Source organism: Bubalus kerabau, chromosome 3 (assembly GCF_029407905.1).
Source record: "Bubalus kerabau isolate K-KA32 ecotype Philippines breed swamp buffalo chromosome 3, PCC_UOA_SB_1v2, whole genome shotgun sequence".
In the NCBI taxonomy this organism is placed as follows: domain Eukaryota; kingdom Metazoa; phylum Chordata; class Mammalia; order Artiodactyla; family Bovidae; genus Bubalus; species Bubalus kerabau.
The window spans coordinates 69,328,978-69,401,066 of record NC_073626.1 but is presented as its reverse complement, the minus strand read 5'-3'; the positions used below and the strand labels follow the sequence as shown (position 1 = coordinate 69,401,066).

The 72,089-nt window shown below is 38.7% G+C and overlaps 1 long non-coding RNA gene across 2 annotated transcripts; it reads left to right on the top strand.

The window, feature by feature from the left end:
* Window positions 1-50,146: 50,146 nt before the first annotated feature.
* Window positions 50,147-71,268, top strand: LOC129647687 (uncharacterized). Of its 2 annotated transcripts, none has more exons than XR_008712435.1 (4): window positions 50,147-50,721; window positions 63,160-63,592; window positions 63,906-63,992; window positions 70,916-71,268. It is a non-coding gene; the product is annotated as an uncharacterized LOC129647687 (long non-coding RNA). The 2 variants fall into 2 exon arrangements; XR_008712434.1 differs by having other exon boundaries at window positions 50,147-50,771.
* Window positions 71,269-72,089: the final 821 nt, after the last annotated feature.

The following is a 72,089-nucleotide window of genomic DNA, read 5'->3' as shown; positions in this document are numbered from 1 at the left end:
GGATGATTTCATTTACATCAGCAAGGTGTGGGTACGTTTTGATAAAGGTAGAAAGAGAAAGAGCAAAATATATGAACATATCCAACTGCTAGCTTAGTCACACACACACACACACACACACTCCTAAAACTTAAAGCCATTGTGCATTACTGCATCTTCTCCCTGACCCAGTGTTATAGTGTCTTAGGTTGATCCTGGGACCCCTCTCTCCATCACTCCAACTCCAATCCCACCCTAGGTGGTCACATTCAGCCCCGTGCCTTTAAATATTATTTACAAAGGAACAGCTATATTTTTTTTATCTCCAGTCCCAATCTCTCCTGTGAACTCCAGGCTCATATATCCTATCTCCTTTTTGATGTAGAATTGTTTTGTTGTGTTTAGTTGTTCAGCTGTGTCTGACTCTTTTGCAACCCCATGGACTATGACCCTTCAGGCTCCTCTGAAAATCTTGCCTGGGATTTCCAGGCAAGAACACTGGAAAGGGTTGCCATTTCCTTCTCATGATATAGAATAGGATCTCAAATCTAGCATGACAAAGCACACCATTTGAATTCTCTCCAAGCCTTCTCTTTACTGTCTTATCTATGTCAGTTCAGTTCAGATAAGTCGCTCAGTTGTGTCCGACTCTTTGCGACCCCATGAACCGCTGCACGCCAGGCCTCCCTGTCCATCACCAACTCCCGGAGTCTACCCAAACCCATGTCCATCGAGTTGGTGATGCCATCCAACCATCTCATTCTCTGCCATCCCCTTTTCCTCCTGCCCTCAATCTTTCCAGTATCAGGGTCTTTTTCAATGAGTCAGCCCTTCGCATCAGGTGGCCAAAGTATTGGAGTTTCAGCTTCAACATCAGTCCTTCCAGTGAACACCCAGGACTGATCTCCTTTAGGATGGACTGGTTGGATCTCCTTTCAGTCCAAGGGACTCTCAAGAGTCTTCTCCAACACCACAGTTCAAAAGCATCAATTCTTCAGCACTCAGCTTTCTTTACAGTCCAACTCTCATATCCATACACGACCACTGGAAAAACCATAGCCTTGACTAGACAGCCTTTTGTTGGCAAAGTAATGTCTCTGCTTTTGAATATGCTATCTAGGTTGGTCATAACTTTCCTTCCAAGGAGTAAGCATCTTTTAATTTCATGGCTGCAATCACCATCTGCAGTGATTTTGGAGCCCAGAAAAATAAAGTCAGCCATTGTTTCCACTGTTTCCCCATCTATTTGCCATAAAGTGATAGGACCGAATGCCATGATCTTCATTTTCTGAATGTTGAGCTTTAAGCCAACTTTTTCACTCTCCTCTTTCACTTTCACCAAGAGACTTTTTAGTTCTTCTTCACTTTCTGCCATAAGGGTGGTGTCATCTGCATATCTGAGGTTATTGATATTTCTCCCAGAAATCTTGATTCCACCTTGTGCTTCCTCCAGCTCAGCATTTCTCATGATGTACTCTGCATATAAGTTAAATAAGCAGGGTGACAATATACAGCCTTGATGCACTCCTTTTCCTATTTGGAACCAGTCTGTTGTTCCATGTCCAGTTCTAACTGTTACTTCCTGACCTCTTACAGGTTTCTCAAGAGGCAGGTCAGGTGGTCTGGTATTCCCATCTCTTGAAGATTTTTCCACAGTTTGTTGTGATCCACACAGTCAAAGGCTTTGGCATAGTTAATAAAGGAGAAATAGATGTTTTTCTGAAACTCTCTTGCTTTTTCAATGATCCGGCAGATGTTGGCAATTTGAACTCTGGTTCCTCTGCCTTTTCTAAAACCAGCTTGAACATATGGAAGTTCACGGTTCACGTATTGCTGAAGCCTGGCTTGGAGAATTTTAAGCATTACTTTACTAGCGTGTGAGATGAGTGCAATTGTGCGGTAGTTTGAGCATTCCTTGGCATGGCCTTTCTTTGGGATTGGAATGAAAACTGACCTTTGCCAGTCCTGTGGCCACTGCTGAGTTTTCCAAATTTGCTGACATAATGAGTGCAGCACTTTCACAGCATCATCTTCCAGGATTTGGAATAGCTCAACTGGAATTCCATCACCTCCACTAGCTTTGTTCGTAGTGATACTTCTTAAGGTCCACTTGACTTCACATTCCAGGATGTCTGGCTCTAGGTGAGTGATCACACCATCGTGATTATCTGGGTTGTGAGGATCTTTTTTGTACAGTTCTTCTGTGTATTCTTCCCACCTTTTCTTAATATCTTTTGCTTCTGTTAGGTCCCTACCATTTCTGTCCTCTATTGAGCCCATCTTTGCATGATATGTTCCCTTGGTATCTCTAATTTTCTTGAAGAGATCTCTAGTCTTTCTCTATTTCTATTATTTTCTATAAATATCTCTTTTTCTATCTCTATTATTTTCCTCTATTTCTTTGCATTGATTGCTGAGGAAGGCTTTCTTATCTCTCCTTGATATTCTTTGGAACTCTGCATTCAAATGGGTATATCTTTCCTTTTCTCCTTTGCTTTTCACTTCCCTTCTTTTCACAGCTATTTGTAAGGCCTCCTCAGACAGCCATTTTACTTTTTTGCATTTCTTTTTCTTGGGGATGATCTTGAGTCCTGTCTCCTATACAATGTCACATTCCTCCATCCATAGTTCTTCAGGCACTCTGTCTATCAGATCTAGTCCCTTAAATCTATTTCTCATTTCCACTATATAGTCATAAGGGATTTGATTTAGATCATACCTGAATAGTCTAATGGTTTTCTCCACTTTCTTCAATTTCAGTAAATTCAAATTGCATTCTCACCATTCAGGCAAAACCCTCAAGATTATCCATGTTTTCTGAACTTTTCTCATAAGCCTTAATCAGTTGGCATGTGGGTGCTCAGTCATTCAGCCATGTCCAACACTTTGTGACCCCACAGACTGTAGCCTGCCAGGCTCCTCTGTCTATGGAATTTTTCAGGCAAGAATGCTGCAGTGGGTTGCCATTTCCTTCTCCAGGATATCTGCCCAACCCAGGGATCAAACCCTTGTCTCCTGCATTGCAGGTGAATTCTCTGGCCTGCGCCACCAGGAAAGCTCTAATTCAGTTGGCAAATCTTGTCAAATCTACCTTCAGATTATACCCAGAACTTAACTACTCTACCTTCACTTTATCCTTCCCTTGGGCTTCCCTTGTGGCTCAGCTGGTACAGAATCCACCTGCAATGCAAGAGACCTGGGTTTGATCCCTGGGTTGGGAGGATCCCCTGGAGGCAGGAAAGGCTACCCACTCCAGTATTCTGGCCTAGATAATTCTGTGGACTGTATAATCCATGGGGTTGCAAAGAGTCAGACACAACTGAGTGACTTTCACTTTCATTTTTCAATGTATCTTATATCCTAAACCATCAGCTCTCTTATCAGATTGTTCTAATAGCTTTGTATTGAAATCCACCCCCCCCCCACCCACCCACCACCCACCTGGCCTCTCACCAGTGTATTCTCCACATACAGGAGTTGATGGGATCATTTTAAAATAAAGTGTCTCAACTCATCTGCTTTTGAAAGTAAAATCAATGTTTATTATCTCCTCCTCTTTCTCCCTCCTGTTGCCCCCACATTTTCTCCCCTCTCAGATCTCAACTCTTACCCTCTTGCCCTCACTCACTACCATCCACACTGACCTCCTGCCTGCTGCCACCTCAGGACACTAGTGTCTGCTTTAAGAAGTTCATCCCTTGGCTGCTTATACACTTTAATTCAAGTTTCTGCTTAAAGAACACTCTGTCAAAAAGCCTTCCCTGAGCATACTATACAAAATGCCATCTAACCCTCCAGCCCACTTTCCCACCTTTATTGTTACCTCATAGCCCTGATCACCCCTGACTAATCGCATATTTATTTATCTTATTCCCCTGCTGGTTCAACACTAGTTCCTACAGAGCAGGGACTTTGTTTTGTTCACTCCTGTGCCTCCATCACCAAGAACAGTGCCTGGAATATAGCAACTATTTTTGAATGAATGAATTTATGATGCCATGAGGAGTTTGGGAGGATCAGAAAGCAGCATGAGGGATGCTGCTATGAGAGAGGAAATAAGCATGACCTAATTGGGAATAACTCCGGGAGTTGGTGATAGACAGGGAGGCCTGGCATGCTGCGATTCATGGGGTCGCAAAGAGTCGGACATGACTGAACGACTGGACTGAACAGAACTGAATTGGGAATATACAGGTACTAAAGATAAATTTTGTCTAGTATGCGTTTTCCCTAAAGTTAGCTCTGTATCATTTATTTTTCAGTGTGAAATGTCAGGGAGCCTCTAAGTGCTACACTCTTCATGGGAGATCATTTATGTAGTTCTGATAATAAAAAATAGAGTAAGATGCTACCTTCCTTCCTATTCATTTTACGCTTTAGCTATGTCCTCTTTTGGAGAAGGAAATGGCAACCCACTCCAATATTCTTGCCTGGAGAATTCCATGGACAGAGGAGCCTGGTGGACTACAGTCCATGGGGTCGCAAAAGAGTTGGACATGACTGAGCATGCATGCATGTCCTCTTTGGAGGGTGAGTTATTGTCTATATCATAACCTCCAAATTTATTTCAGTCTTTATATGACTCCATAGTCATCAGGCAGATGCTATCTTTTCCACTTAATCACAGTTCATTCACAAAACAATTTAACTCCGAAACTTGATGTGAGATTCTTATTTGTATGTGGTTGACTTTAGAAGCTACCACAGGAAGCAGATTCTTTACCATCTGAGCCACCAGGGAATCCCCAAAGACAGTAATAACTCAGTTGTGTCCGACTCTTTGCAACCCATGGATTGTAGCTTGCCAGTCTCCTCTATCCATGGGGACTCTCCAGGCAAGAATACTGGAGTGTGTTGCCATGCCCTCCTCCGGGAGATTTTCCCAACCCAGGGATCAAACCTAGGTCTCCCACACTGCAGGCAGACCCTGATGCTGGGAGAGATTGAAGGCAGGAGGAGAAGGGAAGGACAGAGGACAAGACTATTGGATGGTATCACTGACTCAATGGACATGAGTTTGAGCAGGCTCTGGGAGATGTTGAAGGACAGGGAAGCCTGGCGTGCTACAGCCCATGGGGTCACAAAGAGTCTGACACTACTGAGCAGCTGAACAATGACAACAGTAGGAAGCATGTAGAAAAAGAAAAGGCGAAAAAGCCAATGTAAAGGGATATCATCCACGTCACTGCTGTGGGCAACTGTTCCACTACCCCAGGACTCCTCAGAAGCCTATGTAAGGTGCCTCCCAGGATTGTCCACCTGAAGACAGGCATTTAGAGCAGGGCTAGACCAGCTATGGTCTGTGGCCAACTCTGGCCAGTGCCTTTTTTAAATAAAGCCACACTTGTAATTTTTTTGTAAATAAAGTCACACGACTGAGCAACTGAACAATCAATATTAATTTCTTAACTTTGATAAATGTTATGAAACTATTCTGAATTATTAGGAAATACACAATGGAGTATTGAGGAGTAAAGCAGTACTTTATCTACAGTTTACTCATTGCAGAAAAAAATGTGTGTGAGTGTATGTGGAGACAGAAAGAGTGGGAGAAGAAGAACGAGCAGGAGAAGAACTGTGATAAAATGTTAATATTTGAGTTTGCTCAGGGTCAGTACCATAGCCAATGAGGTTTTTCCAAGGCATGATTCTTGTTAATTGAAAATGTTAGTATTTGAGAATTCTGAGTAAAAGCTATACTCTTTGGTTATTTGAAATTTTTTTTATGAATCTCAGAATGTGGGAACTGTAAATTTAATAAACAGTACTCTAGTGAACACCAAAATATATAAATATTTTTGTTAGTCTAGAAGTGTTATTGTAAGATAAATCCCAAGTGGAATTGATAAATCAAGAATAGACAATCTTAGATTTTCAAAGAAACTAACAAAATTCTGTTTTACCCCTGTTTTCAATTTGACAGTCCACAAAAGATACAGAAGATAACACATTTTCTGACAGTCAACATGAATGAATACAATCCTACTTTTGAATGGAGTCTGATAACTAAGAAATGAAATCTCCTTGCTGTTGGGTTTTCATTCCTTTGATTGGTAGAGAAGTTGAACGCCCTTTCGTATTTTCAATAACCATTTCATTCTCCTTAAAGTGCCTGTTCATATACTTTGCCATTTCAGGTGTCATTTTTCTTAATTATTTGTAAGAATTATTAATATATTAAGAATATTAACCAATGTAATATTGACTTAATTTCACTAGTTTATCCAATCTTTAACTTTTTAATAATGCTTTATAATTTCATATAATCAAATCAGTCTTTTCCATAGGGATTCAGTATTCCATATAATGGTTAGAAAAATCTTCTCTATTCTCAAAAATATAAAAACATTCTTCCATGGCTTCTTTTTCTGAAACTTCTATTATTTTACTATTTAATGTTCAAACCATCAAAGATATTTTGCTTTCTAGATCGTTACTAAGATCCACTTTGGTGGATGATAAACTGAGCCTATGTAAAACTTTTTTAAAACTTTTATATCGATAGGAGGGAAATCAATAACCATCTGTAAACTGAAGGCTCTGCACACGCTGTCTTTCAAGTGGCTGTGTCACAACTCAATTTCCCTAGCTTGCTAAAGATCTATGACGGATTTGGATCCCAAGGACAGGTTTGGCGGATTCTCCCCCCATCCAGTCCTGCTCTAACAGATGACAGGCTGCGTAGAAAAAATGCCGTCATCCATCACAAATAAGCTATCTTTTCCCAGAAATAATATCTTAGAGTAAATATCCGCCTGGAGAGAATCTAGTTGTTTTCTGCTTAGATGGGGCTGGCAGGCGGTGTCAGTCCCTTTGATCCTTTGGAAGCACATGGGCTTGTGGGCTGCCATCCCTTTGAAGGGTCCTGTCATTCCCTGTCAATCCACATTAGACAAGGATGGTGTTTTGTAACAATTTATCTCCTTCAAGGTGATTTAGTTATTTGCTGCCAAGATTATGCTAGAGGATGTCATTACTTTTGTCCCGCCTGTCTCGTTATTTTTATTGCCAGAGTATGTTGTCGTTTACTTTCACTGATAATCCATCTCTCTGGGAAAAGATTGTATTAATATTTTCATGCTGGGTAAAAGCTCCATTTTTACATGAAAGAACATAGAAATAAGATTTCTGTCCTTGTTCTTTGAGGATGCTGTCACAAATAAACAGTAAACAACACAAAGAAAAAAGGACTTTAAAACCAGCAACATGTTATGACTAAAATACTTTAAAAAGAAAAGAGCATCTATATAAGCATTCAATTACATGGAAATTGGCATCTTTGAATCTACTTTGGTTAAGAGGAAAGCTTTGGGTTTAGTCATTGCTAGCTAAGTAACACTGAGTATGTGTTAAACACACTTGTTGTTTCACTTGCCTTCTCTGTAAAATAGAAATAATAAAAATAATGTGTCCTAGTGCTGTTGTGAGATTTACTTAGATAAATCCATGAACAATATTTGAATACTACTTGGTACGTATTAAGAATCCAAAGAGCATTAGTTATGGTCATCATCATCACCATTGTTATAAATAATCCTTATACATTGCAATAATAACTACATAAAATAATTAGATTCTAAAATAACATGACATATTTAATCCTTAATAGTATTATATATAATACACAAATGCTCTTCTACTGAAAATTGACAGATATTGATGAGACCAAAAGCTTCTCATTAATTCATGAACTATTAAAATAAATTTGTACAGCAGTTACATAGAATATTTCTAATAATGTAGCTTTAGTCAAGTTGAGCCTCTACAAAATACATTGTTCATTTTTGGATAATAACATTTTCCCTTAATTGCTTCTCTAACTGAAGATGCTTGTAAGGGACTTGCTGCTGATAAAGTAAGGCTTCTTTCACTCCGTGTCTTCTACCACTTTTGGACCCTTCTGGAAAAGGTGGCTGCCTGACCTCTTTGATTTACACTTTGGACAGCTCCTGGCACAAACCCTAAATTCTCATACTATGACTCCCTAACTCCTTTCATTCTCCCTCTTATTCAATCCCTCATGAGGCTATTCCTCTTCCCAGCCACTCCACCACCACCTTTCCATTTAGAAGGATTTTATGTTCCTCCTATTCTGTCATTCTGCCTTTTTTCTGTACTGTGTATTTCACATTTTGGGAACAGAAACCAGTTTGCTAGGAAATAGACACTCTATGATATATTAAAGGAGCTAAATATCACAGTAAGTTAAATAAGTACAGAACAAGATATAATAAGCAAAGAGAAAATAAATGCAAAAATAAATAATTATGAAACCTTAAAATTGACGTCTGTGTCTAATCTCATCAGTGGTTAGAATTACTGGACCTAATTATGTATTAAGGAGTATTACAAATATAACTTTATTTAACATGATCAAGCTACTCGTGTTATCCTTAGAGACAATGGACAAATACTGATTGCATAAGATTTGTATAGATTGATTCAATGACAATTGAATGGCCCTGCCCAACATGTGCTGATTAAAGGATTGAGGGAAGGGAGGATCTAATGGAGAATAACAATTAAAATGTTACTGATATATGCTTTTTAAGAGTTATTGATAAATGATTAAGACACACACAAATGCACAGATTTCAAGGTATCTTTCACTTTCAACAAATACAACCACTGATGTAACCCACCCATCTCTCAAGGTATAGGGCACTTCTCTCTTCAGGAAGTTACCTGTGCCCCTTTTCCCAGACACTCCCTCCCACCTAGAAAATAACTCTGTTCTGATTCCTATCACCAAAAAAATTAATTTTGGATAGTTGAGAACTTTATATAAATGAAATCATGCAATATGTACTTTCTGGATTCTGGTCTCTTTCACTTAGCATAATATTTTTGAGATGCATTCATACAGCAGGGTGTGCCACTATTTTGACCCTTTTGTTTGTTGAATAGTAATCCATTGTACAAATATACCAGTTTATCTGTTCTCCAACTGACGGACAAACACCTTGGTGGTTTCCAGTTTTTAATATTATGAGTAGAGCTGCTATAAACATTTTTCTACTAGGCTTTCTGTTAATAAACATTTTCATTTCTCTTGGATAAACATTAGGAAATACAATGCTATGTAAATATATGAATTTTAACTTTAACTCTGTAAGAAACTACATTATTTCCCAAAATGGTTTACCAAATTTATTCCACGAGCAGTATGAGAATTTTGAAAGCTCCATATTCTTGATAGCATTTAGTGTTACACATTGCTTTTTGTTTTAAATTTTAAACCTCTAATAAGAGATATCTAGTGGTTTTAATCTGCTTTCTCCTGTGCTTGATGATACTGAGCAATAAGTTCTTTGTCAGATACATGTTGTGAATGTTTTCTCCCAGTTTGTGAATTGACTATTCATTTCCTGTTGGTATATTTGGAAAAATAAGTTTTGATTTTGATGAACTTCAATTAACAACATTTTTTTTTCTTTTATGCTTAATGCTGTCTGTGTCATTGCTAAGAAATTTTCATTTTGCTCTAGGTAGTTGTTCAGTCACTCAATTGTGTTTAACTCTTTGCAACCCCATGGACTGCAGCATGCCAGGCTTCCCTGTCCTTCACTCTCTCCCAGAGATTACTCTAACTCATGTCCATTGGCTAGGTGATGCCATGCAACCATCTTATTCTCTGTTGTCCCCTTCTCCTCCTGCCTTCAATCTTTCCCAGAATCAGGGTCTTTTCAAATGAATCAGTTATTCACATCAGGTGGCCAAAGCACTGGAGCTTCAGCATTAGTCTTTCCAGTGAACACCCAGGACTGATCTCCTTTAGGATGGACTGGTTGGATCTCCTTGCAGTCCAAGGGACTCTCATGAGTCTTCTCCAGCACCACAGTTCAAAAGCATCAATTCTTCGGTGCTCAACTTTCTTTATGGTCCAACTCTCACATCTTTAAACGACTACTAGAAAAACCATAGCTTTAACTATAAAGACTTTTGACACCAAACTGATATCTCTGTTTAATAACTTGTCTAGGTTTGTCATAGCTTTTTTTCCAAGGAGCAAGCATCTTTTAATTTCATGGCTGCAGTCACCATCTACAGTGATTTTGAAGCCCAAGAAAATAAAGTCTCTCACTGTTTCCATGGTTTCCCCCATCTATTGGGCATGAAGTGATGGGACCAGATGCCATAATCTTAGTTTTCTGAATGTTGAGTTTTAAGCCACATTTTAATTCTCTTCTTTCACATTCATCAAGAGGCTTTTTAGTTCTTTGCTTTCTTCCATAAGAGTGGTGTCATCTGCATATCTGAGGTTATTGATATTTCTCCCAGCAATCTTGATTCCAGCTTGTGCTTCAACTAGCCTGGCATTTCTCATGATGCACTCTGAATGTTAGTGAAATAAGCAGGGTGACAATATACAGCTTTGATATACTGCTTTCTCTATTTTGAACCAGTCTGTTGTTTCATGTGCTGTTCTAACTGCTGCTTCTTGACGTGCATACAGGTTTCTCAGGGGTCAGGTAAGGTGGTCTAGTATTCCTATCACTTTAAGAATTTTCCCTAGATTGTTATGATCTACACAAAGACTTTAGCATAGTCAAGGAAGCAGAAATAGATGTTTTCCTGAATTCTCTTGCTTTTTCTATGAAAGTGAGAGCCACTCAGTTGTGTATGACTCTTTGCAACCCCATGGACTGTCCATGGAATTCTCCAGGCCAGAATACTGGAGTGGGTAGCCTGTCCCTTCTCCAGGGGATCTTCTCAATCCATGGATTGAACCCAGATCTCTTGCATTGCAGGCAGATTCTTTACCAGCTGAGCCTCAAGGGAAGCCCAAGAATGCTGGAGTGGGTAGCCTATCACATCTCCAGGGGATCTTCTCTACCCAGGAATCGAATGGGGTGTCACATATTGCAGGCAGATTCTTTATCAACTGAGCTTTCAGGGAAGCCATGCTTTTTCTACAATCCAATGTGTATTGGCTATTTGATCTCTTGTTCCTCTGCCTTTATAAATCCAGCTTGTACATCTGGAAGTTCTCGGTTCACATACTGTTGAAAACCTTCCTTTGCCATAAAACTACTTTAGTAACTTTGTATTAAGTCATTTGGCCATTGGATAGATACATACATAGGTCTATTGGAGTACTTTTTATTCTATGCCATTGATCTATTTGTCTATCTATATTTGACCAATATCACACTATTTTGATTACTAAGCCTTTATACAAGTTTTGAAATTAAGTAATGTAAGCCTTCCAACTTTTAAGATTATTTTGGTTATTATAGATTTGACCAAACCTTCCATATAAATTCTAGAATCAGCTTGTCAATTTTTCAAAATTCTTGCAGTTGTTTTTATTAATATTTCATTGAATATGCAGCTCAATTTGGAAAGAACTTATGTCTTAAAAATATTGAGTCTTCCCATTCAAAAACGTGGTATATCTTTTTATTTATTTAAGTTTAGTTTGGTTGCTCTCAGCAGTGTTTTGTAGTTTGCAGAGTAGAACTTCTATATATTGTTAAATGTATTTCTAAGTATTTTAGGTTTTTGATTGTTGCTGGAAATGCTGATTTTTTTTTTCAATTGCTCATTGCTACGTAGAGAAAAATAATTGAGTTTTGTATACTGACTGGATTCTCAATATACTAAATTCATTTACTATCAGTAGGTATTTGGAGATGTTTTAGGCTTTTCTGTACACAACCATAGTTTTGCATTTCTCTTAAAAATCTTGTCTCTTTTTCTTACTGTATTGGCTAGAATGTCTATCTAATGCAATATTTGTACAGAAGTAGGGGAAAACAAATTGGTTCCAAATAGGAAAAGGACTACATCAAGGCTGTATATTGTGACCCTGCTTATTTAACTTATATGCAGAGTACATCATGAGAAATGCTGGGCTGGAAAAAGCACAAGCTGGAATCAAGATTGCCGGGAGAAATATCAATAACCTCAGATATGCAGATGACACCACCCTTATGGCAGAAAGTGAAGAGGAACTAAAAAGCTCCTTGGTGAAAATGAAAGTGGAGAGTGAAAAAGTTGGCTTAAAGCTCAACATTCAGAAAACAAAGATCATGGCATCTGGTCCCTTCACTTCATGGGAAATAGATGTGGAAACAGTGGAAACAGTGTCAGACTTTATTTTTGGGGGCTCCAAAATCACTGCAGATGGTGATTGCAGCCATGAAATTAAAAGATGCTTACTCCGTGGAAGGAAGGTTACGACCAACCTAGACAGCATATTGAAAATAGAACCATTACTTTGCCAACAAAGGTCTGTCTAGTCAAGGCTATGGTTTTTCCTGTGGTCATGTATGGATGTGAGAGTTGTGAGGTCATGTATGGACTGTGAGGAAAGCTGAGCACCAAAGAATCAATGCTTTTGAACTGTGGTGTTGGAGAAGACTCTTGAGAGTCCTTTGGACTGCAAGGAGATCCAACCAGTCCATTCTAAAGGAGATCAGTCCTGGGTGTTCATTGGAAGGACTGATGCTAAAGCTGAAACTCCAATACTTTGGCCACCTGATGCGAAGAGTTGACTCATTGGAAAAGACCCTGATGCTGGGAGGGATTGGGGGCAGGAGGAGAAGGGGACGACAGAGGGTGAGATGGCTGGATGGCATCACTGACTCGATGGACATGGGTTTGAGTGAACTCCGGGAGTTGGTGATGGACAGGGAGGCCTGGCGTGCTGCGATTCATGGGGTCGCAAAGAGTTGGACACGACTGAGCAACTGAACTGAACTGAGGGGAAAACAAAATTTCAACATTGAGTAGTAGGTTGTCCTTAAGGGCATTCTATCAAATGGGTGAAGTTTCCATCTATCTCTGAGCTGGTGTGATTTTTTATGAATAGGTGCCAGATTTTGCCAAATACTATTTCTGCATTTCATGCAACTATTGTGAGAGTTTTCCTATTCTAATAAAGTACTGAATGTAATCTGAATTGTGTTGATTTTTGAAAGTTTTTGGCTTCCTTGATAGGTCAGTTGGTATAGAATCCCCGTGCAATGCAGGAGACCCCGGTTCAATTCCTGGGTCAGGAAGATCCCCTGGAGAAGGGAAAGGCTACCCACTCCAGTATTCTGGCCTGGAGAATTCCATGGACTGTATAGCCCGTGGGGTCACAAAGAGTCGGACACAACTAAGTGACTTTAAATGTAAAATGTTGAAAGTTAAAAGAATCTTGCATTTATGTCTAAACCCTATGTAGTCTTGATATGTTATGGTTTTAATATATATTACTTAATTTGATGTACTAAGAGTTTATTAAGATTTCCTACCACTATGGTTATGAGAAATATTAGCCGTTTTTTCTTGTAATATTTTTATATGGTTTTGGTAAAACATTATGCTTGCCTTACAAAATGAGAATTGTCTTTTTCTCCTCTATTTTCTGAAAGACTTTGTGTAAGTTTAATATTCTTATTTCTTAATTAAATATTTGACAGAACTCACCACTGAAGATATCTGGGCTTGGAGTTTTCTTTGTGAAAAGGCTTTTATTAGAAGGTCAATCTCATTAACAGTATTAGGTATCTTGGCTTTTATTCCTGTGTAACAAATTGTCCCTAAAACTTTACAGCTTGAAAGAACAAACATTTATTATCTCATAGTTTCTATGGGTCAGAAATCAGGGAGAAGCTTAATTGGGAGCTTCCAGCTTAGAATCTCTCAAGAAATTTCAGTCAAACTCTCAACCTAAGCTGCCATCATCTGAAGACTCAACTGGAGCAGAGACCCCTCAGGCTCACTGCCGTGGGTTTTGGTGGGCTCAGTGCCTTGCTGGTCATTGGCTGTAACCACAGCTCCTCCCCTTACTGCTGTTGTTGTTCAGTCACTCTGTCGTGTCTGACTCTCTGCCACCCCATGGACTGCAGCACACCAGTCTTCCCTGTCCTTCACTATTTCCTGGAGTTGTCTCAAACTCATGTCCGTTGAGTTGGTGATGCTACCCAAACATCTCATCCTCTGTTGCCCCCTTCTCCTCCTGCCCTCCATCTTTCCCAAGAATCTTCCTCTTATGGGCTTCTTCATAGGCTACCTCACTGTACTCACAATATGTCAGCTGGTTTACCTCAGAGTGATTGATACAAGTAACAAGCGTGTGTGTGTGTGTGTGTGTGTAGAAAGAGAGAGAAAGAGAGAATATCCCATCATGTCTTTTATAACCAAATCTCAGAAGTAACATGCCATAATTTCTGTTGTGGTCTATTGATTCTATTGGTGTGAATATCAGGATTGCTAAATGCACAAATTAATAGAATCATAAGCAGTGGAAAATATATACTTTTTAAAAGGAATTATTTGTCCCAATAATATCTGTACACATACTGGGAGCTGTTTGTTCCTTTCTGGCACTTATATAAAAGGGCATTGACAAAGTAGAGTAGGTAGGCAAGATAATAGTCAACAAACATTGATGAGTGTTTTTCAAATACCAAATGAAGAATGGTACTTACACACGGCTGAAAAATCTTTAAATTAGCATATTATTTGACTTGATTATCATATCTTTAAGGATTTATCCTGAGAAAATACCTGGATAAGTGCACATAGAAATGTGTACAAAGAGTCTTCACAATGTTGTTTAGCAAAGAAAAACATGCAGAGAACTTAACTTGTTCAAAAGTAAAGGATTTTTGGGAATTCCCTGGCGCTCCAACAGTTAGAGCTCTGTGCTTTTACTACTGAGGACCCAGACTTGATCCCTGGTCAGGGAACTAAGATCCCACAAGCCTACCAGCACAACCAAAAATAAAAAAGTAACAGATTGTTAAATAAAATTGATATTTTGTAGCTGTCAAAGTGATTTTTCTAAAGAACATTCATTAACATGGAAAGATTTTTATTATTGGTTTTAAGTAAAATGAAAACAAGTCATGAAATAGAGTTTCCATAGAATGATCCCACTGTAAGAAATATATGTTTATATGAAAAGTGTAGATATTATTACTCAAACTGTGAATAGCTATGCTAGTGTGGACATCAGTTGTTTTAGCATATACAGGATCCATTTCTCCTTCTCCCAGTAAGACCTAGGCTTTCCAATTATCCCTTTCTTATCTCCTACCCAGGGACTGGGTAGAATTAATTCAAACCCAAGCTCAGCAAAAGGAGTAGGCATGTGACCTAATCTAAGCCAATCATTGTATTCCCAGCCCATAATAGATACTGATTCAGGAATGAGATTGAGTCACGCCCCAGATTTTTGTTTGAAAATGTCTGGAGCTAAGATGGCCATGTTCCCACTGCTTGGGAGACAAGAGATGGGGGTACACCTGATGAAATCATTTGACCTTGTTGCTGTTGTTGTTATTCAGTCACTCAGTTCAGTTCAGTTCAGTCGCTCAGTCGTGTCTGACTCTTTACGACCCCATGAATTGCAGCACACCAGGCCTCCCTGTCCATCACCAACTCCCGGAGTTCACTCAGACTCACGTCCATCGAGTCAGTGATGCCATCCAGCCATCTCATCCTCTGTCGTCCCCTTCTCCTCCTGCCCCCAATCCCTCCCAGCATCAGAGTCTTTTCCAGTGAGTCAACTCTTCACATGAGGTGGCCAAAGGACTGGAGTTTCAGCTTTAGCATCATTCCTTCCAAAGAAATCCTAGGGCTGATCTCCTTCAGAATGGACTGGTTGGATCTCCTTGCAGTCCAAGGGACTCTCAAGAGTCTTCTCCAACACCACAGTTCAAAAGCATCGATTCTTCGGTGCTCAGCCTTCTTCACAGTCCAACTCTCACATCCATACATGACCACTGGAAAAACCATAGCCTTGACTAGACAGACCTTTGTTGGCAAAGTAATGTCTCTGCTTTTCAATATGCTATCTAGGTTGGTCATAACTTTCCTTCCAAGGAGTAAGCATCTTTTAATTTCATGGCTGCAGTCACCATCTGCAGTCATTTTGGAGCCCCCAAAAATAAAGTCTGACACTGTTTCCACTGTTTCCCCATCTATTTCCCATGAAGTGATGGGACCAGATGCCATGATCTTCGTTTTCTGAATGTTGAGCTTTAAGCCAACATTTTCACTCTCCACTTTCACTTTCATCAAGAGGCTTTTGAGTTCACTTAGTCACTTCCAACTCTTTGAGATCCCATGGACTGCAGCTTGTCAGACTTCCCTGTTCTTCACCATCTCCCAGAGCTGTCTCAAATTCATGCCCATTGAGGTGGATGCCATCCAGCCATCTCATCTTCTGTCATCCCCTTCTCCTCCTGCCTTCAATCTTTCCCAGCATCGGGGTCTTTTCAAATGCATCAGTTCTTCACATCAGGTGTCTAAATCCCTGGAGCTTCAGCTTGAGCATCAGTCCTTCCAATGAATATTCAGGACTGATTTCCTTTATGATTGACTGGTTTAATCTCCTTCCAGTCCAAGGGACACTCAAGAGTCTTCTCCAACACCACAATTCAAAAGTATCAATTCTTCAGCGCTCAGCTTTCTTTATGGCCAAATTCTCACATCCATACATGACTACTGGAAAAACCATAACTTTGACTAGCTAGACAGACCTTTGTCAGCAAAGGCAACATGATGTCTCTGCTTTTTAATATGCTGTCTAGGTTTGTCATAGCTTTTCTTCCAAGGAGAAAGTGTCTTTTAATTTCATGGCTGCACTTTGCCAACAAAGGTCTGTCTAGTCAAGGCTATGGTTTTTCCAGTAGTCATGTATGGATGTGAGAGTTGGACTGTAAAGAAAGCTGAGCACCAAAGAATTGATGCTTTTGAACTGTGGTGTTGGAGAAGACTCTTGAGAGTCCCTTGGACTGCAAGGAGATCCAACCAGTCCATCCTAAAGGAGATCAGTCCTGGGTGTTCACTGGAAGGACTGATGTTGAAGCTGAAACTCCAATACTTTGGCCACCTGATGGGGAAGAACTGACTTATTTGAAAAGACCCTGATGCTGGGAAAGATTGAGGGCAGGAGGAGAAGGGGACAACAGAGGATGAGATTTTTGGATGGCATCACCGACTGGACATGAGTTTTGGTAAACTCCAGAAGTTGGTGATGGACAGGGAGGCCTGGTGTGCTGCAGTCCATGGAGTCGCAAAGAGTCGGACAAGACTGAGCAACTGAACTGAACTGAACTGACTCACCATCTGCAATGATTTTGGAGCCCAAGAAAATAAAATCGGTCACTGTTTCTGTTGTTTCCTCATCTATTTGCCAGGAAGTGATGGAACCAGATGCCTTGATCTTAGTTTTTTGAATGTTCAGTTTTAAGCCAGCTTTTTCACTCTCCTCTTTCACCTTCATCAAGAGGCTCTTTAGTTCTTTGCTTTCTGCCATTATGGTGGTGTCATCTGTTTATCTGAGGCTTTTGATGTTTCTCCCCGCAATCTTGATCCCAACTTGTTTTTCATCCAGCCAGGTATTTTGCATGATATACTCTGCTTCCCTTGTAGCTCAGTCGGTAAAGAATCTGCCTGCAGTGCAGTAGACCCGGGTTCGATCCCTAAGTTGGGAAGATCCCCTGAAGAAGGAAATGGAGACCCACTCCAGTATCTTTGCCTGGAAAATCTCATGGACAGAGGAGCTTGGTGAGCTGCAGTCCATGGGGTCGCAAAGAGTCGGGCACGACTGAGTGACTAACACTTAGTTACTTAACACTCTGCATATTAGTTAAATAAGCAGGGTGACAATATACAGCCTTGATGTACTCCTTTCCCAATTTTGAACCAGACTGTTGTTCCATGTCTGGTTTTAACCATTGCTTCTTGACCTTCATACTGGTTTCACAGGAGGCAGGTGAGGTGGTCTAGTATTCCCATATCTTTAACAATTTTCCACAGTTTGTTGTGATCCATACAGTCAGAGGCTTTGGCATAGTCAATGAAGCAGAAGTAGATGTTATTCTGGAATTCTCTAGCTTTTTCTATGATCCAATGTATGTTCACAATTTGATCACTGGTTCCTCTGCCTGTTTTAAATCCAGTATGAACACCTCAAAGTTCTTGATTCACTTACTATTGAAGCCTAGCTTGGAGAATTTTCAGTATTACTTTGCTAGCATGTGAAATGAATACAGTTGTGTGGTAGTTTGAACACTCTTTGGCATTGCCTTTCTTTGGGATTGGAATGAAAACTGACCTTTTCCAGTTCTGTGACTACTGCTGAGTTTTCCAAATTTGCTGATATAGTGAGTGCAGCACTTTAACAGCATCTTCTTTTAGGATTTGAAATAGCTCAGCTAGAATTCCACGAATCTCCAGTAAAGCCTGCTGTCCTTACCTCACTTGGGCTCCAATACCCCATACTGTGACATCACTCCTCTCCCCACCACTTAACACCCCTACTTCATTTAGCTCCATTTCATGGCTTTTGTACTGAATTAAGAAAAAAGAAAGGAAGAAAGAATGGAAGGGGGGTAGGGATGAACAGAGGGAGGCAGTAAGGAAGAAAGCTTTGTTTTCATTTATTTTTTCAAAGAGGGGTATATAAGAATTTGGGCTTCCCTTGTAGCTTAGGTGGTAAAGAGTCTGCCTTCAATGCAGGAGACCTGGGTTCGATTCTTGGGTTGGGAAGAATCCCTGGAGAAGGAAATGGCAACCCACTCCAGTATGGTTGCCTGGAGAATCCCATGGACAGAGGAGACTGGCTGACTAGAGTCCATGGGGTTGCAAGAATTGGACATGACTTAGCAACTAAACCACCATAAGAAATTAGTGAAATTTATTTTAAACAAATAAAAACAGAAGGGGAACCATGATCTTTGTCTTCAAAAGATTAAAGACCCATATATAGAAACACTAAAAGAACTTATTTTGAATTCAGTGATATAAGGTACAGAGAGACATTTTTTCTTCAGTATAAGCAATAATAGTGTTTTTAAAAATGTGAACTGTCTAAAGGTAAAATGGGATGCCTTATAAAGTTATGAACTCCTTGTAACTGCAAGAATTCAAGCAGGGAATAGAAAGACAGAATATTCATTCCTATTTTGAAAGAAAGGTAATGCCAAATGACAACTAAATTAGTTAATCTGGTAGGTAACTAACTTGGGAACCCTGGGCTTTTATCTTTTGATTTCCTAATATGATAAATTAGTCTTCACACACCACACTTTTAAACATAACTCAAAACACGTCTGAAAGAGGATATTTGGAAAAAGCAGTATTCACCACCTTTTAGTTTATTTTAATTAAATAATTATTGAATTATTTTAGGCAAACATAATTAGGTCCTGATCTTTGTGTTACTCAGGACAATCAGTAGTCAATATACTAAATATAAACAACCTAACAGGACACACAGTTCCCTTTTGAAAAAACAGAACTACGCAGAATTGCACAAAGAGGAGTTTCCCTTGGGTAAAATTTAAAACATTGCATACCATCTCAAGGAAAGAAAAATGTATTTTTATCATCATGGTACGATAGAAAGCTTTCTATGAAAACAAGCATGACAAAGTGCAAAAAAAAAAAAAAATGTTGCTACATTTACAAACCATCAGAGTTTAACTAATGGAGTTAAATCTCAAGTCGTTTAGAATAAATTTTACACATGAGTATTTATTCCTTTAAAAAAATAAAAGTTTTGTTTTGATAGAAATCTTTTTACAGATGCATTGGCACATTTGCCACTTCCCTGCCTTATTAAATAGAGACTACTATATATATATATATTTTTTTTTTAAATGTCTTCCTGACCCACACAATTATCACTCTAAACTTACATCGATGCCCTTAGAGCCTGCTGAAGCATATATACATATAGCCCTCCATTAGCAGCCCACTGATGTGTGTTTTGACTAGTAGTGTCTCCTTTTTAAAGTTTTCCAGTTTCTTCCTTACTATCAAATCCAGTCTGTCATTCTTCCATGCTGTTAATAAGTCTGTCTCTAGCAGCCTTTTTCCTGACATTAAATTTGCTTCTTATCTGCTGCTGTTTTGAAAAATGGATAATTTAGGCAGAATAAGAACACGTACAAAAGATTAGATCACAACAGTGGCATAAGTACATGTGTGTGCCTCATCTTTATTTCCCAAATCCTTGGAAATGTGAGAAAAGTATGCTGTAAGTGTGCAATACAAGAATGTATGGCACGTTTATAATGAATTTATCTGAAGTGGAAAATTCCTAGGAGAGAACACACTGTTTGGAATATCTTGGTTCATTTGCCCTCCCTGTAATACCAGTGCTAGGCTTGAGGACTTGTGATGTAAAGACAATCAAAACCATGTGGCTTGTGAGAGGGTTAATTCCTAAAAGAAAAGGGGGCTTGACAGACAAATGCAGAGCATGTTCAGTATGCTGACACTCGCTGAAAGGAAGCCTTCCCCACCACCATCCTAGCCACTAGTGAAACTTAGAAACTTGTATTTCAAAATGAGAAACTAATCCTTTTCCACTTAACTTGAGCAGAATTCACATTGTATGCCAGTCAAAATGCAAATACAAGAATGATAAACTTTTATTTATATGTAAATTATATTATTAAACCCATTAAATATACATTAATAGTTGTGGACATGGAGACTCATGATTTTCTTCAGTTTCGGAAAATTCCAAGGTTTCATTGATTCAAATGTTACCTTTCTGCCTGTCCCTCCATTCTCTTCCTCTCAAATTCTTGTCAGAAGGATATTAAAATCTTGATGTGTATCCTCTGTATCTCTTAATTGGCTTTTCATATTTTAACCTCCTTTGTCTCTCTGTGCTGTGTTAAAAGAGTTTCTCAGAGTTTCTCAGACTATCTTTTCATTCCCTAATTCTTCCTTGTACTATTCCAGGGTATCAATTATCTATTGCAACCTAACAAATCACTTCAAAAGGTAGTAGTTTGAAATAAGAACAATCTCTTAATTCTCATTTCTCTTTATTTTGTGGGTTGGCTAGATGGTTTTCCTGCCAGCCACTCACCTGGCAGGTCACTCAGATCTGGACTTCACTGGGCTGTCAAATGGCTGAGTTGACTGAACCCCTTACACTGCATGATCTCTCACTACCCGGGAGGTAGCAAGCCAGGCTTCATTCATGGTGGCATTAGTGTTCCCAGAAGCAAGGGCATGTAGCCCCAACACTCAAGCACTTGAGTCGCTTTTGCCAGTGATCCATTGGCTAAACAGTGGCCAGTCATGCTGCCTAGTCCAGATGCGACGAGTGGAGAAATGGATTCCACCTTTGATTGTAGGAGTTACAAAGAGCATTTGGCCAGTCTTTGCAGCTTACCATACCTGGTTAGAGTTTATCCATCTTCTATATGTTGTATTGCAAGTATAATTTTTCTTTTTTAGTGTTTCACTAATTTTTTTTCATATCTACATTTTTTGCCTATTTTATTTCATGAAATCTTTTTTTTTTTTAGTTTTTTTTTCCTAATAAGGATCATCTCCTTTTTTAATGTACTTATTTATTTATATTTTTGGTTGTGCTGGATCTTTGTTGCTCTGCACAGACTACTCTGCAGTTGCTGTGCACAGGCTTCTCATTGCCGAGTGCATGAGCTCCAGTGGTTGCAGCACATGGGCTCAGTAGTTGCGGTTCAGGGGCCCTGGAGTATGTGCTCAGTACTTGTGGCACAGTGGCTTAGTTGCTCCACAGTGTATGGAGTCTTCCCAGACCAGGGATCAAACCCATGTCCCCTGCATTGGCATGTGGATTCCTATCCACTGTACCACTAGAAAAGTCTGAAGCCTTATTTTTTGTAATGACTTTCTTTCTTTGAAAGAACAGCTTATGTTAAGGTCTTTGTCATATTGTGCAGTGCAAATCGTTTCCTATGGGATGGATTTATTTTCTGATTGTTGATTTTGCTGTCTTTTTTCCATTACTCTTTACATGAGTTTTATTTTGAAGGGCAGATTTTGTTTTGATTCATTGTTTTCGTTTGTTCTCAGGATCTCTCCTGTACCCATCTTACTTTTATCTTCTCTCCCAGTTATTCAGATCTCAAGTCCATAATTGAGTCTTATAATGTGTTTTGGGATTTCTACACTATTATGACAGATGGGTTCATAATGGATTTAGAGCTTGGCACCAGAAACAGCTTGACTCAGTTCCTAGTCACAAGGTCTCTTTCTTCCTTAGCCTACAGCTTCCTATAAGCCCTGAATAGCCAGTCAGCAGCAAGGAGAAAAGTAGGGAAATACAGCCTTTCTTTTTTAGCTTCCTTTCAAAGAGGTGAGCAGGAGAGGCCCCACTCCAGCCACTGGCTTCAACCTATGAAGCAGGGCAGAGCCCCCATCTCCTGGGGAGAAGGAACCTTTTAGTTCATTACCGGCAGCAGCCATCCATTCCTCACTTCTGTTTCTAGGCTCATCATCTGGCAGGCCTGTAGCTTCAGCCTCACTTGTTCATTCACATTTCTGTCTGTTTATGAACCTTGAAGATGTTCCTGTGTTTTGGACACTGTCTACAGCTTTTACATTTTATCTGTTATAGCTACAGTTTTCATCTAGGTGAAATATACTACCCAACTGACCAAAGCCCACATAGTTTTAGCAAAACACCTTATATTAATTCAAAAGTTCATAACAGTAAGCATATGAAAAGATGCTCCATATCATTAATCATTAGGGAAATATAACCATAGATACAATGAAATGCTACCCCACAATTATTAGAATAGCTAAAATTAAAGACTGATCATACCAAGTATTAGCAATGATGTGGAACAACAGGAGTGTCCATACATCACTGGTGAGAATGAAAAATTATGCAACCAATTTGAAAAATAGCTTGGCAGTTTTTTAAGCTAAACACATACCTATGGGTATGATTTAGCCAGTTCGCTCTTTGTTATTTATCCAGTTAAAGTGTTCCTCCATATAAACACTTATACATGAATGTTTATGACAGCTTTATTTGTAACAGCTAAAAATGGGAAACAATCCAAATTCCATCAACAGCTGGGTGGGTAAATAAACTGTGGTATATACATACAAGGCAATGCTACTTGGCGATTAAAAAGAATGAACTATTAATATAAACATCAGCATGACTAAATCTCAAAATAAAGCTCAGTGAAAGAAGCCAGACAGAAAAGAATATATACTACATATCCTTGGTAAACATTCTAGAAAATATAAACTAATTTATAGTGTCAAAAAGCAGCAGTAGTTGTCTGGGGGGCAGGGCAGGTGAGAGGGAGAAATTAGAGAGTTAGGGGGTTGGTGGAGGTGATGGCTGTATTCATTACGGTGATGGTTACACCCAGTAGTTCCCCTCTATCTGCAGTTCTGCTTTTTTGCAGTTTCAGTTACCTGAGGTCACTGGGGTCTGAAACTATTAAAGGGAAAATTCCAGAAATAAACAATTCATAAATTTTAAATTGAGTGCTGATCTGAGTTTCATGATGAAATTTCATGCTGTCCCACTCCAGTCTGTCCAGAATGTGAATTGTCCCTTTGTCCTGCATAACCTGTTAGTCACTTAGTAACCACCTCAGGTATCAGATCAACTGTTGTCTATCACAGTGATTCTGTTCAAATAACTCTTACTTTACTTACTAAAGGCTCCAACGCCCAGAGTAAAGATGCTGGCAATTCCAGTATGCCTAAAAGAAGCCATGCTGCTAAGTCGCTTCAGTCGTGTCTGTCTCTGTGCGACCCCATAGATGGCAGCCCACCAGGCTCCCCCGTCCCTGGGATTCTCCAGGCAAGAACACTGCAGTGGGTTGCCATTTCCTTCTCCAGTGCGTGAAAGTGAAAAGTGAAAGTGAAATCGCTCAGTCGTGTCCGATTCTTAGGGATCCCATGGACGGCAGCCTACCAGGCTCCTCCATCCATGGGATTTTCCAGGCAAGAGTACTGGACTGGGGTGCCATTGCCTTCTCTGAAAGAAGCCATAGTGCATTCTTTAAGTAAAAAGGTGAAAAGTCTGTATTTAATAAGAAGATAATCAAATCTGAAGTTGCTAAGATGTACCAATATTCTATCCATTAACTTGTGAAGAAAGAAAAAGAAATTCATGCTGGTTTTGCTGTTGCACTTCAAACTGCAAAGGTTAAAGCCACAGTGTGTGACAAGTGCTTAGTTAAGATGGCCAAGGCATTAAGTTTGCACAGGAAAGGTATTTTGAGAGAGATCACATTTGCATAAGTTTTATTACAGTTTATTGCTGTAATTGTCCTATTTTATTATTATTAAATTATTGTTAATCTTCTAGTGCACCTAATTTATAAAGTAAACTTTATCATAGGTATGTATGTATAGGAAAAAACATATTACATATAGGGTTCAGTACTATCCAAAGTTTCAGGCATCCATTAGGTATCTTGGACCACATTATCCCACAGATAAGGGAAAAGTTGGAGGTGTTGGAGGTGATGCTGCTAGTACAGTGGATAGGAATCCGCCTGCTAATGCAGGGGACACAGGTTCAATCCCTGGTATGGGAAGATTCCGCATGCCGTGGAACAACTAAACCCCTGGGCCACAACTACTGAGCCCACGTTCAGGGGCCCTCATACATGGATGCTAAACATCAATTGTACACTTGACCTATATCCAGTTTATTATATACCAACTATTTATTTTAAAAGCTGTTTTTAAAGTTAATGTAATGTTATTATATCTGAGCTTGTTTAGCTTGGTCACATTAGTTTCATTATAACTATAATATTGAAAAAAATATTAATGATAGCTAACATTTATCTGACACTTTGCCAAGCGAGTTATGTAAGCATTTTACTTAGGTCATCTCACTTGATCCCCATCAACAAGTTTACCCATAGGTACTTTAGATAATAACTCCATTATCTAGATAAAGAAACTGGAGCTTCAAAGGATTAAGTAAATTGCCCAATAGGTGACTTGTGTATGGCTAAGTGACAAAAATGGAATTTGAACCATATGCGGTGGTTCTAGGGCCCAAACTGAGTTAAAAAGGACAGTTTGCCTCACTGTTACTCAGTTTCCTAGTCCTGACCTTTGAAACTGTCCTCTCTCCCCACTCTCCCTCAGCCTCATTTTCATCTCCTGGTAAAGCTCCAAAATCACTGCAGATGGTGACTGCAGCCATGAAATCAAAAGACGCTTACTCCTTGGAAGGAAAGTTATGACCAACCTAGATAGCATATTCAAAAGCAGAGACATTACTTTGCCAACAAAGGTCTATCTAGTCAAGGCTATGGTTTTTCCTGTGGTCATATATGGATGTGAGAGTTGGACTGTGAAGAAGGCTGAGCACCAAAGAATTGATGCTTTTGAACAGTGGTGTTGGAGAAGACTCTTGAGAGTCCCTTGGACTGCAAGGAGATCCAGCCAGTCCACCCTAAAGGAGATCGGTCCTGGGTATTCACTGGAAGGACTGATGCTGAGGCTGAAACTCCAATACCTTGGCCATCTGATGCAAAGAGTTGACTCATTGGAAAAGACCCTGATGCTGGGAGGGATTGGGGTCAGGGGGAGAAGAGGACAACAGAGATGGATGGCATCATCGACTCGATACACATGAGTTTGGGTGAACTCCAGGAGTTGGCGATGGACAGGGAGGCCTGGAGTGCTGTGATTCACAGGGTCACAAAGAATCAGACATGACTGAGCAACTGAACTGAACTGAACTGAAAGACTAATACACTAATTCCCAGAATGGGAGTCAGGAAAGAAAACCGCTTTTTGGTTACACTGCACCAGCTTCCATGTATAAGGAAACAGTGTGACAGACTTGGAAATTATGGGATGTCCTTGCTAGTCTACACAGCTAGCAACCACCTTTGCTTGTTTTTGACCTATTTTAAAACTTTATAGAGATAGAAATTAACTCATAGAAATTTGATAGTAATGAAAATAATTCCTACCCATAGAAACACAAATTGTGTTTAGTGGGAATACTTGATTACTGCCCTGTGGAAAATAGCTTCTTTTGACCAGTGTTTTATCCATTTATATATTTAATTCATCTGGAGAAGGGAATGGAAAACCACTTCAGTATTCTTGCCATGAGAACTCCATGAACAGTATAAAAAGGCAAAAAGATAGGACACTGAAAGATGAACTCTCCAGGTGGTAGGTGCCCGATAAGTACTGGACATAAGTGGAGAAATAACTCCTGAAAGAATGAAGAGATGGAGCCAAAGAAAAAACAACACCCAGTTGTGGATGTGACTGGGGATGGAAGTAAAGTCCAATGTTGTAAAGACCAATATTGCATAAGAACCTGGAATGTTAGGTCCATGAATCAAGGCAAATTGGAAGTGGTCAAACGGGAGATGACAAGAGTGAATATCAACATTTTAAGAATCAGCGAACTAAAATGGACTGGAATGGGTGAATTTAACTCAGATGACTATTATATCTTCTACTGTGGGCAAAAATCCCTTAGAAGAAATGCAGTTGCCATCATAGTCAACAGAAGACTCCAAAATTCAGTACTTGGCTACAATCTCAAAAACAACAGAATGATCTCTGTTTGTTTCCAAGGCAAACCATTCAATATTTAAATAATAGACAGCTTCAAGTCTATACCCCAACCAGTAAGGCTGAAGAAGCTGAAGTTGAACGGTTCTATGAAGACCTACAAGACCTTTTAGAACTAACACCCAAAAAAGATGTCCTTTTCATTATAGGGGACCAGATGAAAAAGTAGGAAGTCAAGAGATACCTGGAATGACAAGCAAATTTGGCCTTGGAGTTCTGAATGAAACAAGGCAAAGGCTATAGAGTTGTGCCAAGAGAACAATCTGGTCGTAGCAAACACTCTCCTCCAACAACACAAGAGAAGACTCTACACATGGACATCACCAGATGGTCAACACCAAAATCAGATTGATTATATTCTTTGCAGCCAAAGATGGAGAAGCTCTAACAGTCAGCAAAAACAAGACCAGGAGCTGACTGTGGCTCATATCGTGAACTCCTTATTGCCAGATTCAGACTTAAATTGAAGAACGTAGGGAAAAACCATAGATCTTTCAGGTATGACCTAAACCAAGCCCCTGTGATTATACAGTGGAAGTGAGAAATAGATTGAAGGGATTAGATCTGATAGACAGAGTACCTGAAGAACTATGAATGGAGGTTTGAGACACTGTACAGGAGGCAGGGATCAAGACCATCCCAAGAAAAAGAAATGCAAAAAGGCAAAATGGTTGTCTGAGAAGGCCTTATAAATAACTGTGAAAAGAGAGGCAAAAGGCAAAGGAGAAAAGGAAAGATATAAGCATCTGAATGCAGAGCTCCAAAGAATAGCAAAGAGAGATAAGAAAGACTTCCTCAGTGATCAATGCAAAGAAATAGAGGAAAATAATAGAATGGGAAAGAGTAGAGATCTCTTCAAGAAAATTAGAGATACCAAGGGAAGATTTCATGCAAAGATGGGCTCGATAAAGGACAGAAATGGTATGGACCTAACAGAAGCAGAAGGTATTAAGAAGAGGTGACAAGAATATACAGAAGAACTATACAAAAAGATCTTCATGACCCAGATAATCATGATGGTGTGATCACTCACCTAGAGCTGACATCCTGGAATGCAAAGTCAAGTAGGCCTTAGGAAGCATCACTACAAACAAAGCTAGAGAAGGTGATGGAATTCCAGTTGAGCTATTTCAAATCCTGAAAGATGATGCTGTGAAAGTGCTGCACTGAATATGCCAGCAAATTTGGAAAACTCAGCAGTGGCCACAGGACTTGAAAAGGTCAGTATTCATTCCAATCCCAAAGAAAGGCAATGCCAAAGATTGCTCAAACTACTGCACAATTGCTCTCATCTCACACACTAGCAAAGTAATGCTCAAAATTCTCCAAGCCAGGCTTCAACGGTACATGAACCGTGAACTTCCAGATATTCAAGCTGGATTTAGCAAAGGCAGAGAAACCAGTGATCAACTTGCCAACATCCACTGGATCATCAAAAAAGCAAGAGAGTTCCAGAAAAACATCTGCTTCTGCTTTATGGACTATGCCAAAGCCTTTGACTGTGTGGATCACAACAAACTGGAAAATTCTTTGAGAGATGGGAACACCAGACCAGCTGACCTGCCTCCTGAGAAATCTGTATGCAGGTCAGGCAGCAACAGTTAGAACTGGACATGGAACAACAGACTGGTTCCAAATCGGGAAAGGAGTACACCAAGGCTGTATATTGTCACCCTGCTTATTTAACTTATATACAGAGTACATCGTGAGAAACGCTGGGCTGGATGAAGCACAAGGTGGAATCAAGATTGCTGGGAGAAATATCAATAACCTCAGATATGCAGATGATACCACCCTTATGGCAGAAAGTGAAGAACTAAAGAGCCTCTTAATGAAAGTGAAAGAGGAGAGTGAAAAAGTTGGCTTAAAACTCAACATTCATTTTGAGTTTATTTTTGTGTATGGTGTTAGAAAGTGTTCTAGTTTCATTCTTTTACAAGTGGTTGACCATATTTCTCAGCAACACTTGCTAAAGAGATTGTCTTTAATCCATTGTATATTCTTGCCTCCTTTGTCAAAGATAAGGTGTCCATAGGTGTGTGGATTTATCTCTGGGCTTTCTATTTTGTTCCATTGATCTATATTTCTGTCTTTGTGCCAGTACCATACTGTCTTGACAACTGTGGCTTTGTAGTAGAGCCTGAAGTCAGGTAGGTTGATTCCTCCAGTTCCATTCTTCTTTCTCAAGATTGCTTTGGCTATTTGAGGTTTTTTGTATTTCCATACAAATTGTGAGATTATTTATTCTAGCTCTGTGAAGAATACTGTTGGTAGCTTGATAGGGATTGCATTGAATCTATAAATTGCTTTGGGTAGTATACTCATTTTCACTATATTGATTCTTCCAATCCATGAACATGGTATATTTCTCCATCTATTAGTGTCCTCTTTGATTTCTTTCACCAGTGTTTTATAGTTTTTTATATATAGGTCTTTAGTTTCTTTAGGTAGATATATTCCTAAGTATTTTATTCTTTCCGTTGCAATGGTGAATGGAATTGTTTCCTTAATTTCTCTTTCTGTTTTCTCATTATTAGTGTATAGGAATGCAAGGGATTTCTGGGTGTTGATTTTATATCCTGCAACTTTACTATAGTCATTGATTAGTTCTAGTAATTTTCTGGTGGAGTCTTTAGGGTCTTCTATGTAGAGGATCATGTCATCTGCAAATAGTGAGAGTTTTACTTCTTCTTTTCCAATTTGGATTCCTTTTATTTCTTTTTCTGCTCTGATTGCTGTGGCCAAAATTTCCAAAACTATGTTGAATAGTAATGGTGAAAGTGGGCACCCTTGTCTTGTTCCTGACTTTAGAGGAAATGCTTTCAATTTTTCACCATTGAGGATAATGTTTGCTGTGGGTTTGTCATAAGACCAGAAACTATAAAACTCCTAGAGGAGAACATAGGCAAAACACTCTCTGACATACATCACAGCAGGATCCTCTATGACCCACCTCCCAGAATATTGGAAATAAAAGCAAAAATAAACAAATGGGACCTAATTAACCTTAAAAGCTTCTGCACATCAAAGGAAACTATTAGCAAGGTGAAAAGACAGCCTTCAGAATGGGAGAAGATAATAGCAAATGAAGCAACTGACAAACAACTAATCTCGAGAATATACAAGCAACTCCTACAGCTCAACTCCAGAAAAATAAATGACCCAATCAAAAAATGGGCCAAAGAACTAAATAGACATTTCTCCAAAGAAGACATACAGATGGCTAACAAACACATGAAAAGATGCTCAACATCACTCATTATCAGAGAAATGCAAATCAAAACCACTATGAGGTACCATTTCACACCAGTCAGAATGGCTGCGATCCAAAAGTCTACAAGCAATAAATGCTGGAGAGGGTGTGGAGAAAAGGGAACCCTCTTACACTGTTGGTGGGAATGCAAACTAGTACAGCCACTATGGAGAACAGTGTGGAGATTCCTTAAAAAACTGGAAATAGAACCACCTTATGATCCAGCAATCCCACTGCTGGGCATACACACTGAGGAAACCAGAAGGGAAAGAGACACGTGTACCCCAATGTTCATCGCAGCACTGTTTATAATAGCCAGGACATGGAAGCAACCTAGATGTCCATCAGCAGATGAATGGATAAGAAAGCTTTGGTACATATACGCAATGGAGTATTACTCAGCCATTAAAAAGAATACATTTGAATCAGTTCTAATGAGGTGGATGAAACTGGAGCCTATTATACAGAGTGAAGTAAGCCAGAAAGAAAAACACCAATACAGCATACTAATGCATATATATGGAATTTAGAAAGATGGTAACAACAACCCTGTGTACGAGACAGCAAAAGAGACACTGATGTATAGAACAGTCTTATGGACTCTGTGGGAGAGGGAGAGGGTGGGAAGATTTGGGAGAATGACATTGAAACATGTAAAATATCATGTATGAAACGAGTTGCCAGTCCAGGTTCGATGCACGATACTGGATGCTTGGGGCTAGTGCACTGGGACGACCCAGAGGGATGGAATGGGGAGGGAGGAGGGAGGAGGGTTCAGGGTGGGGAACACATGTATACCTGTGGCGGATTCATTTTGATATTTGGCAAAACTAATACAATTATGTAAAGTTTAAAAATAAAATAAAATTAAAAAAAAAAAACTCAACATTCAGAAAACTAAGATCATGGCATCTGGTCCCATCACTTCATAGCAAATAGATGGAGATGAAGTGGAAACAGTGGCTGACTTTATTTTGGGGGGCTCCAAAATCACTGCAGATGGTGTCTGCAGCCATGAAATTAGGAGACGCTTGTTCCTTGAAAGAAAAGTTATGACTAACCTAGACAGCATATTAAAGGCAGAGACATTACTTTGCCAACAAAGGTCCGTCTAATCAAAGATATGGTTTTTGCAGTAGTCATGTATGGTGTGAGAGTTGGACTGTAAAGAAAGCTGAGCATCAAAAAGTTATACTTTTGAACTGTGACTGTTGCGAGTTCCTTGGACTGCAAGGAGATCCAGCTAGTCCATCCTAAAGGAAATCAGTCCTGAATATTCATTGGAAGGACTGATGCTGAAGCTGAAAGTCCAATACTTTGGCCCTCTGATTCGAAGAACTGACTCATATGACAAGATCTAATGCTGGGAAAGATTCAAGGCGGGAGGAGAAGGGGACGACAGAGGATAAGATGGTTAGATAACATCACCGACTCAATGGACATGAGTCTGAGTAAACTCTGGGAGTAGGTAATGGACAGGGAGACCTGGCGTACTGCAGTCCATGGGGTCTCAAAGAGTTGGACATGACTGAGCGACTGAATGAACTGATGGAACTGATTCATTTCAGCATCCCTGGTCTGACTGTAATTTTTCTTTGAACTACTTGTAAAATCTACTGGTTCCCTCATTAATAGTGAGTTAAATAAAAGCTTTAGCATATGTTCATTTTATATTTGTATGAGTTACAATTTTACCTTAAAAAAAATCTATCCTTTATCCCATATATATATAGAATAATTTAAAATTATTTTGAAAAATGTTACTTAACAGTAGCTAACCAAATTCAGTAATCTCTTCCTTATCCTGTACAACCATGAAATTCCCTTCTGTATATAGTTTCAAAGACTATGAGAATTTCAGCTTTAATATAAGACAATGGTGAGCCCCTCCCATTGCATCTAATTAGGAAAAGTAATATTTGGGAGAGGAAAACAGAAAGTAGAAATGAAATAGAGGTAAATTTAAAATAGGGCTTTTTTCCTCTACAGAGGAATATAAAATTTTAAAAGAATAAGAGGGAGAAAAGTAAGCGTAGACCTTAGGAATGCCTTCTTGTGACATTTGTAAAGAGAAAGGAAGGAAGCCAAATACATGTTCTTTGGCTTGAGTGTTCATAGAAATAACCGAGACTTTAAAACTGAGTATTTGGAAAGAGTAAGAAATACCTGCTTTATGATGGTTAGTATATTAAATACAGATGACTCATGGTTTTTTCCAGTCCAAATATCCAAGTTCTTTTTTGTCCTTTAGCTGAAGCAGTAAGGGAGTAAGACAGGAGATCAAGAGGCCTAACCAAGGTACAAGTCTCTGGAGTATAAGATTAAATAATCTTGGATACAGAAAATCAGAAAAACATTGATAAATTCAGAACTGAACAAAAGACTCTTATTATCCAGATTATCTGCCATAAAGAAGATTTCATGGATATCTAGTTAAAACTGAAAGAGAGGGGGGACATCTTAAAGTTTTCTATAAGAAAAATGAGTAAATGGGAATTATGTAGTATATACTATTATCATTTAAGGTATATAAAATATTGATGCTGTCCTTATGAATAAGTAATGGTGTATCTGAGATGACATTCAAAATATTTAACAACCTTAAAGCATGAGAAAGGCCTATTTGGAAGGATGCAGGACCTCTAGAGAGCAAGGTTCTAGAGGCTTCTTACTGTGCCTGACATTGACCTGGGATTCATGCTGGGTTTTGGGAAGTCCAGTAAGTCTCAGGGGAATAACCAAGACCACTGGGGCAAGGGTCTGGCACTTGGAAGGCTTGGGGCAGTGGCTATTTACAAACTGTGTGGAAGTATTTCACTAAAATACTCATCTCTGTCTCTCTCTGTTTCCTTCCCTCCCTCCCTGCTTTCCTCCCTGCTTTCCTCCCCTCCCACTTTCTAAGTACTTGGCACTACTCACCTCTGCAGAAAAGGGCAAAGGATTTGTAAAAGAAATGGTCACTATATGAGGTTTAAAATGTGCATAGCTGCAAATAATAGACAACTCTACTACAGTGGCTTAAATGGAAGAGTTTTTTCATATCATGATAAAACAGGCTAGCTATGAGCAGTTTAGGGCTTGGACATGGTGATACACAGCGACATTGTCAAGGCCCCAGGCTCCTTCCACTTTTGTCTTCTACCATCTAGCCATCGTCATCACACTTGTTGCCTCATGGTTGTAAGGTGGTTCTTGCACCCCCGTACTTCACTTCTGAGTTTCAGGAAAGAATAAGATGAGAGGATGAAGGAGTGGTATCTGTCTTAAGAGAGCACTGTCTCCGCAGACTTCTGCTTGCCTTTGGCCAGAAGTGTGTCACGTTACCTACTGTGGATACCAGGCAACATCAGGAGGCCAGTGTTTTTAGTGATGCACTTTGTTGCTTTGAGAAAAATGAGAATTTGTTAGTAAGGGTGAGGGGGGACAATAAATATTGTTTGGGCAAAAGGTAGCACTTACCCCACTCATTTAAAGGCTGTATCAAAAACTGGATAGAGGGGATTTCCCTGGCAGTCCAGTGGTTAAGACGCCATGCTTCCACTTCAGGGACATGGGTTCGATCCCTGGCTGGGGGACTAAGAGCCCACATGCCACATAGCACAGCCAAAAGGGAAAAAATAAAAAGGAGAGAGTTGGCTCTGCTGATGAAATCTTAATATTTATGAAAAAGTCTTAAAATAGCAAAGTACAGTTCACTTTGCTAAGAGTTTTTAAATAATGTATTATGCCACTTGGTAAATGTTGTTAAATTTAAATTTCACATCTGCAAAAATGTATATAATCACAACCTCATGTTTAAGTGGAAACCATTGTATTACATATAAGCTGCTTCCAAACATGTATGACTAATCAAATTTCTAAGCCAAATTTTTTCATCCATGCAGAAAAAAAGCACTCCTCATTGATGTTCACATAAAAGCTTTTTGTCAATGTAGGATTAATTTTTGTAGTGTCTGAGGAGAGAGAAAAGACATAGTTTAAAAATTATGAAACTATCTTAGTTGAAGCAATCAAATATAAAGGAATTTTCAACTCAAACCTTTGAATTTCAGAGTTACCTGCCTCTTTGAGGTCATTACATTTTGATTTTCCTGGTTCTGCTTCTTTTCTAGGGTGATCTTCAGTTTCCATTCTGTTTTTGTCTATTTTTGTTTGACTTTATTGTTTTTTCTCCATTTCAGAACAGAGTTTTTACAAGAGCGATAGAGAGCTTTTCTCCAAATTGCCCAACATTACTTATCTCTACTCTAGAGGATGCGATCCTCATCTGTCTCTGCAAAGAGGCTTTTCCTAGTTTCTAGTGCAGCAAATGCAATGCAATAAGTTATACTTCCAGTTTAAAAACATCTATGATGTAAAATCTAAGAGTTCATTGGAGAACAGCCCTTACATAATATGTTTGAGCATGGCTTATTTAGTCTGAATCCCTGTTTAGGAAGAAAACTGTTCTCAGAATAGTTTCCTTTTCATAACTGTTAATACTGTTGAATCCACCTCTAAATACACCAGAGAGAAGAGGGGAATCAAGGAGAGACCAACATATACAGTCAGCCCTCTGAATGCCCAGGCTTCACATCCGAGAATTCAACCAACCATGGACTAAAAATATTTAGGAAAAAAAAATCTGAAAAATTCCAAAAAGCAAAACTTAAATTTGCCCTACGCCAACAACTATTTACATAGTATATACATTGTATTTACAACTATTTACATATAATTTACATTGTATTAGCTATTATAGTAATCTAGAAATGATTAAGTATACAGGAGGATGTGTGTGGGTTATATACAAATACTGCACCATTTTATATAAGGGACTTCAGTATCCTCAGACTTTGGTATCCTTGTGATGACGGAGTCCTGGAACTTATCTCCCACAGATGTCAATGGGATGACTATGTGGTTAAGATGCTGATATTCACATATCACACATATAGCGCTAAAAGGTCTCAATCAACAGCTAAACGATGGGCTTCCCTGGTGGCTCAGTGGTGAAGAGTCTGCCTGCCAATGCAGGAGCCACAAGTTCGATCCCTGATCTGGAAAGATCCCACATGTTGCTGAGCAGCTAAGCCTGTGGACCATAACTACTGAGCCTGTGCTCTAGAGCCTGGGAGCTGCAATTACTGAGCCTGTGCACCACAACGAAAGAAGCCACCACAGTGAGAAGCCCACACACCACAGTTAAGGAGTAGCCCTGGCTCTCTGCAATCTGAGAAAAGCACGCACTGCAACAAAGACCCAAAACATCTGACAATGAATAAAGAATATGTTAAAACAAAAAACTTAATGATTCCCTAAAAAATAAAAGTGGAGGGTAACATTTCCAAGATAGATGTTAGTTCTATATTTATATATGCAATTTATATGCAATTCAAACTGTTGTTCAGTTGCCCAGTTTGTCCAATTCTTTGCAACCCGATGGACTGCAGCACGCCAGGCCTCTCTGTCCCTCACCATCTCCAAAGTTTGCCCAAGTTCATGTCCATTACATCAGTTATGCCATCCAGGCATCTCATCCTCTGACGCCCTCTTCGCCTTCTGCCCTCAATCTTTCCCAGCATCAGGGAAATTCAATTCAAATTAATAATTTAATTAATTAAAGTTAATTTGAATAGCAATATAAATTAACTCAATGTAAATAGACTGAAATACTTATTACATTAGTTTAAATCAATGTATCCTAAAATCTGTGTCACTAAAGACCGATAAGTAATGAAGACCTCCTTTCCTTGTCTCCTTTATGAAGCCTAGACAAATGCCTGCTTGGCATTAAATGGACCCAGTGAGTGACCTAGATCTAATCAGAGGTAGCTTTAAACTTCATTTGGTGTCACTGTAAAATGTTATATCCTGGTAGTGAGAATGTAAGTTGGTTGAACTACTTGGAAGAATATTTGATAATGTAGCAAGAATTTTTTTAGTTTTTTACTTGAAGGATAATTGCTTTACAGAATTTGGTGGTGTTCTGTCATACATCAACCAGAATCAGCCATAGGTACACCCAAGTCCCCTCCCTCCCGGACCTCCCTCCATCTCCCTCCCCACCCCACCATTCAGCCTGTCACAGAGCCCCTATTTGAGTTCCCTTAGTCATACAGCAAATTCCCATTCCCTATCTGTTTTACACATGGTATTGTAAATTTCTGTTACTCTCTCCATACATCTCCCCTTCTTCCTCCTCTCCTCCTACCTTGTCCATAGGTCTGTTCTCTATGTCTGTTTCTCCACTGCTGCCCTGAAAATAAATTCATCAGTGCCGTCTCTTCAGATTCCATACATATGTATCAGTATACGATATTTATATTTCTCTTTCTGACTTACTTCACTCTGCATAATGGGCTCTATTTTCATCCACCTCATTAGAACAGATTCAAGTGTGTTCCTTTTTATGGCTGAGTAGTATTCCATTGTATATATGTACCACAGCTTCTTTATCCACTCTTCTGTCGATAGACATCTAAGTTTCTTCCATGTTCTAGATGGTGTAAATAGTGCTGCATTGAATATTGGGGTACATGTGTCTTTTTCAGTTTTGATTTCTTCAGGGGAGTGGGATTCCAGGGTCAAATGGTGGTTCTATTCCTAGCTTTTTAAGCAGTCTCCACACCATCTTCCATAGTGACTGTATCAGTTTACATTCCCACCAGCAATGCAAGAGTATTTCCCTTTTATCCATACCCTCTCCAGCATAACTCAGATGCCCATTATATCTACTACTGTGGGCAAGAACCCTTAGAAGAAATGCAGTAGCCATTATAGTGAACAGAAGACTCTGAAATGCAGTACTTGGATGCAATCTCAAAAACAACAGAATGGTCTCTGTTCATTTCCAAAGCAAACCATTCAATATCACAGTAATCCAGGTCTATGCCTCAACCACTAATGCTAAAGAAGCTGAAGTTGAATGTTTCTATGAACCCATACAAGACCTTCTAGAACTAATACCCAAAAAAGATGTCCTTTTATTATAGGGGACCGGAATGCAAAAGTAGGAAGTCAAGAGATACCTAGAATAACAGGCAAATTTGGCCTTTGAGTACAGAATGAAGCAGGGCAAAGGCTAATAGACTTTTTCCAAGAGAATGCTCTGGTCATAGCAAAGACCTTCTTCCAACAACACAAGAGAAGACTCTACACATGGACATCACCAGACGGTCAATACAGAAATCAGATTGATTATATTCTTTGCAGCCAAAGATGGAGAAGCTCTATACAGTCAGCAAAAACAAGACCGGGGGCTGACTGTGACTCAGATCATGAGCTCCTTATTGCCAAATTCAGACTTAAATTGAAGAACGTAGGGAAAAAAAACCACTAGACCATTCAGGTATGACCTAAATCAAAACCCTTGTGATTATACAGTGGAAGTGAGAAATAGATTGAAGGGATTAGATCTGATAGAGTGCCTGAAGAACTATGGATGGAGGTTTGTGACACTGTACAGGAGGCAGGGATCAAGACTATCATCAAGAAAAAGAAATGCAAAAAGACAAAATGGTTGTCTGAGGAGGCCTTACAAATAGCTGTGAAAAGAAGAGAAGTGAAAGGCAAAGGAGAAAAGGAAAGATATACCCATTTGAATGCAGAGTTCCAAAGAAGAGCAAGGAGAGATAAGAAAGCTTTCCTCCAGTGATCAATGCAAAGAAATAGAGGAAAATAATAGAATGGGAAAGACTGGAGATCTCTTCAAGAAAATTCGAGATATCAAGGGAACTTTTCATGCAAAGATGGACACAATAAAGGACAGAAATGGTATGGACCTAACACAAGCAGAAGATGTTAAGAAGAGGTGTTAAGAATACACAGAAGAACTATACAAAAAGATCTTCCTGACCCAGATAATCACAATGGTGTGATCACTCACAGAGAGCCAGACATCTTGGAATGCAAAATCAAAGAGGCCTTAGGAAGTATCACTACAAACAAAGCTAGTGGAGGTGATGGAATTCCAGTTGAGCTATTTCAAATCCTAAAAGATGATGCTATGAAAGTGCTACACTCAGTACGCCAGCAAATTTGGAAAATTCAGCAGTGGCCACAGGACTGGAAAGGTCAGCGTTCATTCCAATCCCAAAGAAAGGCCATGCCAAAGAATGCTCAAACTACCGCACAATTGCTCTCATCTCACACGCTAGCAAAGTAATGCTCAAAATTCTCCAAGCCAGGCTTCAACAGTACATGAACTGTGAACTTCCAGATATTCAAGCTGGATTTTGAAAAGGCAGAGAAACCAGTGATCAAATTGCCAACATCCATTGGATCATAGAAAAAGTGAGAGAGTTCCAGAAAAACATCTGCTTCTGCTTTATGGACTATGCCAAAGCCTTTGACTGTGTGGATCACAACAAACTGTGGAAAATTCTTTGAGAGATGGGAACACCAGACCAGCTGACCTGCCTCCTGAGAAATCTGTATGCAGGTCAGGCAGCAACAGTTAGAACTGGACATGGAACAACAGACTGGTTCCAAATCGGGAAAGGAGTACATCAAGGCTATATATTTTCACCCTGCTTATTTAACTTATATGCAGAGTACATCGTGAGAAACGCTGGGCTGGATGAAGCACAAGGTGGAATCAAGATTGCTGGGAGAAATATCAATAACCTCAGATATGCAGATGACACCACCCTTATGGCAGACAGTGAAGAAGAACTAAAGAGCCTCTTGATGAAAGTGAAAGAAGAGAGTGAAAAAGCTGGCTTAAAACTCAACATTCAGAAAACAAAGATCATGGCATCCAGTCCCATCACTTCATGGCAAATAGATGGAGAAGCAATGGAAACAGTGGCAGACTTTATTTTGGGGGGCTCCAAAAATGCTGCAGATGGTGATTGCAGCCATGAAATTAGAAGACACTTGTTCCTTGAAAGAAAAGCTATGATCAACCTAGACAACATATTAAAAAGCAGAGACATTTCTTTGTCAATAAAGGTCTGTCTAATCAAAGCTATGGTTTTTCCATTAGTCATATATGGATGTGAGAGTTGATCTATAAAGAAAGCTGAGCACCAAAGAATTCATGCTTTTGAACTGTGGTGTTGGAGAAGACTCTTGAGAGTCCCTTGGACTGCAAGGAGAAAGAATCAATCCATCCTAAAGGAAATTAGTCCCAAATATTCATTGGAAGGACTGATGATTAAGTAGAAACTCTAATACTTTGGCCACCTGATGCGAAGTACTGACTCATTTGAAAAGACCCTGATGCTGGGAAAGGTTGAAGACAGGAGGAGAAGGGATGACAGAGGATGAGGTGATTGGATGGCATCACAGACTCAATGGACATGAGTTTGAGTAAATTCTGGTAGTTGGTGATAGACGGGGAGGCCTGGCATGCTGCAGTCCATGGGGTCACAAGGCATCAGACATGACTGAGCAACTGAACTGAACTAAACTGAGTCTTCAGCATTTATTGTTTTAGATTTTTTGATGATATGGCCATTCTGACTGCCGTGAGGTGATATCTCATTGTCTTTTTGACTTCTCTAATTGATTTCTCTAATAATGAGCGATGTTGAGCATCTTTTCATGTGCTCATTAGCCATCTGTATGTTTTCTTTGGAGAAATGTCTCTTCAGGTCTGTTTCCCACTTTTTGATTGGGTTGTTTGCTTTTCTGGTATCGAGTTGTATGAGCTGCTTGTGTATTTTGGAAATTAATTCTTTATCAGTTGTTTCCCTTGCTATTTTCTCCCATTCTGAAGGTTGTCTTTTCACCTTGTTTGTAGTTTCTTTTGCTGTGCAAAAGGTTTTAAGTTTAATTAGGTCCCACTTGTTTATTTTTGTTTTTATTTCCATTACCCTAGGAGGTGGGTCATAGAAGATCTTTCTTCGATTTTTGTCATCTAGTGTTCTGCCTATGTTCTCCTCTAAGAGTTTGATAGTTTCTGTTCTTACATTTAGGTCTTGAATTCATTTTGAGTTTATATTCGTATATGGCATAAGGTAGTGATCTAATTTCATTCTTTTTCACATAGCTGTCCAGTTTTCTCAGCACCACTTATTGAAGATCTGTCTTTACCCCATTGTATATTCTTGCCTCCTTTGTCAAAAATAAGGTACCCATAGGTGCATGGGTTTATCTCTGGATTCTCTATCTTGTTCCATTGGTCTATATTTCTGTTTTTGTGCCAGTACCATACTGTCTTGATGCCTGTAGCTTTCTAGTATAGTCTGAAGTCAGGAAGGTTTATACCTCCAGCTCCATTCTTCCTTCTCAAGACTGCTTTGGCTATTTGGGGTCTTTTGGGTTTCCATATGAATTGTGAAATTTTTTGTTCTAGTTCTGTGAAAAAAGCCATTGGTAATTTGATAAGGATTGCATTGAATCTGTAGATTGCATTTGGTAGTATAGTCATTTTCACATTGATTCTTCCTACCCAGGAACATGGAATATCTCTCCATCTGTTTATGTCATCTTTGATTTCTTTCATCAGTGTCTTATAGTTTTCCATATACAGGTCTTTTGTTTCCTTGGGTTTTTCTTTCTTTTTGTTACAATAGTGAATAGTATTGATTCCTTAATTTCTCTTTCTGATTTTTCATTGTTAGTATATAGGAGTGCAAGTGATTTCTGTGTATTGATCTTATATCCTTTGATTTTGCTGAATTTATTGATTAGCTCTAGTAATTTTCTGATAGTTTCTTTTGGGTTTTCTGTGTGTAGTATCATGTCATCTGCAAATAGTGAGAGTTTTACTTCTTCTTTTACAATCTGGAAATCTTAGAAATCCTTTTATTTCTTTTTCTTCTCTAATTGCCATAGCTAGGACTTCCAAAACTATGCTGAACAATAGTGGTGAGAGGGGATACCCTTGTCTTTTTCCTGATCTTAGAAGGAAAGCTTTTAGTTTTTCACCATTGAGAATAATGTTTGCTGTGGACTTTTCATATATGGCCTTTATGATGTTGAAGTAGGTTCCTTCTATGCCCATTTTTTTAAACATTTTTATCATAAATGGATGCTGGATTTCGTCAAAGGTGTTTTCTGCATCTATTGAGAAGATCATATGGTTTTTATCTTTCAATTTGTTGATATGGTGTATCACATTGATTGATTTGTGTATATTGAAGAATCCTTGCATTGTGTATATTGAATAAACATGACTTTATCATGGTGTACGAGTTTTTTAATGTGGTGTTGGATTTTGTTTGCTTGAACTTTGTTGAGGATTTTTGTATCTATGTTCATCAGTGATATTGGCCTGTAATTTTCTTTTTTCGTGTTGTCTTTTCCTGGTTTTGGTATCAGGGTGATTGTGGCTTTATAGAATCAGTTTGGAAGTGTTCCTTCCTCTGAAATTTTTTAGAAGAGTTTCAGAAAAATAGGCATTATTATCTCTTCTCTAAATGTTTGATATAATTCCTCTGTGAAGACATCTGGCCCTGGGCTTTTGTTTGGGAGGAGATTTTTGATCACTGTTTCAATTCCAGTGTTTGTAATTGGGTTGTACATTTCTATTTCTTCCTGGTTCAGTCTTGGGAGGCTGATCTTTTCTAAGTATCTGTTCATTTCCTCCAGGTTGTCCATTTTATTAGCATACAGTTGTTCATAATATTCTCTTCTGATCCTTTGTATTTCTGTGTTGTCTGTTATAATCTCTCATTTTTCATTTCTAATTTTATTGATTTGATTTTTCTCCCTTTTTTTCCTTGATGAGTCTGGCTAATGGTTTGTCAGTTTTGTTTATCTTCTCAAAGAATCAGATTTTAGTTTCATTAATCTTGGCTATTGTTGCCTTCATTTCTTTTTCACTTATTTATGCTCTGATTTTTATGATCTCCTTCTTTCTGCCGACTTTGGAGGGGAGAGGTTTGTTCTTCTTTCTCCAACTGCTATAGATGTACAGTTAGGCTGTCTATTCAATGCTTTTCTTGCTTCTATAGGTATGACTGTATCACTGTAAACCTCCCTCTTAGAACTGCTTTTGCTGAGTGCCATAGGTTTTCATTGTCATTTTTTCCTAGGAATCTTTTGATCTCTTTTCTTATTTCTTCAGTAACCTCTTTGTTATTTAGTAATGTATTGTTTAATCTCCATGAGTTTGTGTTTTTTGCCATTTTTTTCCTTTAGTTGATATCTAGTCTCATAGTGTTCTAGTCAGAGAAGATACTGAATCAAGAATTTTTAAAGGCACAAATTCTACTTTGTGGTCACATCTGATCATCTCCTTTAGATAAAGTGCTGCTGCTGCTGCTAAGTCGCTTCAGTTGTGTCCAACTCTGTGCGACCCCATAGACGGCCTCCCACCAGGCTCCCCTGTCCCTGGGATTCTCCAGGCAAGAACACTGGAGTGGGTTGCCATTTCCTCCTCCAATGCATCAAAGTGGAAAGTGAAAGTGAAGTCACTCAGTCATGCCCGACTCTTAGCGACCCCATGGACTGCAGCCTACCAGGCTCCTCCGTCCATGGGATTTTCCAGGCAAGAGTACTGGAGTGGGGTGCCATTGCCTTCTCCGTTAGATAAAGTAGATTTATATAAAGTGATGTTTGTTATAGCATCTTCATAAAAGAAAAAATGTAAATATCCTAATTATTAAATTGTTAGGACATAACCTAATACATGGTTATAATCAAAGATAGGGTGCAAAATGTAGAGTTTGAGGCAATATATGTATATATGATCTGAATTTTTAAATTATTCATACAATTAGACTCAATATTAAAAAATTACTGAAAGGAAATTCAACCATGTAGTGGTTGTATCTATGTAAAGAGATTGCATCCTTCTATACAAATGTTATACATATATTTGATTATTTTGAGTAAATGCCTAAACATGGAAGTATGAGATATATGGTTATTTTTGAGTTTTTTATGTAGCATTTTCAAACAGCCATCCAGAGATATTATACCAATTTTTGTATTTTCATGGTAAGCAAATCAGTTTTGACATGTGCGCAGTTCATCAGGTCTTCTTTATATTTTTCTTTATTGTCCAAATTATCTGAACTAAACAAGAATATTTTAATAAGAAATACTTACACACATTAGAAAAGTGATTAGGAAGATATAGTGTTAGAAATGAGGATCAAATAGGAGATTAATATGACCTCACCTCCCACAGAAGTGTTTGTTAGAGTTTCTTGGAACCAGCATGAGACCCATAGCATCAACTCCAAATACCTATCTACCTTCCTTGCTTTATGGTAGATTTTTGTACTTAAGTGTATCACCATCCATCTGACATTGAAAGTACCAAAACTGAGACTCCAAATGTAGCTGCCACTAGCTTTGTTTCTACCAATGGTACTATCGTTCTCTCACACTTGAAACCATTTGAACTAGCTTTGCCTTTCTCCTTCTTTGCTTAGATTGCTGCTGCTGCTCAATCGCTCATGTCCAGCTCTTTGCAACCCCATAAACTGTAGCCCACCAGGCTCCTCTGTCCATGGAATTTTCCAGGCAAGAATACTGGAGTGGGTTGCCATTTCCTCCTGCAGGGGATCTTCCCGACCCAGAGATCAAGCCCATATCTCCTGCATCTCCTGCATTGCAGGTGGATTCTTTACCAATGAGCCACCTGTGAAGCCCCAATCATTCAAGGAACAGAGAAGCAATCTATGCAGAAAGAACAAGATGTTCAAAGAACCTGAGGTAAAAGGAACCTGGGGCATTTAGAATACTGGGGGGCAAAACCATTTGGATAAAGGACAAAGAGAAGCGGTCTGCCCTGAGGCTTGGCAAGGTAGGGTAACCAGATCAAGCTGCCCCTTGTAAGTTATATACTAGATTGTAACCCTTGAACAGCCTAAAATTAGTCTCTGCCTCTAGGTTATATTGCTTCTTCAATTGCTATTGCCCACTACAACTAGATACTTCTTTCTAAAAGATCTGCTGGAACACATCAGTATTCCTGACACAAAGAAAAATAGAAAGAAAGAAAAATGTATTACTTAGCATCTCACCACTGCCTCAGACTCAGTAGACTCCTGGGGGCTTTGATTTGGGTTGAATTGTGTCCCCCTCAAAATTTGTATGTTGAAGTCTCTACTTCTAGGATCTCAAAATGTGACTTTATTTGAAAACAGGGAGAATAGGGTAATCGCAAATGAAATAGTGAAGGTAAGGTCATTCTGGAGTAGGAAGGACAGCTAATCCATATAACTTGTATCCTTATAAAAAGGAGAAATTTGCACACAGATGTGTTAACAGAAGGAGAGTACTATGTACAGATTGGAGTTAATGCTCCCACTGGCCAAGAAATAGCAGAAGCTAGAAGATAGCCCTGGAACAGATGCTTTGCTTGTCCCTTCAGAGGGAGCATGGCTATGCCAACACCTTGGTCTCAGACTTCTGGACTCCATGTGAGGCAATACATTTCTTTTGTTTAGGCCACTCAGTTCGTGATACTTCCTTAGAGCAATCCTAGCAACTCATACAAGTTATTCATTTTAATTTTCATTTGCAATGAACTGTTGTTCCCAGACACCCAAGAGCACTATCTCCTTTCTTGTTTTCCTATTTCCTCACTACAATGCTTTTCACTGCTCTCTGCTTATCTACATCAGTTCTTCCTTTTAAAACCCACCCTTTTAAAAGCCCCTTCTCTTTTGAAGCCTTATATAATTATTTTGTATTAATATATAAATATTTTTATAAATATAATAAAATTATAAATATGGTATATTAAATATTAATATAATATAGTAAATTCTAGCTATTATTTTAATTTTTTATATTCATAAAGATATTTATACATATAAATGTATTAATATATGGGCAAAGGTCCATCTAGTCAAAGCTATGGTTTTTCCAGTAGTCATGTATGAATGTGAGAGTTGGACCATAAAGAAAGCTGAGTGCCGAAAAATTGATGCTTTTGAACTGTGGTGTTGGAGAAGACTCTTCAGAGTCCCTTGGACTTCAAGGAGATCAAACCAGTCAATCCTGAAGGAAATTAGTCCTGAATATTCATTAGAAGGACTGATGCTGAAGCTCCAATACTCTGGCCACCTGCTGCAAAGAACTGACTCATTGGAAAAGACTCTTATGCTGGGAAAGATTGAAGGCAGCAGAAGAAGGGGATGACAGAGGATGAGATGGTTGGATGGCATCACTGACTTGACGGACATGAGTTTGAGCAAGCTCCAGGAGTTGGTGATGGATAGGGAGGCCTGGCATGCTGCAGTCCATGGGGTCGCCAAGAGTCGGATATGACTGAGTGACTGAACTGAAAAAGTGAAATTGAAAGTCGCTTAGTCATGTTTGACTTTTTGAGACCCCATGGACTATACAGTCCATGAAATTCTCCAGGCCAGAATACTGGTGTGGGTAGCCTCTCCCTTCTCCAGAGGATCTACCCAACCCCAGAGATCAAACCCAGGTCTCCTGCATTGCAGGTGGATTCTTTACCAGCTGAGCCACCAGCGAAGCCCAAGAATACTGGAGTGGGTAACCTATCCCTTCTCCACCAGATCTTCCTGACCCAGGAATGAACTGGGGTCTCCTGCATTCAGACTGAACTGAACTGAACCAATAATTATTTTTAATGTCATAATCATGCAGTTTTTGCAAACTACCTTAAATAAGTTGGGGGAGGGGCATGATTAGAGTAAAATAAATAGATATAAAGATAGTGCAGTGCCTAACTGCGATACTATTGATTATGTATTATATGATACCTTGTATTGCCATCTTGTTATGGATCTGTCTTCTCTTTCCAATGAAATTTTGCACTTCATGATCTTTCTCTACTTAGAATCCCGTCAAAGTAGTTCAACAAATCCTAGCTGACTGCCTGAAATAGGAGCCCATGATTGGTCTCCTGTAAAACCCAATCTAGTTGATTTCTAGGTAGTAGCAAAGCGTGATGCTAGCTTGCCTCTGGGTCAGGCACCCAAATTCTCACTCTCAGTGTCCATCTTGAGCATTCCTCTCCTTTCTGACCGTCACAGCCTCCCTTTCCAAAGGACCTCAGGGCTTTGGAGAACTAAAAATAGACCTCCATCAAAAAGGATTAGAAAATTTAGCACTGAGACTTACATATATTAAAGTGTATTCAATTTAGAAATTCATAATTTAAGAAAGGATACAACAAATAATGGTATCCTATTATAGGTCTAATTCTACTATTAAATATGAATGAAGAAAATGAAGCCAATAACATAAAATTGCTTTTTGAACAGGATTGGACATTTCTACGATGATTTAGACATGGATGTTAGCTTGGCGGTTGCTGTTTTTTCAAGTGATATGAAATTCAAAATCTTTTGTCCCCAACTAAACTAATATTTGTTTGTCAAAACATATAAGAAACAGAAAATAGTTAATATTTCATGGTTATATTGGCTTTTGGTGTTGCTGTTCATGTCGACTCTTTTCAACCCCATATACTGCAGCATGCTAGGGCCCCCTTTTCCTTCACTCTCTCCTGGAGTTTGTTCAGATTCATATCCATTGAGTCAGTGATGCTATCTTATCATCTCGTCCTATTCATTCCCTTCTCCTTTTGCCTTCAATCCACTACTAGTTTACTTTAAGGAATCATACTGAACCACCTAGAGACACATGCTAGTGTGTAAGTAGAATGTGGTTAACCCAGTAATTAAAAAAACATTATTTCCCCTTCAGTTAAGAGGAAAAGTCAAATGATGCTGATGGTAATAGTTAAATAGAACACACAATATCTATAACAAATGATTGTTCTCATTTGCTTTAATTTGATGGTAAGGAACCTGAATTATATTTAGAACAAATGCACTAATCTGACTCTAATTCCAAAAAAGGCATAAACCATAACAATTTTAATAACAATTGGATGGATTGTGCCCACAATATATTATCACAGAAGCCACCTCTACATAACATGAATTCACTTTAAATATTAACTTTAGAAAGATAAGCTTTTATATGGAATCTAAAAATACCAAACTCATAGAAACGGATATCAGACCAGTGGTTGCTGAAGGTAGGGTTAGGGAAATTAGGTGAAGATAATCAGAAAATATAAGCTTCCACCACAACAATATAAAGCAATTATCCTCCAATTAAAAAAAAAAATATATATATATATATATATATACTTCTAGTTATAAGATAAATAAGTTCTTGGGATATAATGTACAATATGATGACTATAGTTAATAAATATTGTACTGTGCAAGTTGCTAAGAGAGTAGATCTTAAAAGTTCTTATCATAAGTTAGAAAATGTAATTATGTGAGGTGATTGTTGTTCACTAAACTTATTGTGGTAATCATTTTGCAATGTAGGCATATTTTTCAAATCATTTTGTTATAAACCTGAAACTAATTTAATGTTCTAAGTCAATTATCGGAGAAGGCAATGGCACCCCACTCCAGTACTCTTGCCTGGAAAATCCCATGGACGGAGGATCCTGGTGGGCTGCAGTCCATGGGGTTGCGAAGAGTCAGACACGACTGAGTGACTTCACTTTCACTTTTCACTTTCCTGCATTGAAGGAAATGGCAACCCACTCCGATGTTCTTGCCTGGAGAATCCCAGGGATGGGGGAGCCTGGTGGGCTGCCGTCTATGGGGTCGCACAGAGTCGGACACGACTGAAGCAACCTAGCAGCAGCAGCAGCAGCAAGTCAATTATATCTCCATAAAACTGGGAAAATGAGTTTAAAAATTATTTTAAGGGCTTCCTGCTTTATTATTTGTTGGGCTTCCCTGGTGGCTCAGAGGTTAAAGTGTCTGCCTGCAATGCAGGAGACCTGGGTTCGATCCCTGGATGGGGAAGATCCCCTGGAGAAGGCAATGGCAACCTACTCCAGTATTCTTGCCTGGAGAATCCCATTACAATATGCTGCAATTTTGTTCTGTGTAAAATATATCTAAAATACAGAGAATATGTTTTTGATTGGCAGCGTGTGAGATGGCCCCCCAATGATCTCTACCTCCTGGTATATTCAAATTGTGCATCATGTCCCTTTGAGTATGGGCTAGACTTAGTGACTCACTTCTAACAAATACAATATGGCAGAAGCAATGTAATGTTATACCCCTTTGGATATGAAGCTATAAAAAGAATGTGGCCTCTCTCTTAGGTATTCTTGCTCACTCTCTCATTCTATTTGGAATTTTGTTTTCTCTTGACTCAGCTTAGTGAAGGCCACTGTTATAAGTGAGAGTCCTATGAGGAGATGATCAGTTTTGGAGGTGGATCTTCTGAGGCTGACCAAGGGAGAGATGCAGAAGCTCTGAGGTGGATACCCCTTCAGATGAGACTACTGCCCTGGCTGACAGCTGGGCTGCAACCTCAGGGGTAACCTTGAGCCATTTATAGAAAGCCACTCCAAGACTCCTAAGCCACAGAATCTGTGTGAAGGAATAAATGTTTGTTGTTTCCACCCCCTGAGTTTTGGGGTTACTTGTTACATGGCAATAAGTAACTAATACAGCATAACATTGTGGGCTATATAGTAATCTGTTTTCTTTCTGTCCTGAAATTTGTCCAGTCATATTTTGGATATTTAGCATGGGGCTGCTCATTAGTATAATTTGGTCTTCTGTGGAGAATCACATCATTAAATGGCTTAATTTTTCAGTGGATATTTTCATAATCAATCTTGGTAGATTACAATGCCCTGTCATGTTCTATGTGATGTGGGTAAATTTTTTTCAAAGAAACTCCTTATAATGCAAACAAACAAAACTCCAGTACTTTAGAATTTATAGTACACTTACTGCTACATTTAGATACATCTATCTTAAAATGTTAAGAACTTCTACACATTTGGAAGATATTATATCATTTGTTTACTATTTCATTCATTCAGTTTCTCATTAATTTGGTCAGAAAGCATCTATTGCTGCTGCTGCTGCGGCTAGGTCGCCTCAGTCGTGCCCGACTCTGTGCGACCCCATAGATGGCAGCCCACCAGGCTCCCCTGTCCCTGGGATTCTCCAGGCAAGAACACTGGAGTGGGTTGCCATTTCCTTCTCCAAAACATGAAAGTGAAAAGTGAAAGTGAAGTCGTTCAGTCGTGTCCAACTCTTAGCGACCCCATGGACCCCATGTAGCCTATCAGGCTCCTCTGTAAACCCCCACTAAAACCAGGCGTGATCTAGGCAATGGGAATAGCAAGTAGAACACTGCTAATTTCGTGCTTCAGAAATGCGAGGTCTAATAAGATAGACAAACCAGTAACAATGATAATAGAGGGTGATAACTGACAGAAATAGCAGCTGGTTCTGGGAGCTGTTAGCACACAGGAGGGGCATTAGGAGGATGAGAGAAAGCTCCTTTTAGGAAGTCATGACTGATTTTATTTTAGCATAAATAGGATTTTGTCAATTAAAGGAAAGCTTGACGAAATCTTAGATGTTAAGTTAAAGTACAAGGCAGAAACAGAATTTACAACTTTAGAGGCATCAAGTTATTTATTATGGCTCTGAGGAAAAGGGTGTGTGGTGATGGTGAGACAAAAGAAGCTCGAGTTGTTGACAGGGGCAGATCTAAAATTAATTTGTGAATCGATTTAAGAATTGAGATATACTGATTTGTTTCCAGAAGACTCACTACATTAAAATCACCTAGGATACTTAGTAAAGTTATAGATTCCTATGTCTCACCAGAGACCCATTTAATCAGATTCTGTGGAGTGAGAATTAGACATTATAGTAAGCTCTCCTGGTCAGTGTTTCTAAAATTAGTGAACTTATGGATCATTTTTGTAGGAAAAAATAAACTTCCATTGACCACAACTATTTCTAAATAAAACACAAACAAAAAATTGTGAAACTAATGAAATTTATATCTAATAACATCAATTTTCATTATGTGGTGATGTTGTTTGCCGAGATAAATCGTTGCTCTGTTAGTTACTATGATTCTGCCTGCTGTTGCGGTGCTAGATCTTCAGGGTTTAGCATGTAAATGAGATTGTGCATCATGTGATGACTCAGTTCACCTAACACTTTTTCCTGTTTGAACTACTGTGAATTCTAATTTATGCAGCCTACTTGGATGTCATTTGACTTCCACAGAAGATATTTTTGAATATTGAGTCCACGTACTTACTAGGATTAAGTTCATGTACAAGTGGCCAAAACCCAAATGGTTAATTTAAACTGGATAGATGTTTATAACTCTCTTGTGTAAGTCAGGGAACGTGATACAAGCTTGGTATGGTCTCCACAGTATCAAAAACTCAGGTTTGTTATACACTATCCTGTTACTCTACCCTCAAGGGCCCTAAGTGAGCACTAAGTATCTCATTGTCTAAGGAGGGATACTCTAGCTCCAGGCATGAGAATACCTTCCACAGAACAGAACAGAGAAAAGGGAAGGAAAAGGTCATGCTTTCTTTGTGTAAGGGCAGTCCCCACAGATTGCATGTTCCACACTTAATTATGCCCCATGGCCACACCCAGATGCAAGGGATGCTGGGAAATAAGAGCCATTATTAAAGGCAGTGTTTCTATTACTCAGGAAAAGAGAACAAATTGTTCACAGGTTATTGGTAAACAATTTACAATCTGAGCTACATTCATTATTTTCTTTTATAATCCATCCACAATGCAAAAATTATACTGTTTTTCAGCATGCTCTTCTAAACATAAAAGTAGATGAAGGCACTAAATAAGGTAGTTGTTGAGATCTTCCAGAATATACTCTTTATATCATCTTAGATCATCATTAAAGTGAAAATACAAATGCAAAATATATTTTAATTTAGTCATGGGATCCATGAGAGAATGGGATCCCTGCTTGAATAAAACTACCACCATTATGAAAAATCACAGATTTGAACATCCATGCTAGGTGATGTAGGACCATAAAAGAATTTTTAGCAAACTTATGCTCACAACAGTATTACTTCTTAAAGTGGGAGGGGGACTATGGAGAGCCATGCTCAAATCTTGGAGGATTCACTTTTTCACAGTATGTCACTGTATCTCATGTTTTTTTAAAATAGAAACTAAAAGTTTGATAAGATCTTCATGGAATTATTATGGAAGGTAAAGAGAAAAATATTTTAGAAGGTTACAAAATTTGACAAATAAATGCTTTGGAAAGACTACTCTGGAAGGAGTATAAAAACTCATTTGATGATGAAACCAGCACTAAGGGACCCAGGAAAGAGCCTACTCTAGTCATACAAAGAGAAGATAAAGGACCTGGGCTGTCACTGGAGTGGAAATGAAGTCTGTGCTGACTCGAAATTTTCTGGCTTGGACCATGTGAATGTAGGTGGTCTTGCTATTTATCAGCTCATTGAATCTGGGAGGAGATACAGGTATATCTTTCAGTCATTTATAACCAAATGCTTTTTTTTTTTAGGTTTCAACTATAAACCACATGTTGTTCTACCCACTGAGAATATTGTGTGAACTAAATAAGTACAGTCCCTGCCCTCTTGGAACTAGTACTTTAGTGATGGAGGAAAATGCACGAGTAGATAAATATTGAATTACAATTGTGGTAAAAAGAAAAAAGGGGAAAACAGTGCTAAGAGACTATGAGGGGATTTATATATAACAGTGTCGTTGATGGAAATGATTTTTATACGACAGTTATTTTTTAGGTAATTATGGGGTATCCTCTTGGAAAAGTCCCAATGCAGTATATAGAGAGGAGAAGCTGGCCTTAGGGTTAAAGAACTGGGACTCATCAGTGTACTGGCATTAGTTAAAACCATGGATCTCAACTATGATCCCAAAAGAAAATGTGCAAGGTCTTAAAATTTTTAATTATTGAAAGAAGAGACAGATTTTTTTAAAGCATCTGCACTGATCACTTGTATTCTGAAAATATTACTTTTATACATCAGTATAGGGTTTTAAAATAATTTCGAATAATTTTCACCAAATTATAATATTGGCAAACACAAAAATTGTTCCTAATGGGATGCAGTGTGCTTTCAGAAGTTTCATTTGGTAAGTTTGTAAGACTGAAGAGGCTTAATACTTAAGAATCATAGAACGCTGTGAGGGCTTCTGTTTCCAACTGTAGGCTTTGGCACTTACTGTACAACCACAGGCTAGTTACTTAATATCTTTCATCTCAATTTGTTTCTCTATGAATTAGTGATAAGCCTTATATATGTAGAATGTGGAACAAATGAGTCTGGCAACTATGAGTGTTCAACTAAAATACGGTAGCAACTTCAAATATTATTCTTATGCTTAATACTATGATCATCAGTAGTAATAGTAACAGTAGTAGTAAATAGTTGTTCTGTGAGAACTTTCTAAAACTCTGTGAGATAGATTGGGCTACAGAATTGTCAGTATTTTTATATCTTCTGGTTAGTGTTGCAATTTCTCATGTGACCATAAAAGAGAGATGTGCTTATGTCCTCTGTTTGAGGAAGGAGTATAGGAAAAAGAAAGAGGTTCATGAGAACATTAAGAAATAAGGTCAGACAACTGAAGACATGCCATCGGCATGCCTCAGAATCTTAGGATTTTCCAAGATCTCCATTTGCTCCTGGGATCTCAGATACTTAATATTGCTAAGAAATGTAACCATTGCCCATTTTGAATAAATATGGAGACTATTTCTTTACTGTACTATTATGTTATTTTAAAATATAAAAATGTTATTAAATTTTCTTACTTATTGGGACTGATTGTGAGAGTGCTGAGGATGTGGCAGACAACATTATGTTTACCTTTACCCCTTTATACTATTTAGAAATTTTTGCCCTGAACATGTAGGACTTTTATAATTTAAAATATAGTTATTTAAAAAATTTTAAGATACACAAGAAAACTATGAAACGGACGAAATAATTTAGGTTATACTATGACAACATATGATTCTTGTAAAATTCTAGAAATTTAATCTGATAAAAATATAGGTAATATCCCCCCCCAACCCATACTTTTCTGATCAGAGTAAAGTGCTTTAAGTCTAGTCTATTGCTAATATTTTCCCTGGTGGCTCAGTCAGTAAAGAATCTGCCTGTGATGCAGGAGACCCGGGTTCGATTCCTCGGTCGGGAAGATCCCCTGGAGAAGGGAATGGCTACCCACTCCAGTATTCTTGCCTGGAGAATTCCATGGACAGAGGAGCCTGGTGGAATACAGTCCATACTGTCACCAAGGACTGAAGAAACAGTACACATGCATTGCTAATATTATTTCCAGGTGTTAGATTTAGCTAGCTCTTTGTAAATGAGTTCATTTTACAATAAGGTTATTCCCAGGAATAGCAGTCAAGGGGAGAGGGCTGACCAGAACAGTTGTTCAGTGTTTTCCTTTAAGAGTCTCTTTCTCTGGAACCTCCAAGCTATGAGTTCAGGAACTTCTGAATTTACTGCTGGATACACTCCTTTAAGACTGCAGCCAAGCAGGAATTTCATTTCTGCTGTGATGGAAATTGTAGTAAGTGATTTGTGTAGCACTTTAAAGGCCCTTCAGTGTTTCACATCTATTATCTCATTCTCTCTTCTGAATCACCCTGTGAAACAGTAAGATAGGAAGGTTGTACCTATCAGACCTATTAAATGCCTTTTTATACAAGATATTTTGTTATTTAAACAAGCATAGGCTTCAGAGTTCATAGTTCCATTTTTCCAGCTATATAACATTAGGCATGATTATTAGAGAGATGGCAGAAGTTTCTCTTATTAGCCAGTTATGTTTCCTCCTCTGTTGAATTGCATGCTCATAACTTTTGCCCATTTTTTCTCTATAGAATCATTTTGATATTGATTGTAGTGAGTTCTAGAGAGAATAGATGCTAATCATTTTTTAATTATGGTGTTACAAATATCTTTTAAATGGTGGTGGGTTATTTGTTCAATTTTTATACTGTCTCTTGATTTAAAAAGTTTTTCATTTTAACTCTGAGTTTATAAATATTCTTCAAAACATTTTAATGTTTTGCTTTTCATATCAGGTCTTTAATTCTATCCCTTTACCAGCTTAATTTTGTGCATAAGATGAGAGGGAATCGAGTTTTTCTCCTATGAAGTACTGAACTTGGGAACTAAAAGTATTCAATACAAGAGTCTGTTTGGCTGTTTTCCTTAAGGACTAGGCCTATGTCATAAGTGACATTTGGATCTGTTTATTGAAGTTTGTCTTCTTCCTGCTGCTGTGAACTACTGGCTTGCTTACGTTTTCCTCTGCTTATGTCTCTTGGCCTATGTCTGTCCCACGGCTGACACATTGTCCTAATGTAACTTTAAATCTTTCTGTTTGGCAGAACACATCTTATCAATAGGTTCATCTTCAAAACTGTCTTGGCTTCTTCCAGCCTTCTGCTTTTTCATACTTATTTTTCAGCTTTCTTTCAGTTCAGTTCAGTTGCTCAGTCGTGTCCGACTCTTTGCGACCCCATGAATTGCAGCACACCAGGCCTCCCTGTCCATCACCAACTCCCGGAGTTCACCCAAACCCGTGTCCATTGAGTCAGTGATGCCATCCAGCCATCTCATCCTCTGTCATCCCCTTCTCCTCCTGCCTCCAATCCCTCCCAGCATCAGAGTCTTTTTCCAATGAGTCAACTCTTCGCATGAGGTGGCCAAAGGACTGGAGTTTCAGCTTTAGCATCATTCCTTCCAAAGAAATCCCAGGGCTGATCTCCTTCAGAATGAACTGGTTGGATCTCCTTGCAGTCCAAGGGACTCTCAAGAGTCTTCTCCAACACCACAGTTCAAAAGCATCAATTCTTCGGCACTCAGCCTTCTTCACAGTCCAACTCTCACATTCATACATGACCACAGGAAAAACCATAGCCTTGACTAGACGGACCTTTGTTGGCAAAATAATGTCTCTGCTTTTCAATATGCTATCTAGGTTGGTCATAACTTTCTTTCCAAGGAGTAAACATCTTTTAATTTCATGGCTGCAGTCACCATCTGTAGTGATCTTGGAGCCCTCAAAAAATAAAGTCTGACACTGTTTCCACTGTTTCCCCATCTATTTCCCATGAAGTGATGGGACCGGATGCCATGATCTTCGTTTTCTGAATGTTGAGCTTTAAGCCAACTTTTTCACTCTCCACTTTCACTTTCATCAAGAGGCTTTTGAGTTCCTCCTCACTTTCTGCCATAAGGGTGGTGTCATCTGCATACCTGAGGTTATTGATATTTCTCCTGGCAATCTTAATCAGCTTTATTAAGTTATAATTTGACAAGTAGAAATTGTATGTATTTAAAGTGTACAATTTGACATTTTTATATACTAGTAAATTTTATATACTAATAAATGAAATCATCACCTCAATCAACCTCAATTAACATATTCATTATATCATACAGTTACTTCTTTCTTTCTTCCTCCCACCTTCCCTCCCTTCTTTCATTCTTTCTTTTGTCATGAGGATGCTTTAAGATCTACCCTTCTAGGAGATTTCAAGTACACAATACAATAATGTTAACATAGTCACCTTACTGTATATTAGATCTTCAGAACTTATTCATGTTATATAACTGATACTTTGCATACTTTAAGCAAGATCTCACCATATCCCCCATCTCCCAGTCCATGGTAACCACCATTCTATTCTCTCCTTGTATTAGTCTATTTTGGCTTTCATATATAACTGATACCATTCAATATTTGTCTTTCTGTGATTGATTTATTTCACTTAGCACAATGTCCCTCAAGTTCATCCATGTTGTCACAAATGGCAAGATTTTCTTCTTTTTAAGGTTGGATAATATTTCTGAGAAATCTGTATGCAGGTCAGAAAGCAACAGTTAGAACTGGACATGGAACAACAGACTGGTTCCAAATCAGGAAAGGAGTACATCAAGGCTGTATATTGTCACCCTGCCTATTTAACTTATATGCAGAGTACATCATGAGAAACACGGGGCTGGATAAAGCACAAGCTGGAATCAAGGCTGCTGGGAGAAATATCAATAACCTCAGACATGCAGATGATATCACCTTTATGGCAGAAAGTGAAAAGAACTAAAAAGCCTCTTGATGAAAGTGAAAGAGGAGAGTGAAAAAGTTACTCAACATTCAGACAACGAAGATCATGGCATCCAGGATGGGGAGGCAATGGAAACAGTGAGAGACTTTATTTTGGGGGGCTCCAAAATCACTGTAGATGGTCACTGTAGCCATGAAATTAAAAGATGCTTGCTCCTTGAAGTAAAGTTATGACCAAGCTAGACAGCATATTAAAAACCAGAGACATTACTTTGCCAACAAAGGTCTGTTAGTCAAAGCTATGATTTTTTGCAATAGTCACATATGGATGTGAGAGTTAGATTATAAAGAAAGCTGAGTACCGAAGAATTGATGCTTTTGAACTGTGATGTTGGAGAAGACTCTTGAGTATCTCTTGGACTTCAAGGAGATGCAACCAGTCCATCCTAAGGGAAATCAGTCCTGAATATTCATTGGAAGGACTGATGCTGAAGCTGAAACTCTAATACTTTGGCCACCTGATGCGAAGAACTGACTCATTTGAAAAGACCCTGATGCTGGGAAAGGTTGAAGGTGAGAGAAGAAGGGGACGACAGAGGATGAGATGGTTGGATGGCACCACCGACTCAATGGACATGAGGTTGAGTAAACTCTGGGAGTTGGTGATGGACAGGGAGACCTGGCGTGCTGCAGTACGTGGGGTCGCAAAGAGCTGGATGCGACTGAGCAAATGAACTGAATATTCCAGTGTATTCGTGTGTGTGTGTTTGTATGTGATTGACTTTTTTCACATTCTCTTTATTCATTCATCCATCAGTGGACATCCTGCAGTGAACACAGAAGTGCATAGATTTCAAGACCCAGGTTTCATTTTCTTTGGCTTTATGTCCAGAAGTAGGATTGCTGGATCATATAGTGACTTTATTTTTAATTTTTTTTAGTAATCTCCATATTAATTTCCATAATGGCTGTACCAATTTACATTCCTACAGGCAATGTATGAGAATTTCCTTTTGTTTACAATCTCACCAACACTTTTATCTCTTTGATAATAGTTATCCTAACAAATGTTAGGTGATTTCTCATTGTGATCTTGATTTCCATTTCCCTGATGATTAATGATGTTGAGCACCTTTTCATTTACCTTTGGTCATTTGTATTTCTTCTTTTAAGATGTATCTGCTCAGATCCTTGCCTGTTATTTTCACATATATTTTATAATTCATACATTGACATCCTGACCCCTAGTGTGATGGTATTAGAAGATAGGTTCTTTGGGAGGTAATTAGGTCATGAGGGTAGAGCCACTATGAATAGGATCAGTGCCCTTACATGAGAAACTCCAAGAGAGCACCCTTGTTCTTCACCATATGAGGACACAGCAAGAAGATAGCCATGTGCGAATGCTGGCTCTCACCAGACACTAAGCCTCCTGGTGCCTTGATCTTGGGTTTCCCAGCCTCCAGAACGATAAGAAATAGATTTCTGTTGTTTATAAGCCACAGGGTCTATATTATTTTTGTTATAGCAGCCAGAACAGACTGAGACAGTGTTTCTTTAGCATCACATTTTACTTTTTAAAAAGTAGTTGAATTATTTTTAAACAGAACAGATTACACAAAATCCCAGCAAGTAAAACAGAGAAAAGTGATAAGCCTAAAGTGGATAACCTGGAGCTGAGTCTGTTCTGTCTGCTCTGGGTACCCTGACAATCCTCTTGGAGGTTCCTGGGAAATCCTATAATACCAAAAATTGAATCTGAAACCATTGATTGAGAGCGTCTCTCCTTTTCCTGGCATAAAAGAAGATGCCTGTTTTATTTATTAGAAAGTGATACAGAGACAAATCCTCCCCATATCCAAGTTCTTTGGTGGTTAATTGAATGCTGGGGGGTGGGAGCCACTCAGATACTGTTTACTGAACCTCAGCAGCAAGGCCCAGAAAAAGACAGCTGGTGTTATGTCCAGGCTTGGGTTTGCCAGCTTGTTTTGTTATTTTTTTTTTGACAGTACAACTGATCCTCCAGTTGTCTAATAGCAATCGCTAGAAGGGGAGAAGAGGCCATCAGAGCTCTTTTAATTTACATTTTTATATGCCTTAGCACCAGCTGATTTTAGGAATGTGCTGCTAAAAAGTCAGGGTAGGGAGAGAGGTGGGGGTTCGGTGCTGAGCATCTGTTAAAAGGCGCTTAGTGGGCTATCTACACCAGCAATCTGAATGTAGTTTGTGCACCAGGAGTTTCAGAGGATGCTCCAAAATTAATGTGGAGTCAAAATTCTCCAAGCCAGGCTTCAGCAATATGTGAACCGTGAACTTCCTGATGTTCAAGCTGGTTTTAGAAAAGGCAGAGGAACCAGAGATCAAATTGCCAACATCCGCTGGATCATAGAAAACGCAAGAGAGTTCCAGAAAAACATCTATTTCTGCTTTATTGACTATGCCAAAGCCTTTGACTGTATGGATCACAATAAACTGTGGAAAATTCTGAAAGAGATGGGAATACCAGACCACCTGATCTGTCTCTTCAGAAATCTGTATGCAGGTCAGGAAGCAACAGTTAGAACTGGGCATGGAACAACAGACTGGTTCCAAATAGGAAAAGGAGTTCATCAAGGCTGTATATTGTTACCCTGTTTATTTAACTTATATGCAAAGTACATCATGAGAAACGCTGGATTGGAAGAAACACAAGCTGGAATCAAGATTTCTGGGAGAAATATCAATAACCTCAGATATGCAGATGACACCACCCTTCGCAGAAAGTGAAGAGGAACTCAAAAGCCTCTTGATGAAAGTGAAAGTGGAGAGTGAAAAAGTTGGCTTAAAGCTCAACATTCAGAAAACGAAGATCATGGCATCCGGTCCCACCACTTCATGGGAAATAGATGGGGAAACAGTGGAAACAGTGTCAGACTTTATTTTTCTGGGCTCCAAGATCACTGCAAATGGTGACTGCAGCCATGAAATTAAAAGACGCTTACTCCTTGGAAGGAAAGTTATGACCAATCTAGATAGCATATTGAAAAGCAGAGACACTACTTTGCCAACAAAGGTTCATCTAGTCAAGGCTATGATTTTTCCTGTGGTCATGTATGGATGTGAGAGTTGGACTGTGAAGAAGGCTGAGTGCCGAAGAATTGATGCTTTTGAACTGTGGTGTTGGAGAAGACTCTTGAGAGTCCCTTGGACTGCAAGGAGATCCAACCAGTCCATTCTGAAGGAGATCAGCCCTGGGATTTCTTTGGAAGGAATGATGCTAAAGCTGAAACTCCAGTCCTTTGGCTACCTCATGAGAAGAGTTGATTCATTGGAAAAGACTCTGATGCTGGGAGGGATTGGGGGCAAGAGGAGAAAGGGACGACAGAGGATGAGATGGCTGGATGGCATCACTGACTCGATGGACGTGAGTCTGAGTGAACTCCGGGAGTTGGTGATGGACAGGGAGGCCTGGTGTGCTGCAATTCATGGGGTCGCAAAGAGTCAGACATGACTGAGCGACTGATCTGATTCAGTTTATACTTTCTACCAAGGAGAGGGCTTTCTGTATAAATAGGTTATATTCATCAGAATTGTTTAATTGTATTATGACCAGCTTTTCTTTGGCAATCATATAGGAATGGCTTTCTAGGACCTAGACATCTTAGAATATGTCACAACTTCAATGGGTAACTTAATAAATTCTTACAATTTTCCTATTAAATTAAAGTAAGCATAACAGCTATGCTATGTGTACATAAGCTAAGCATATGTGGTGGGCTGAATGATGGCCCCCAAATATATCCAAGTTCTAATCCCTGGATCTGTGAATGTTACTTATGAGAATTTGAAAATGCGATTAAGGATCTTGAGAATGGAGGATTATCCTGCGTATCTGGGTGGGTCTAAATGTAATCACAAATATCCTTATAAGAGGGAGGCAGAGGGAGACTTGACAGAGAAGAGAGAAAGCCATGTGACCTCAACAGAGAGAAAGATTTGGAAATGCATTAGGGCTGGCTCTGAACAAGAAAGTAAGGTCTACAATATGAGAAGTGCAGCTCTAGAAACTGTAAGGAGGGGAAATAGGTTCCTCCCTGGCCTGGAGCCTCTGGAGGAAGCAAAGCTCTACCAACACCTTAAATTCAGCTCAGTGAAACTGACTTCATTCAGACTTCTGACCTCCAGAACCATAAGAGAATAAATGTCTGTTGTTTTAAGACACCAAGTTTGTGGTAATTGGCCACAGCAGCCATAGGAAACGAACATAACATATTCTGGATATATGACAAGAAAAGATGGGGAGGGCAGTGGGGGGAAAAAAAATCACAGCAAAAAGTAATCAAGATGTCCTGACTCCAAAACTCTGAGAATTCTGAACTAAGAATTTGTTATCTAAGGATTTTTGTTGTTATGCCAGTCTCTTTCTTTTTAAGGGACTTTAAAATCTGTACACTAAAATCAACAAAAGAGCAGCTCATACAGAGGTTCCCAAATGATGGATCATAGAATAGCATTGGAATGGGATAATTTTACTGGTCTTTGGATGAAGTGAGGAAAATAAGGACCATGTAAGAAGTTTTCCCCCCAATTAAATTTAAATATTTGCTCTTATATGTTATATTAATATTATTCCTTTGTAAAACTATGCTATAATATGCTGTTGTTATAATTTTTAAAAGTTTAGAATAAGGTAGCAAAATTAAAAGCTGTCAGTTGGCCCTGACATTTTTTGGAACTTTAAGTGCCTATTAAATTCACCAGTCTAGTAATTATTCACTATATATTCACCATTTAATGCAAGCAATCAATCATAAACATTTTTTTCTGCTTGATCTGGATTACTTACTCCTGATGTAACAAATTACTGTAAACAGTGTCTTATAGCAACAAAAATGTATTACATTGCTGTTCTTTAGGTTAGAAATTGGACCTGGGTCAAGGTGTCAGGTGGGCTACATTCTCCCCCAGAGGCTCTAGGGAAGAAAGCATTTCTTTGCCTTCTTCTTTGCTTTGCTCCTAGAGGCCTCCAGCATGCCTTGGCTTGTAGCTCTTTCCTCCATCTTCAAAGTTACCAACAGAAGAATAACTCCATTTCACACTGCTTATTAGTCCAACCTCCTGCCTCATTGTATCTCTTTCTCTTGCCTCGCTCTTTCACTTTCAATGATCCATGTCATTACACTGAGCCCACCTGGATAATCCAGGCTGCTATCCCTGTTTTAAGATTAGCTGATTAGCTACCTTAATTTATCTGCAACCTTAATTTCCCTTTGCCCTGTAACCTTACGTACTCACAGGTTCCAAGGACAAAGAGATGCATATATCTTTTTTTTTTTTTTGGCGGGTGGGTGGGGAGATTATTCTACCTACTATATCAACAAACTTAACCCAAACAGCAACTGAGATAGAGGCATTAATGTGGTTTAATTTTGGTTATTTCCTTAGGATGAGTTATGAGCCTTACAATCAGTGGATATATGCACACTGTAAAGGTTTTTTTAAATATACTGTCAAATTGCTTTACAAAAACCATGGCAAACTATTACACAAACTATTACATTAAAATAAAAATTAGATTCTACGATGTATTATCATTTCATGTACCATTAGGGAAGAAAAATGATGGCAAATTAAACTATGATGCTATTTTTATCACTTTGACTTCTTATTTTATAGTTCTATAAAGAATTTTCTTAAACTTACTTGGCCTTGGGTTTTTATCATGCATCACAACAATATGAAGAGCTATGGCCAAGTTCATATAGTCGCAGGCAGGGCAGCTACATCAGAAGTGCTGCCTGGCTGAGACTGATTTAAGACTTCATCGATTGGATGGTACATTTTGATTTCAGAGATGTTAAAATGTGCATGTTAGAATCAATGAAATGTAATATATAGCAACTCCCAGAATATGATGATTTAACATTCTTGATTCCCACTCTTTACTAGTACCTAAGATGGTCCCTGATGGGAGGTGATTTCAACTTTGCGAGACACATATTGCTTGCTTGCCTTCGGGTCACAGAACAGGGTACCTCACTTGTGAATGAGTGTGGGGGTCTATGCACTCGACCCACATGGCCTTGAATGCACCTATGCAGCAACTCACACTCGCCTTGCAACTCTATGCCTAAATTTAAGACTATGCAAAAATTTCTGTAACTCTCATGAATGCTGAGTCTGTGGTAGGCAGTTATTAAAAAAACAGCACATATTACCTAGGAGGAAAAAGATTTTTTTTAAATGTGCTCGAACAATTTAAAAAAGAACTAAAGAACTACCATTTATTTAGAGTTTACTATGTGTCAGTCACTATACTAAGGGCTCTGTCAACATTTCTTAATCTCCCACAATTAACAACCTTGTACAGAAGACGTAAATATGCCCCTTTTGTAGATGAAAAAAAGTGAGTCCTGGTCTAGATAAATTATATATTCCAGGAAACATGGCTGGGAGGGGCAGAGCTAGGTTTTGAACCCTGGCTTGTTTGAGTCTAATCACTGCAAATACTTTCTATATTAATTATATCTAAGCAAATAAATCACTGCTTTCAATTTTACTGAAATTACATTAAAGTTAGGGGGAATTTTTCTGCCTCTACTGTAATTCGTCTTTCTTAAATCTTTCTTTCTTAGCATCTGGATAATGCTAATAAGATACCTCAGGAAAGCATACTTTATGAAAATGAATAAATGGCAAGGGGTAACAGCACAAAATATGTATTTGTCATTTTCTCCCTCAACTGAGAATGGCTAAAATCTACTTCACTCCCAAGGACTTCTTTGCCACCTCCAAATACCATTTGAAAATTATTTATTCTGCCTAGTTTTTTATTAATATATTTTTGCTAAATATTCAAAGACATTTCTTTGAAAAAGAACTCCACAAATTAAAAATTATTATATATTGAAATAAGGGGCAACATATATCACTGGTGTGTTTCAATCTTAATAAATAGGTATAAATATTTGTATAATCTGTAAATTTACCCTCTCATATAACAGATGAATATAAAGTTATAATTTTCAGAAAAAAGATAGCCTAATAATCTTTCTACATTATCATCGGTCTACAGCAATGTGAACAATCCCTGACATACAATTTTTAATTTAGTATATAGAAGTTCTTTTCTTATTGTTTCTCCATCTCACTGATTCTCAGCATCTCTACCATTATGTAGCTTTCCACCTTGACCATACATTGGCATCACCTGGTGGGGGGAGGGGTTAAAAAAGTATTGATACTAATGTCTGGATCTCACTTCCAGAGCTTAGGATTTAATTAGTTTGGAGTATGGCCTGTGTATCAGGAATTTTAGCAGCTCCCCAATCATTACCAGATGATTCTAATATGAACCCCAAGTTGAAAACCATGAATACAAAGGGTTAGGTAATAGAAAACACATCTGTGAGTTTGAGCAAGAAAGCTGATTCTAACGGCTTAACAGTGACACTTTTGAATTAGCTACAGATATCCATGTACATATCTGTTCCTAACACCACAGAAAACGCAGATTAGTTGTGCGGCTAAATAGGCATTTCATGGACCAAGAAATATAACCAGATCATTATCTCATTTGTTAACTCTGCTCCTAAAATTTTTATTTGATTCTGGAATTCTGTAACAAATTTGTGTTTGGATCATAGTACCAGAAAATTCAGTAGTACTACTGTCTTGGGGGAGGGAAGTGGGAGTGTGTAGCAATAAGGTTTAAAATTTATAACTTACCATCTTGGGTAGTAATCCTGGCCAAGTTTCTTAAAAGACAATTTGACACACTAATAAAACTTCTGCCAAAATAATCTTTTGCAGAGCCAAAGTACCTTTGCTGCTAAGTTGCTTCAGTCATGTCCGACTCTGTGCGACCCCATAGACGGCAGTCCACCCGGCTCCCCCGTCCCTGGGATTCTCCAGGCAAGAACACTGGAGTGAGTTGCCATTTCTTTCTCCAGTGCATGAAAGTGAAAAGTGAAAGTGAAGTCGCTTTAGTCGTATCCGACTCTGTGTGACCCCATAGACGGTAGCCACTCGGCTCCCCCGTCCCTGGGATTCTCCAGGCAAGAACACTGGAGTGGGTTGCCATTTCCTTCTCCAATGCATGAAAGTGAAGAGTGAAAGTGAAGTCGCTCACTCCAACTCCTAGCGACCCCATGGACTGTAGCCCACCAGGCTCCTCCGTCCATGGGATTTTCCAGGCAAGAGTACTGGAGTGGGGTGCCATTGCCTTCTCTGAAAGTACCTTTAGGTAAGATAAACTGACCCCAATGCATGAATTTATGAAACAAAACAATTGTAACAGGTTATCTGTACTTCTGATGTTGCTGTTTTCTGTAAAAATACACATAGAAAAAAGCAAGATTTTGTATAGCAAGTAGTAGAGATGCAGCTAGGCCCAAAATAATAATAATTTCTATTTATGTAAAATTTCATAATTTTTTTAAAGAATTTTATAATTCTTTTAGCTTCTTCACAATGAAGTTCTTTATTTGATTTCTATGACAATTTAAAGTCACCTCACTTCTTGGGTAATGTTCTTTCTTAAATAAATGTTTTTACAGCTCAAGCAGTGTACCAATAAGGCAATTTAAAAGAAAATTCATGACTGGTTGATGAGAAGTTATCATGATGCTGTCAAGAAGGATAAGGTAAGTCACTATGATGTCTATACGAGCGTTATTGCTTTTTCTAATTAGCATATTTACCTCTGGTTCAGACTCTACATCATTATACTTCAATACGTCACGTTATGTAGCTCCTTAGTGTTATGTCTTCTAAATAGACAATTGGCAACGGGAGTAGCAAACATCCGGTAAGAGAAAACTGACCTCTTAAGAGGAAAGTGTCCTCTACCGGGACTTCATGTCAGTGAATGAATATTCATTCGAATAAACATCTGTTACTTCTACAAGCTACTGCAGTAAATCAGTTTTAAGAAGCTATACAGAAATGAATATCATATCACCTTTGCTCACCCCAAATCAATCTCTTTAAAATGTTTTGTTAGAATTTCACATTCCACATCCCACACTCAACTAAGTCAACTAAGAGACTGTAACCACTTAGCTTAGGCAATGTAGAGCCTATGTCTATGCTCCTGATGCCAGCCTCTGACACTTGTTCTACTTATTCCCTATTTGCAGCACCTGAATCATGTGGTTTCTCCAGTTATATGGTTGTGAATGCTGCTGCAATGTTGATTCTTATTTTTACTGTTAAACAAGTGCTTGTTTTTGCAGCAAATGGTCTGTGCAGACTCATTCACACATAGATTCATATATGTATACATATTTGCACTCTTGTACTAATTAGACTACATTTACTCAGATTAAGTCACTAATCCATATTTTGTACCAGGCTCAGCACAAACTGCTGAAAGTTTTTTCTACTTATGCTGAAAGTTTTCTCTAGACAGCTCTTGTCAGAGAAGGCAATGGCACCCCACTCCGGTACTCTTGCCTGGAAAACCCATGGATGGAGGAGCCTGGTGGACTACAGTCCATGGGGTTGCTCAGAGTTGGACACAACTAAGCGACTTCACTTTCACTTTTCACTTTCATGCATTGGAGAAGGAAATGGCAACCCACTCCAGTGTTCTTGTCTTGAGAATCCCAGGGATGGGAGAGCCTGGTGGGCTGCCGTCTATGGGGTCACACAGAGTCAGAAATGACTGAAGTGGCTTAGCAGCAGCAGACAACTCTTGTAAATGATTCACTATTATTTTTATATATTCACATAACTAAATGAACAAATATAATTTTAGTCTTTTAGTGTTCTTTCCAGAAACCCAGAAAGTTCAGCATTCTATAAACTATCCCTTAGCTGACATTAGATATGAATGAACTCTTGATCCTATGGTGAAGGAGTCAAATCAATGTTAAAATGTTCCTTAATCTAAACTTGGAGATACTTTAAAATTTGAAAGAAAATGTTAAATTTCAGTATGAAATGCTTTGTATTTAAGAGTGGCCTTCTCTTCTAATATTGAAGTGGTGGATTACCAAGGTATATTTTCATAATCTCTCACCATTTAACAATTAGTCCACTTTGGAAGACTTTTTTTTTTCTATTAAGAATCACTGACCTGCATGTACAAAACTAATAAGGAATAATTTTGAAATAACTTTAGTTGTTTTTTTAATAGAAGTGCAGATGAAAGTGGGATGATATATTGTTATTGTTCAGCTGCTAAGTCTAGTCTGACTCTTTGTGACCCCATGGACTGAAGTACACCAGGCTTCCCTGTCCTTCACAATCTCCCAGAGTTTGCTCAAATTCATGCCCTTTGAGTCAGTGATGCTATCTAACCATCTTATCCTCTGCTGCCCACTTCTTTTGCCTTCCATCTTTCTCAGTATCAGTGTCTTTTTCAATGAGTCAGCTCTTCGCATCAGGTGGCCAAAGTATTAGAACTTCAGCATCAGTTCTTCCAATGAAAATTCTGGGTTGATATCCTTTAGGAGTGACCAGTGGAATGATATATATATTTGATTTAATAAATATGGTAATTTAAAATTTAGGTCAATATTACAACAGGCTAAAAGGAATGGTAAAGGGACAAAGAAAGAGAATGGCACAAAAAAGAATGAACTAGATCCAACTTATTTTGAAAAAATTAAAGAAGAATGAACTAGCGAGAGATTAGCAGAAGAAAAATTGCCCAAACATATCACAAATCATTTCTGGTTTTTATAAGAGCTTTCTTGCAAATGTCTTTCTCATTGGACAGTTTCTGTCAACCCCAGTATCCAAAGACTGTCCAAGAGCAACCTCTTTGGGATATCTAAAACTTGCCTATTCTTTGCCAGCCTATCCCAAAGAGCTCAATCCTTTCCCAACTGACTATAGGGTCAATGAGGATGGTTCCTTCTCCTCCCTCCCATTCCCTCACTCGAAATGTCCCTAATTATTAATATTTAGAAGTGGCATAGCATAGCAGTCAAAAGCATAGGCTTCTCTGCCAGAGACCACCATTTACTTGTCTGTGCTTCAGATTCCTCATCTGTGACATTAATGTATAATAACAGTACTTGCCTTGTGAGGGCTATTGAGAGAATTAAATGAGTCAGTATATATAAAATACAGCATAAAAAACAGCAAGTGTTATAGAATTGTTTGCTCTCATTCCACAAATATTTCTTGAGCTCCAATAATATGCTAAGCATGGATGGGATACAGATGTGATTGCAGGAAAAGAGCCCAATATCTGAAATATCCTAGCTGGATGGTTAAACTCAGAACTCTGTTTTCCTTTAAAAAAAAACTTGTTATGATGCAAATAATAATAATAATTCAACTGCTGCTTTTTTAATCATATAATTATCCGAAGATAGAATTTGTTTTCCATCTACTCTACTAGTGCCTACTTCTTCAGAGCCTGCTCTGCGTGTGCATGTGCCTGGAAAACATGCCATCTGTATTCAAAAACAATTTCCTCCGATATTCAGTAGGTACTCAATGTTAGTTGAATAAGAATATAAATCCCTCTTTTACACCCTCTGGTTTCTCCTCTAATGTATTTGAATGTTGTAAAAGTGCAATTCTAAGGCACTTTTGGTTAATTCTGCTTATTACAAGGGCTTTCCAGAAGGCTCAGCGGTAAAGAATCTCCCTGTTAACGCAGGAGCCGAGGGTTCAATCCCTGAGTCAGGAAGAGCCCCTGGAGAAGGAAATGGCAACCCACTCCAGTATCCTTGCTGGTATAATCCCATAGACAGAGGAGCCTGGTGGGCTACAGTTCATGGGGTCACAAAGAGTTGGATGTGACTGAGCATGCACGCATGCTTATTACAAGAAGAGGAGCTAAATGAAATTCTGCTGTTGCTTTTTAGACAGGAAACTCCTGTTCTTGGATCTTGAAGTCCTCGCTCTTAAACCATCCTGCTAGATTATAAACCTTTCAGAGCAGAAGTGGTATTACCTCCTGTTTGACTCACATCTTCCAGCACTGTGCTTTGTCCTTGAAAAAGGCATTTGCTATGTTTGTTAAATGAGTAAATGAAGGCTTAGATGTGCAAATAATTATATTCCCTAAGTTCAAGTGGTGTTTTTGTGTGGATAGCAAAAATGGTCATAGGTAAGTTATGGACTTTTTTTTTAAGAAATTTTTCCCTGGACAAGAAAAAATAATTAAGTTTAGAATTAATCTGGAGAAGGCAATGGCAACCCACTCCAGTACTCTTGCCTGGAAAATCCCATGGACGGAGGAGCCTGGTGCACTGCAGTCCATGGGGTCATGAAGAGTTGGACAGGACTGAGCGACTTCACTTTCACTTTTCACTTGGGAAGGTCCCATGCAGTCCAGTGATTAAGATTCTGCACTTCTAACGCTTCCACTGCAGGGGGTGCAGGTTCAATCCCGGGTCAAGAAACTAAGACACCACGAGGAGCAGAGTGCAGTCAAAAATAGCAAATAAAATAAAGATACTGATAGAACCATTTAAAAAACATGATTAGACAGTCAAACATTAAATTAAAAGAAATGGAATTAATCTGACCAAGAAGTGGAAAATTCACCTGATGTAAACAACCTTATTATTAATAGAAATTACACTATTTTCTTCATAAAATTTCGAACAAGAACTACCAGTATATATATATTTTCCACTTAAGTTGATAGCTGATTTGGATGCACATAGATTCATACATCCAAAATAACTGGGTAGAGGTGGGGTGGAGATGAAATGGGATTATGGTAGCCTTTGTGTAAGGACATTTGAATTTTCTAAAGCCAAAATTTTAATGGCTAATCAACTTGTGTGGTTATATATGGCCTTAAATCATTGCTGGCATAATCTTGCCATTAAGCTAGAGTTGAAAAAATCACCACCAGCCATACTGGTTAGTTTGGTGTGTTCAACAGTACTTCCTCATACACTACCATAAACCATAGACTCCAGAATTGGGATGAACCTTCAGACTCATTTTGCTGATGAAGAAACTGGCATCTAGAAGGCTGACACAATGAAATGGGAACCAGAACCCAAGATGCCATGTTTCAGGGTCATTGACTACAAGGCTTTTGATTAAGAGCTAAAGAAAGGTGGACCAAATATATCACAGTTTTGTTTTTCCACTCATCCTTTTAAATACCCTGCCAATGAGTCTGAGATTGATTGAAGTTGATTGATTTTAGTCTTAGTTGCTAGCACTTAGCTTTACAGAACACGTAATTTTACCTCTTCTATGCAGAAATTGTATAAAGCAGATTAGAAAAAGTTTTGTTGCCCTGTTGTATTTTTAGAAAAGAACCTAAGCCAATATTCATTTTTGGAGCATAACTCTATAAGAAGTTTAGTAAGAAAATTTGGTCATTGTTCTCCTGACGTGTATTTCATAGATTAGGGTCACATATCAAACACCTTTAATTTATTTGAATGTATGAACCTATTGTCCTTTAATATCTCTAAAAAATTTTAGACATCTATATGTTTGGTCTATGCTACTTTTCATGAAAATTCAGTTCAGTCGCTCAGTTGTGTCCGACTCTTTGTTACCCCATGGACTGCAGCATGCCAGGCTTCCCTGTTGATCACCAACTCCCGGAGTTTATTCAAAGTCATGTCCATTGAGTTGGTGATGCCATCCAACCATTGCATCCTCTGTCATCCCCTTCTCCTCCCACCTTCAACCTTTCCCAGCATCAGGGGCTTTTCAAATGAGTCAGTTCTCTGCATCAGGTGGCCAAAGTATGGGAGTTTCAGCTTCAGCATCAGTCCTTCCAAAGAATATTCAGGACTGATTTCCTTTAGGATGGATTGGTTGCATCTCCTTGCAGTCCAAGGGACTCTAAAGAGTCTTCTCAAACACCACAGTTCAAAAGCATCAGTTATTCAGTGCCTAGCTTTCTTTATGGCCAAACTCTCACATCTATACATGACTAATGGAAAAACCATAGCTTTAACTAGACAGACCATTTTTGGCAAAGTAATGTCTCTGTTTTTTAATATGCTGTCCAGGTGGTTCATAACTTTTCTTCCAAGGAGCAAGCATCTTTTAATTTCATGGCTGCAGTCACCATCTGCAGTGATTTTGGAGCCCCCCAAAATAAAGTCTCTCACTGTTTCATTGTTTCCCCATCTATTTGTCATGAAGTGATGGGACCTGTCAGGAAGCAACAGTTAGAACTGGACATGGAACAACAGACTGGTTCCAAATAGGAAAAGGAGTACGTCAAGGCTGTGTATTGTCACCCTGCTTATTTAACTTATATGCAGAGTACATCATGAGAAATGCTGGACTGGAAGAAGCACAAGCTGGAATCAAGATTTCCAGGAGAAATATCAATAGCCTCAGATATGCAGATGACACCACCCTTATGGCAGAAAGTGAAGAGGAACTCAAAAGCCTCTTGATGAAAGTGAAAGAGGAGAGTAAAAAAGTTGGCCTAAAGCTCAACATTCAGAAAACAAAGATCATTGCATCTGGTCCCATCACTTCATGGGAAATAGATAGGCAAACAGTGGAAACAGTGGCAGACTTTATTTTTCTGGGCTCCAAAATCACTGCAGATGGTGATTGCAGCCATGAAATTAAAAGACGCTTACTTTTTGCAAGGAAAGTTAGGACCAACCTAGATGGCATATTGAAAAGCAGAGACATTACTTTGCCAACAACGGTCCATCTAGTCAAGGCTATGGTTTTTCCTGTGGTCATGTATGGATGTGAGAGTTGGACTGTAAAGAAGGCTGAGCGCCGAAGAATTGATGCTTTTGACCTGTAGCGTTAGAGAAGACTCTTGAGAGTCCCTTGGACTGCAAGGAGATCAAACCAGTCCATTCTGAAGGAGATCAGTCCTGGGTGTTCTTTGGAAGGAATGGTGCTAAAACTGAAAGTCCTATAGTTTGGCCACCTCATGCGAAGAGGTGACTCATTGCAAAAGACTCTGATGCTGGGAGGGATTGGGGGCAGGAGGAGAAGGGGATGACAGAGGATGAGATAGTTGGATGGCATCACCGACTCAATGGACGTGAGTTTGAGTGCACTCCAGGAGTTGGTGATGACAGGGAGGCCTGGCGTGCTGCAATTCATGGGGTCACAAAGAGTTGGACACGACTGAGCGAGTGAACTGAACTGAACTGAACTGATGGGACTGGATGCCATGATCTTTGTTTTCTAAATGTTGAGTTTTAAGCCAACTTTTTCACTCTCCTCTTAGGTCCATAAATATATCAGACAGTAGAGAAAGGTTGTTTCTTCCTGTTATTCTATAACAGTTTCTTCAGTTGACTTTGAGTGTGATGGTATTTGGGTATCCACTCATTCATTCAGGAATTATTTACCAAATATTACATGCCAGGCACTTTTTTAGGCACAAAATGCCAATATGGTCACTGCCCTTATTCTTTTAGGAAGATAAATGTATTAAAGAAATAAGCTTACAAATAGATATTTGCTTACAAACAGTGGTAAGTATTATATAATACATATAGGGTATTATGAGTGATTATTGTAAGATTAAAAAATTTATAACAGCATATCAGATGTTTTTCTCATACTTATGAATAAGGGTGAGAAAAGAGTTTCAAACTTATAAGAATTTTCTGATGATGTCCTTCTGACATTACTGCAGGAGCTGCTGCTGCTGCTGCTGCTAAGTCACTTCAGTCGTGTCTGACTCTGTGCGACCCCATAGACGGCAGCCCACCAGGCTCCCCCGTCCCTGGGATTCTCCAGGCAAGAACACTGGAGTGGGTGGCCATTTCCTCCTCCAATGCATGAAAGTGAAACGTGAAAGTGAAGTCACTCAGTCATGGCCGACTCTTTGTGACCCCATGGACTGCAGCCTACCAGGCTCCTCCATCCATGGGATTTTCCAGGCAAGAGTACTGGAGTGGGGTGCCATCGCCTTCTCTGACTGCAGGAGCTAATGATTTAGAAATATGGGCTATATGCTCTAGTATATATGACAGTATAGTGAAATGGGGGCAGAATGCAGACTTTTAGAAAGTAATTTAAGTGTCTCTGAGACAGTTTCCTTGATTAAAAGTCAGTTTTTCAATATCCTTTTCTTGGAATTTAAGTATTGGTAATAAACAGTCATTTCTTAGTACGAGGCCAAGTTTCTACTTACCGCCACCATACATTGAATACATAGTCTTACTGAGAAGTATTTATCACATTTTTTTAACCCACTCACATCACTCTGTGATGTTTAGTTTATCTGAAATATTTTGGGACATTATAATCCAGAGAAGTTAAAATCAAATGCATTCTGACATTTTATTAGGCACACCTTTGAGATCTTTTATAAATGATGACAAATCTCTAGAATTTGGATCTGTAGAAAACTGAAGTATAACTCGTAACATATTTAATCAGTACCCCATTTAAAAATATTATTTTGCTTCTTTGGTATAAAGACATTTAACTAAAATGTAAACTTGTTTATCATTGTTAAGCTACTTTCTTTGCAGTCCTAAATTAAAACATGTTGTTTCTTATTGAATCTCTTCCAATTAGATAACCATTTGTGCATATGGAAAAGATGGCCAGAATCACAAGTAAACTGGCCCTTAACCCAAAATGATTGTTGGCATATGTCTTCCAAATCTCTTGTATACACTTTGCAGGCAATCATATTGTGTATAGAAGTTTGTTTCCTGAAGCAGAAAGTATGCACTTAACCTGATTTTACACATGACATAATGTAAAACATCTTAGAAAATTTAAGTGACATAATGTTAAATAAAAACAACAGTTAAAAAGATGATGCATGATATCTTTGTTAGTTTTATTAACTAAGA